The sequence below is a fragment of the Hyperoodon ampullatus genome, assembly GCF_949752795.1.
Source record: "Hyperoodon ampullatus genome assembly, chromosome: X".
Lineage (NCBI taxonomy): Eukaryota > Metazoa > Chordata > Mammalia > Artiodactyla > Ziphiidae > Hyperoodon > Hyperoodon ampullatus.
In genome coordinates this window covers 131,914,180-131,985,518 of record NC_136913.1, presented here as the reverse complement: position 1 = coordinate 131,985,518, position 71,339 = coordinate 131,914,180, and the positions used below count along the sequence as shown (strand labels likewise).

At 46.6% G+C, this 71,339-nt stretch overlaps 1 protein-coding gene across 1 annotated transcript; it reads left to right on the top strand.

Annotated features, from left to right (window-relative positions):
- Nucleotides 1-16,165: 16,165 nt before the first annotated feature.
- On the top strand, nt 16,166-70,194 carry MECP2 (methyl-CpG binding protein 2). The gene is made up of 3 exons (XM_079727086.1): nt 16,166-16,242; nt 67,337-67,687; nt 68,986-70,194. The coding sequence occupies exons 1-3, from the start codon at nt 16,181-16,183 to the stop codon at nt 70,067-70,069; spliced, it is 1,497 nt and encodes a 498-aa protein (XP_079583212.1). The 5' UTR covers nt 16,166-16,180; the 3' UTR covers nt 70,070-70,194.
- The last annotated feature ends 1,145 nt before the right edge of the window (nt 70,195-71,339 follow it).

Here is a 71,339-nt window from a genome sequence, read left to right as displayed (position 1 = left end):
TAATTTGAGGACTGACCTTGGAGAAGACCAGTACCAAAGAGCATTGTGAGAGGAGAGTTGCCAACTGCTTGATAAGAGCAGAGATGCCCTAGAACCAGAAATGCCTGTGGCCTTGACAATGTAACAAGAGTCACAATATTTGATAACAACCCACACGAGAAAGTAACACAATAACCAGTAAGAATTTTAGCTCCTCCATTAAGGAAGGTCCTTTGCTACTTATTTTGTTTGCTTGTTTATTTTCCTACAATTGGCCTCAGTTGTGAAATAACCATACCAAGGGGCAGCAGGAAAGCACCTCTGTTAATGGAATTCTGAGCTGTCAGTTCCTACTAGGGTGAGAAAAAAACCTCTGCCCTCTGGGTAGAATACCTGTGCTGAAAAGACATTGATTACTTAAAGACCTCTTTTCTTCTGAGTGCCCAGGCCTCTCTACTGTATTATACATAAGTTTTTAAAACATTTATTGACTTAATACACCTTTACATATATTATGCAAATTTACACTTACATACAGTGACAGTGAAAGATGTTCAGGTGGCAATGTTATTTAAAGCATTAAGATTTTAAGTTTTCAAATACAACTAAAACCACCAGGCAGAGCACAAAGCAATGGTTATGCTACAGTAAGTTTCTGAATTTGAGTGTTATGAGGGGCAATTTTGTTTATACACAGACAAGATTGTATCAGGAAAAAGTGATCATGTACTTCTGGGGACTTCCCTGGTGGTCCAGTGGTTAAGACTCTACACTCCCAATTCAGGGGGCCCAGGTTCGATCCTTAATCAGGGAACTAGATCCCACATGGCGCAAAGAAAAGATCCCACACGCGGCAACAAAGATCCCGCATGCCGCAGCTAAGACCCCGCACAACCAAAAAAAAATGTGATCATGTACTTCTGTATTCTCTGTCTCTATGAATTTTAATTCTTTTGGAGATTGTCCAGGTAAAGATTATTTGCTAATTACCTCAATGTATTATTCACCCAAGGTCTCAAAGTCAATGGATTAGGGAATCTTAGAAATTATAGTGGGTCGAGATAGAAGAAAAATACAATCACAGTTGATGAATGAGAATTACTCATTTTACAAACTGGAGTAGCTTTGTAGAGCTACATAATTACTGCTATTGTTGGAAATTTAAAAGGATCAATTTTTAAAATAAAAACATTAATTATGGGACTTCCCTGGTGGTGCAGTGGTTAAGAATCCGCCTGCCAATGCAGGGGACACAGGTTCGAACCCTGGTCAGGAAAATCCCACATGTCATGGAGCAACTAAGCCTGTGCACCACAACTACTGAGCCTGCGCTCTAGACCTCACGAGCCACAACTACTGAAGCCCGTGTGCTACAACTACTGAAGCCTGTGTGCCTAGGGCCCGTGCTCCACAACAAGAGAAGCCACTGCAATGAGAAGTCCATGCACCGCAACGAAGAGTGGCCCCCACTTGCCGCAACTAGAGAAAGCCCACGTGCAGCAACGAAGACCCAACGCAGCCAAAAATTAATTAATTAATTTAAGAAAATGCACTATTTTAACTCAATTTAGTTCAACTCACGTGTTTACATTTACATAACCATAGATATTTAGTGTAAGAAGTGATAACGTATCTGATCTATAACTATCATGAGTTTAGGAAGTTACATTCAATAAAGTTTCTTGTAAAAAATTAATAATAAATACATCTCAAATCTTGCAAAAACCCAAATGTAGTGTTTGCATGATATTTTATATTGTGATAAAACTGGGGAGAAGACAGAGCTATCTTTTAAATGAAAATTAACAAAATAATTTATTGAAGGGTTTACCTTGCATAGAAATAGTGAAGGAACTTGGAGTTTTAGATTACTACCTTGGTTTTATTTCATCAAATGGAGTACAACTAAGGTCATGACTTGATAAGTGGGGTTCAAAAATTTTAATCACGAAAAATGAAGGGTTGTGTCATTTGGAGATGAATGCAGTGACCGGGGCCTTTGCAACCCAAGGCCACCCAGTTTCCAGCTTAAATGGCCCTAGAATCCCGTGACTGGTGGGGACTTGAGAAGCCTCCCAAGTGTTGGCACCCATGCCTCGGCCCTGGAGGTGTGTGGAGCAGACAAACTTCAAGGCTCAGGGCCTTCCTCTTGGCTTTCCCATTCCCGTTGGGCTTGCAGGCCACTGCCCCATTTATCTCTCTTACGTTGTTAAAGCCCTTGACATATTGGTGAGAGTGTTTAATACGGAAGGGGTTCCTGAAGCTTCTTTATAACTGCTAACGTTTGGCCTGATAGCAATATATGTTTCCTTTCCCTTATTCTGTAACTTAGCAACCAGGATATTGCGACAATTACAGAAAAAAATCCAGTTTTCCATTTTCTCTCCTCCAAAAACTTTTTTTAGAGAGAGAAAGAATGTATTGAGGAAAGAGGACTACTGCTTAGACTTTTACCATAGTAGCCTAGTTGGTTTTATATGGTTATTTATATATTTTTTAAAACTTATTAGAGTATAATAACCTCAAGTTCTATGATTTTATTGATTAATTTTTCTCTTTTCCTTTTTGATCATTTAGAAATTACCTCTGTGCCCAGAAAAAAACCCATGATGTGATATTGCCCCCACAAGATCAATTTCTTTAATTTGTTTAAATATCTGAATAGGTATACTGACTGGAGGGCAGTTCCACATTGTGTGGGTTCTGAAGTTTAAACAATCTGGGTCCTTCTTCAAGAAAAAGATACAAATTTAGTTCCAAAAGTGTATATTTATTTAGGAAAAGAAAAGAAATCCCAACAAATTACAAATTTTAAAAAGTTGACAAGTACCACAAAAATAGCAAAATTCTACTATTGTTGTATTATAATTTCAACTTCAGCTGACTGTATTATCTTTTTCTCCCTTCGTTTTGGCTGCATGCTCTGATCACATCTTTATAGGACAATGATTGTGAAACAGGATTTTCTTTTTTTGTACGTAGGCCTCCCACCGCTGTGGCCTCTCCCGTTGTGGAGCACAGGCTCTGTACGCGCAGGCTCAGCGGCCATGGCTCACAGGCCCAGCCGCTCCGCACGGCATGTGGGATCTTCCCGGACCGGGGTACGAACCCATGTCCCCTGCATCGGCAGGCGGACTCTCAACCACTGCGCCACCAGGGAAGCCCAGGATTTTCTTTTAAGGGAATAGAACAGTAAGTAAAGCTGTCTTCCTCCCAGCCTGCTTGATGGAAACGGCCTACTGTGGATGGTTCAGAACAGTCTTTTTCCGTTTCACTGGTCCTTGTCAGGAAAGCAACCTCAGGAGCTTCCTCTGAGGTTTTTTGCTCAGAGGCCCAGCCCTTGGGGTGATCTGTGGGTGTGAGCGTGGCCCAGACCCTGCCAGTGCTCTAAGCCAGCCTGTGGTTTCTTCTGTGTCCTCACCTTGAGGGACCAGGACTTTTACAGCATCAGAGGTGTGGGCTTAACACTTCCAAAGGTTTTCCTCCTGGGGGTCTTTGAGACCAATGAGAACAGGAGTTCTCTGGGCTTTGAGAACCTCAGTATCTTTGCTTGTTCATTTCTTCTGGAAGTGGGCAAAAGTAGCTTTCCAAGGAAACTCCTCCCACTGATATGCATACGGAGGAAAAGGCCTCGCTGTCACCCAGCAGAAGCATCTTCTTGAACTCACTGGCATGCTGGAGACTGTCAAGGAGTCCCCCCACTGCAACTGTGCCCCAAGTGGGGGTCCTCGTTGGGTGCGGGGTCGATAGGGTCAGGAACTCCTGGGTGCGAATTGGCAGGTGGAGTGGAGCACCCGCATTTCCTGGAACCTTCCCACAACTTCTGCTGCTGCCCTGCCACGTGGGTCTATTCCTGGGATTCCTCTGCTTCTTCAGAGGGGAAGAAAGACAGAAAGCCGACAATAAAACACCATGACAGGGCTTCCCTGGTGGCGCAGTGGTTGAGAGTCCGCCTGCCGATGCAGGAGACGCGGGTTCGTGCCCCGGTACGGGAGGATCCCACATGCCGTGCCCGTGAGCCATGGCCGCTGGGCCTGCGTGTCCGGAGCCTGTGCTCCGTAACGGGAGAGGCCACAACAGTGAGAGGCCCGTATACCGCAAAAAAAAAAAAAAAAAAAAAAAAAAAACACCATGACACATGCACCAGACTGGCAAGAATTAACAGTCCCAACTCGGACAGCACCAAGTTGGCAAGGGACACGAAGTCTCAGGAGCCCTCGGGCATTGCTGCTGGGACCGCAACTTGGTGCACGTGCTGGGAGAAAGTTTGCTCAGCGTGACCATGCACATGCCCTTGGCCCCAAGCGGTCACTCCCAGGTGTGTGTTTGTGCCCAGCAGAGAGGCATGCTGCGCACAGGCTCCCAGACGAACTTTCGTAGCAGAATGTTTGACTCTTTGTCATGAGCAAGAACCGGAAACCACATAAATGCCCATCAGCAGTAGAACAGAGAAATAAACTGTGCTATAGTCACACATCGAAAGATCATACAGGAGTGACAAGTATAGCTGTATTGAATAACACACGTAAATCTCATAACAGTGAGTGAAAGAAGAGAGACACCGACTAACCTATACTGCGTTACTCCATTCACATGAAGTCCCAAAATAGGCCAAAGGAAACTCTTGTTTGGGGAAGCTTCTTCAGGGGGCAACACTCTAAAGAAAAATGAGGACGTGATTATTGCAAAAGTGAAGACAGGAGCGCCAGCTGGCTGTGGGAAGAGGACTGCGGCTAAGAAGTGCTGACACAGGTGTTCGCTTCGGAATTGTTCTTTAAACTGTACAGTATATTTCATGCGCTTTATTTCAAACAGCTTTATTTAGGTATAACTTACATACAACAAAGTATATTGTTTAAAGTGTACAATGTGGCACGTTCTGACACATATATACACCTGAAAAACCACCACAATCAAAATGATGAGCATAGCCATCACTCCAGAAAGTTCCTTGCACCCCCTGTAAATCCTCTCCCCGCAGCACTCCTCATAGACCAATCCCTGGGCAACTCCGATCTACTTTCTATCACTATATGTTAGCTTGCATTTTCTAGAGTCTTACATCAATGGACTCACAGTATATACACTTTTTCTGTCAGCTTCTTTCTCTCAGCACGATTACTTCGAGGTTCATCCAGGTGGCTGCATGTTTCGATACTTCCTTCTTTTTTGTTGTTGAGCAGTATTCCCTTGGTAGGTGGACCACAGACTGGTCCCCATTCATACTCTGAAGGACATTTGAGTTGTTTCCAGTTGGAACTATTACAAATAAAGCCGCTCTGAACATAAAAATGCAGAGAGTTTAATTCCAGGTTGAGATAACAGATTGAACATCTGTGTCTACTTCTGCCCTTCAGTAAAGCTACAGTCAAGAGGCTTTTGAGAGAAAAAACAACATAAATCTCTGAAAGGGGAGGGCAGAGGCTGCGGCCGCAGCAACACTGTTTCGGGAGCCGAGAAAACAGGTAGGTGAGTGGAAACTGACTTAGCCGACCAGAAAGTCAGAGGACAAAACAAGGAGTCAATGGGCTGTGAAATTCTACCTGGACAGGGCAGAGAGCCTTTCCTCTGCACCCAGATGGAGGCCTTCAGGCAGGGTGTTACAAGTGTCTTCTCTGGGGAGTCCAGGTGGGACTGAGCTTCCAGTCACTCTCCCAGAATTGCAGGACAGGAGCTGCCAGACTGAGAGAAGGCCCAGCGCTTGGAGGAAAACAGAGCCTGATGCTTTCTTTAGAGCACTGAGGACGAAGGGAAGAGTCAACAAGTTTCCAGAGAGAGGGGCCAGAATTCAGGAGAAAGAGTCAGGATTCAGGAGGGCAACCTCTGAAACCAGAGCTAATGCACCAATTCCTTCTAGATGCTGGAGGAGAATCATTTCCAACCCAGCATTCTGTAAGTAGCCAAATTATCACTGGGTCCTCACAAATGTCTCTCCTGCTTACTTTTCTCAGGGAACTGAAGGCACTCATGACCTTGCCCATCTCTGGGGAGCCTGGACCCTACAGTGATGATCTGACAAAGATGCTAGTTCCTCTTGACACTGATAATAAAGGCGACAGAGATGCAGGTGTGTCTTGAGAATGCCTCTGTTAGGTCAACTGACATTTGAGTGCCAAGGATGGGTGGAGAACAAGGTGTGCAGCTGCGATTTCACGTGTTGTGGTTCAGAGGGCTTCGCGGAGCCGGGACACTTGAGCAATTGCTTCCGATTTCCTTTGAAGCATATTCTGTGACCACTTTTTGTAAATTTCTCGTTGGAACCAGAAAACATGTATTCCTGTAGTATACACAGCTTGATACATAGAAAACCAATGCCATGGATTATAGTTTTGGCCAACTGTACTGTACTGTAAATATTTAAAATGTCTCTGTATATTATGATGTTTTGACATTCTGGCTGTGGAGAGACTGCCCTTCCCAGGGCTAGCCAATTCTTCGAGATAGCAAAGGCCCAGCCGGGAGTATGTCTTGGATGTGAAAACCAATCCAGTGCCAGGCCTCCTCCATCTGCCCTGACAGCCTGGGAGGCAATACTCCTCCACCTTCATCATCCAAAGGCCAGGTGCCAGGCGATTAGAGACACCCCCAGAGCCCAAAGCCCACGAGAGTGTTCAAACCAGCCAATCCTAAACTGTTCACCCTGTCCCACCTGGCCTTTCCCTCAGAAACCCCAATAAAGGCCTTAGCCTAAAGCTTCCCCTCACTCCTGTTCTCTGACTCCTGACCATCCCGGGGCTTCCCCATGTGGCCCTGCAGGGGAAGCATCCTGTCTCTAGGACCTGGGAAGGGAAGGCACTTTGTTTTCCTGAGACTCTCCTCTGTCTCCTCTTGCGGCCGCACCTGATGGATCATCCTTTAAAAGAATACGAAACAGGGACTTCCCTGGTGGCGCAGGGGTTAAGAATCTGCCTGCCAATGCAGAATGCAGGAGACAAGGGTTCAAGCCCTGGTCTGGGAAGATCCCACATGCCGCAGAGCAACTAAGTCCATGTGCCCCAGCTACTGAGCCTGTGCTCTAGAGCCCGTGAGGCACAACTACTGAGCCTGTGTGCCCCAACTACTGAAGCCCGCATGCCCTAGAGCCTGTGCTCTGCAACAAGAGCAGCCACTGCAATGAGAAGCCTGCGCACCACAACGAAGAGTAGCCCCCGCTCACCTCAACTAGAGAAAGCCCCGGAGAGGCAACGAAGACCCAACGCAGCCAAAAATAAATAAAAATTAAAAAAAAAAAAAAAAAAAAAAGAATACGAAACAGCACTCAGAGCCTTCTCTTTGTTTTGCCCCAAGAATAAGACTATTATATTTCTGCCCATTTCTTCTTCGCGTATTTCCAGCAAATTGTGCTTCTCTGCTTCAGTGAAATGCCGTTCATAAAGATTCATTACAGTGACTTCTTTATGGTAAAGTACTCTCCTTATTGACATAAAATGATACTTTTGGGGTACCATTTAATATTCTTTGAATTCTCCTTTGTCAGACACTAATATTGCTTTTTCCGTTAATTTACGAAGGAGGCACATCTAAGGGACAAACCAGCGCGCCTTGGCTTGGAGTGGTGGGTCCACAGGGTGTAGGGAGGCTGGGGGGCATCTTTGGTAACTGGTTCAAGGGTAATCATCCCATTTTGGAAATGAGTGATTATCTGAAAGGAAACATTCTGAAAAATGACGGTGAGCATGAAATCCATGAAGATTGGGAGCTGTGGAGCTGCTGTCCCCAAACACAACATACATGTCTGGAAGCGTGAGTTTACAGAAATAATAGTTCAGAGAATGCAATCAGGGCTGGAGGGAGAAGAAGTAGGAGAAAGTTCCAGTGGGCTGACTTCCTTATTTTTTGATAACAGCTATTGCCCAGTGTTGTTCAATCAAGTAGTAAAGGTTTGACTATATTATTTAAAGGTATAAATGAAACCACGAGAAAATCTAAAAGTAATAATATAAACGGAAAGTTTGGAGGAGCAGAGGGCAGGGAGGGAGGGAGGTGGCAAGGAGGATGCGTGTGTTAATTTCCTAGTCTTTTAAAGTACAGAATTCATTGATGGGCCTGCCCCAGGCCTGTTTGGCCTCACATCCATGCCTCTGCTGGGCACCATGGCAGAGGGGAATGACAGACAAACCAGTGACCAAATATTAAGCCAGAAAGGATCCTGAAGAAATTTCAAAAAATAGAAAAGAAAGTAATCCAGAACACATTCTTGGCATAAAACATTAACAACAAAAGCAGAAAAGAAAAGAAAACAAAAACCTACCTATAGAATTTAGAACACCCTTAAAAAACATCTTCGGTTAAAAAAAAAGCCAAAAAAAATTGCAGAATATCTAGAAAACAGGAATTATGAGAACAGAAAGTACTGAGCTGGAACACAGAGAAATCAGATAACTAATAAATCAATCCCAAAACTGGTTTTTTGAGAACACAAAAACAAGACAAAAAGATAAAATAGTAGCCAACCTAAGCAAGGTCAAAAAACAAAGCAAAGTTAAAAACCCAAACTAGGAAATAACAACACATACTGATGAAGTCTCTAAACTCCCAAAACCTCACAGAAGTGGCTATAATCCACCCTAGGGCCACAAGCACCTTGTGATCAAGGCAACAGAAAAAGTAGGTATGGCAGGGGAACCCTTAACCACAGAAAACATTCTTGTAAAGAGACCTCTGAGGCCTGACTGAGCTACCGCCACCATTTCAGTTGTCACCTTCAGGCTCAACCCAGTCCAAGCGGAGCAGAGGGGCTGAGGCCTCCCAGAAGCCCCTGAAGGGTTTGCCTGAACTTCTCATTGGCCGGAACTAGGTCACGGGCCACCACAGTTCCTTGCAGCAGGATTTCTTCCTGATTCACACAAGAAAAGAGTGGGATTCAGAATCTAAGCAGAGGGACTTCCCCGGGGGTCCAGTGGTTAAGACTCCACACTGCCAATGCAGAATCTAAGCAGAGCTCTACCGACGAGGCAGAAGGGGGATCTGCCCTGACTATGTCTGGGTCTCTTCAGGGCTCTGCTCAGTCCCGTTGATCATTTGTCTCTTTCAGCACGAAAGCTGCACTATTTCCCTCAGTGTCATTTCCACGTGTGTTTGGATAGCTGGTAAGGCAAGTCTTCCCCTGAGTCAACATTTTCTTTACCCATCTTGTGCATTTACTCTGATGAACCTTAGAATCATATTGTCACATTCTATGACACTCAGGTAGGAAAAAATGGGTATCATTTCTTGGGCACCTTCAAACCCCAATATGCTTTTGTTTCCCGAACTTCCTCCAGTCTCCTACCTCCCCCTTAGTGATTATCTTTTCATCTTTATCAGGATGGTATGTAAATGTTAACTCTGACAGTATACAAGTAGAGTGTAGCTGATACCAAGTGGTCAAAGATACATGGCTATTGCAAGTTAAGGGAACAAGAGATCTGAGTGTATTATTCAAGCTTACAAGGAACTAAAGATAACAGTGTGAATATCAAATATGGTGTGTCAGGAGTCCCCAAGACCACCCTCAGGAACACCCAGGCCTGCCAAGTTAACCCTTTACTACACCTGAGGGGAAGAGGGCTGTGTCCCACCCTGTAACAAAACCTATGCCTCCATGTTTTGTGCACAGGTTGACTCTAAAAGTTGAAAAGCCGAAGGCAAAAATTCACATTATGATGTTTCTGTAAATATTTTAAAATGCCAGATCAAGAAGATGCATAACTAGGATTACATTTCCTTCTTATAAATCTAATTTGATGACCCCCGTTTGAAAAGAGAAGTTTCTTAGCAACAAGGGCCAATGGATTCTCTTTTCTTAAACATCATCAACTGGTAGAATTATATTTTACTTTCCTTCTTATTCTGATGATAACTTCCTATTACAGTTCTTTTTTCCCCTGCTGTTTCTAATTGGTTTCCTTATTTTCTTGAACTAATTACCATCATCATATTTAATTTTCTTCAAACTCCCGATCACACTATCTAATATGTTGAGTTCACATACATACACTTTAAAAAATAAAATAAAATAACTTTTCCTCTCTCCCAGAGCCTGCCATTCTCATATTCCAACCTGGGCTGATTGCCAGTCAGGCCTTCTGCCCAGTTGGCATCCCTGGTATTTCCTGTCACTGCTCTCCTAGATTAGATCCACTGTCTTGTGGATCCCACATCTTCCTTTTTCTTGGCTTACACCCTCGTTTTGCTGGAGAACATCCTTAAGTAGCTTCCTAAGAAAATATATTTGAGAGGTAAATTTTCTTAGGTATTGCATATTTTTAAATATTTTTATTTCATTTCACACTTGATGGATATCTTGGCTGGTGTAGAATTCTAAATTGAAAATCATTTTCTCTTGGAAGTTTGAAAGCATTGCCCTATTATCACTTTTTAATTGTTGCCCTATTATCTTTTCTTAATTGTTGCCCTGTTATCTTTTATCATCCAGTGTTATTATGAGGTCTGATTCCTATTCCTTTTTCTTGGTTTTATCTTGTGAAAATTATTGTTAGTTGCTTGCTGAACTTCCTAGATCTCTTGCAAAGTCCTTATATTTTCTCTATTTTTTGTCTGTGTTGCTCTGTTCTATTTTCTAGGAGACTTCTTTAGTTTTATCTTTCAATATTTCTATTAGAGGGACTTCCCTGGTGGTCCAGTGGGTAAGACTCCGAGCTCCCAATGCAGGGGGCCTAGGTTCAATCCTTGGTCGGGGAACTAGATCCCACATGCATGCCGCAGCTAAGTCTGCATGCCACAACTAAGAAGTCCACATGCTGCAGTGAAGATCCTGAATGCCGCAACTAAGACCCAGAGCAGCCTAAATTAATTAATTAATTAATTAATTAATTTTAAAAATATTTCTATTGGAATTTTAACTTCAATAATCACATTTAATTTCCAAGAATTATTTCTTGTCCTCTACTCCTTTTACATAATATTCTGTTCTTGTTCTGTGGATACAGTCTTTTCTTAGTTCTTTGAATATGCTAATTAAATTTTTAAAATTTCCTATATTTTCATCTGCATTTTCTGGGATTCTTCCAAGTTGATTTTTCCCCTATAGTTTATACTTGACTATTTTTCATGTTGAAGTCTTTCTTCAAATTTCTGATGATGCTTTGTGGTTTAGTAAAGAAGGGCTGGATAGCTTTTGCAGATTTAATCGGCTTTAGGGCAATGGGTCAATTCTCCTGTTATGACTCCCCTGTGTAAAACAGGGAGCTGAGGAACAGAGTTGCCCACATCCATGCTGGAAGCCCTAGTTCTCTACAGACATTTCATTTAATTTCTTTAGAGAACTGTCAGGTATTTTCCCTGCAGGCCTGCACCAGCTGCTAGCTCAGCTGTCTGGTGGAGGAGAGGAAGTCTCAAATGATGCAGTCATTCTGTATTGGGGCCTTCAATTAATCCCCATGTGTTCAGACCCATTTAATTCTGTTGCTTCCACCACGTGCCTGCTGATTCTGAGCCTACTCTCTGGTGTTATATCTGGCTCCACCTCCTCTGTAGTTCCTTTGTCAAATATTCTAGGCTGGATTTTTCCTTCTTACTTTATTATTCAACTAATTCCCATCTGCTTTCCAAAAAACTGTTGAAATGTGTCAATTGAGGATAACCTCCCATCCTCACCACATTCTCTTCACTCTGATGAGTTTATTCCTTTCTGTTCCTAGATACTTTTCTTGTAGTGAGCATCTAAGGGTAAAGAAAGAAAATTCCCTGTGTGTGTGTGCGTGGGTGTGCACGCATAAATGTGAGCATGATGTGCAAGAATCAATTCATTTCTTATCTATTTTCCTCTTTTTAGTCAGTCAAATATTTCTTTCTTTATTTACTATTATTTATTTATTAAATAAGTTATTTATTAAATTGAAGTATAGTTGATTTACTATGTTGTGTTAATTTCTGCTGTATGGCAAAGTGACTCAGTTATACATATATATATATATATATATATATATATATATATATATACATTCTTTTTCATAAACTTTTCTATGATGGTTTACCACAGGATATTGAATATAGTTCCATGTGCTATACAGTAGGACCTTGTTGTTTATCCATACTATATATACTAGTTTGCATCTGCTAACCCCAAACTCCCAATTGTTCCCTCCCCCATATTTTCTTCTTTTCTAATACATGTAGTTACGGTTATTAATTTTTCTAGATGACCACTTTGGCCACACAGCATAGGTTTTAATATGTATGGCTCTCATTGTTGGTCATATCTGAAGAGTTTATAATTTCAGTTTATGTTCCCCCTTTAACCAAAGAATTATTTTGAAGCCTGTTTTAAAACTTCCAAGTAGAGAGTGATTTTTTTGTTTTGTTTTGTTTTACTTTTGCCCATTCTTTTGTTCTTAAGTTTTAATTTTATTGTATTGTTGCCAGAGACTGAAATGCATGATTTCTATGTTTTGGAATTTACTGAGATTTTTTTTTGAGAGGTCTAATTCATAAGCAACTTGAGGAAATGTTCCATAGAGTTTGAAACATATTTGTGTGTTTTATGTTTTGTGGTATCATCTGGGATGTTAGTTCTAAAATTTTGAACTGTTTTACCCTTCTCATTTTCTGTTGTCATTTTGGATTTGCTCTAAATATATATATATTTTTTCTATCAGTTCGAGGGATTTAGAAAGTTTGGGCTCTGTCTGCCATATAGATAAAATCCCTCAGGTTGTGGCTTTTCTGTCAATTGCTATCTATACTATATTTTTCTTCTTTTTATCTTCTATAGACCCATTTTCAAGGGGATGCATTTAAAAATTGTTATAGTAGTCCCATTTTTAAAAATGTCCCATTTTAAATTCTACTAGTAAATACTTTAAACTCTACTATATTTTTCTACTTTTCAGTGGCAAGAGTGAAATTGTATCACTTAAGTTCCGTTTATTCAAACTAAGGAATTTGGCAAGACCCTCGCCATTGGTTTTCTCTTTCGAAAATGTCTTGACATCTAGTCTTGTACACCTACTCTTCTCGCCTAGATTTTGACTCAGGCAAAGAATTTCCAGATTAATTTATGAAGAATTGACATCTTTATTATGTCAACTCTTCCTTTCCAGGATTGTGGTAGTTTCTATTTTTTTTCAGGTCTTCTTTTATGTTTTTCAGTAAAGTTTTACAGTTTTTTAATATAGTATTTTGGCATTTTTTATTAAGTTTATTCCCAGCTGTTTTATAATTTTTGTAGAGTGAGTTGAATCTTTTTTTTCCCATTACTTTTCCAGCTTTTTGTTACTGGCTGGATCTGTATGCCTGTGTCCTAACAGCAAGGGAATCCATTTGGGATTAATGGGTCTTTCTCCTCACGATGAAACTCCAGGGATAAGGTTTAAAAGAGAATGGGAGGTGAAGGATGTGTGTTTTATTTTACATGAATGATGTTGCACCATAGATCTTGTTCTATTTCTTGCTTTGTTCCCCATTAACACCATTAAATGTGACCTTTCCTTTAAGTTTTTTTAACAGGTACCTTTCATCAGATTAAGGAAATTCCCTTCTATTCATAGTTCTCTGAGTTGCTACTGGTTTGTTTTTTTTTATCATAAGCAGGTGTTGAATTTTATCAAAGGCTTTTCCTGAATCTATTGACATGATCACATAATTTGTTCCCCTTAAATCTGTTAAGTTTGATTTTCTAATTTTAAACCATCCTTGCATTCTTAGAATAAAACTCAGCTTGGTTAGGATATATCAATATATACTGCTGGGTTCAGTATATTTGTCTAGAATTTTTACATCTATTTCCATATCCTGTGTCTTCCTTTCATTGGTTTGTTATAGTAATTATATTAGTCTCACAAAACAAGTTTGGGGAGATTTCTTTCTTTTTTGTTTATGATTAGAATCACCCAATCATTAAAAATTTGGTAGATGTCATCTGTAAAGTTCTCTGAGCTTTTTTGGAGGGAGGGGTAGATTTTTTAAAAAACATAGTCAATTGCTTTGTGGTCATAGAGGGTCTATCTAGACTTTCTGTTTCTAGAATCAGTTCTGGTAAGCTGTGCTTTTCTAGTAACTTTTATTCATTTTGCTTATGTTTTCCAATTATGATATACAGTTGTTTATAATACCTTTTTAGAAAATTTATCTGTTTTATCTATTGTATAATCGATTGTATCTATGGTTATGTTTCCTTTTCATTTCTAATATAATTTACTTGTGTCTTCTCTTTCTCTATCTAAGAGGGCTGGCTTTTGTTTCCAGTTTTTCAAACCATCAGCTTTTGATGTTCTCAGTCTTCTCAATCGGTTGTTTCTGTTTAATCAAATTCTGCTCATCCTTATTTTTCTTCCTTCTGTTTCCTCCAGGTTTACTTTGCTGTTCCTTTTGTAGTTTCTTGAGTTAGATGTTGAGCTTGTTGACTTGTTGACTCAACCACCTACTCAACATCTTGTCTCAACATTGCACGTCTAATAGGCACCCCAAGCTTAACATGGCCAAAACAGAATTCTTGATCTGTACCTCCCAAAATGTGCTTTTCCTACAGTTTTCCCCATCATGGTGAAATCACCCATTCACTCAGTTGCTCAGGCCAAAAACTCAGGGCCCCTCTTTGTTTTTTCTCTTTCTCTGTACGCTACATCCAATACTTTCTGCTCAATTTTGAAAATACAGCTTGAATTTCACAACTTCTCAGAACCTCCACTGCTACCACCCTAGTTAAGAACCACTCTCACCTCTCCTAGACTACTGTCAGGGCCTCCTGACTGGGTTGTTGCTCCTTTTGTCTCACCACAGATCTCCACACTGCACCTGCAACATACATCTGATGATGTCAGCTCCCGTTCAAAATCTTCCAAAGGCTTCTCATCTCAGAATAAGCTCCCAATTCTCCAACCGCATACCTTACCACCCTGTAGCCACATAAACTTCCTTGTTACGCCCCAACGTACCAGGCATAGTCTCTCCTCAGGGCTTTTGAACTTGTGTGGAATCTTCTTCTCTCCTCAGATAACCATATGGGGGAATAAAATGAGAGCAAAAGCCTGTGGATATCTAAGTAGCACCCCCTTCACCCTTGCTTTATCTATCTCAAAGTTCTTATCATTATGTGACATTATATTATATACTTATTTGTATGTTTACTATGAATCTTCCCCCACGAGAATGTTAGACTGCTGTCTTGTTCAGTACTGTGCATCCAGAGCCTGGAACAGTGCCTGGCACATAACAGGGATCTAATAAATGAATGGGGGTTGGGGAGTGACATCAGAGTCAGAGGGTTCCTTGTCAAGCATGGAACTAGCACAAAGAGCATTGGATGAATTGGATGACAGCTGGAATCAGAGTAAGGTCGCCTTGACAAACAGTCCTATCCTGAACACTCCATTAGCTAAAACTTTTCTCATACTCTTAAATATTTTTCCATACCAGCGTTGCTGGATCTTAGGTCCCAAATCATGTCTTCCAGGCAGACCTAAGTGCTGCTTCCTTTGTGCTCCCACTACCCCTTCTGCCCACCCACACCAAACCGTCTCATCCAACAATGACAGGTCTCATGCAACCTTGGCATGCACCCTCTCCCCCCCACCAGAGTTTCAAGAAGGCCAGGGCTGTGATTCGTTGTTCAGTTTATTCCCTGCCCCTGTGAGAGTGTGGCACAAAGCAGGCTCAGATGAAAGAATGCATTGGGTAGGCCTCTTAAGGCAAGGTCCCTCGGCTGGAACAATGTCAGGCAACTTTGCTGCTTGTACTGAAGGTGGTGATGTTGAGAAAACGTGGGTGCTGTGAAAGGCTTGTGGCAACGTACTTTGTGTGTTTGTGGACAGCGGGTCAAGGGCCCGGGATGGCCGCAAAAACAGGCGTCCCGAGCATAGGCCTTCACTTGCCCCAGCATCCCATTAATCCTTAATATTCAAATTCCGCCCACTAAACCAGCCCCTCGGAACCCAAGCCGCCTCTTTTCCCCAAATGACGGCCGTCGGCAGCCAATCGGCAGCTAGACGGGGCGTCCGCCCCTTTTTCCTTTGCCGGAATGGACACGAACTCCCGCCAATTGGAGGCGTCGCCGCCGAGGCTCCGCCCTACCCCGGCCGCTGCACCCAATGGCGGGCCGGCTGGCAGCGGCGCCGGGGGCGGGGCGCGGGCGCGCAGGTGCAGCAGCGCACAGGCCGACCGGGAGGGCGGGGCACGACGTCGGCCGTGCGGGGTCTCGGCGTCGGCGGCGCGCGCGCTCCCTCCTCTCGGAGAGAGGGCTGTGGTAAAAGCCGTCCGGAAAATGGCCGCCGCCGCCGCTGCCGCGCCGAGCGGAGGAGGAGGAGGAGGCGAGGAGGAGAGACTGTGAGTGGGACCGCCGCGGCCGCGGGCGGGGACCCTTGCTGGGGGGCGGGGGGTAGGGGCGGGACGTGGCGCGGGAGGGGCCCGCGGGGTCGGGCGACACGGCTGGCGGATGGCGTCCCTCCTCTCTACCCTCCCCCTCCCGCTGGTGACGGCGCCCCCCCCTCGGCCCGTTACCCGCACTTGCGGGTGACCGTCCTCGGCGCGGCCTCCCAGGGCTGCCTTCGCCTGGTTCCCCCCGCCCTCCCGCCTCCGGCGCGCATCCCGGCCCCCGGCCCCGCGGGCACCCCTGTCGCCGGGGTTTCGCCTGTCGGGGCTGCGCGCGCGCGTCGTGCCCTTCGCGGGGCTTCGGGCCCGAGGCGCCGTCGCGCGCCCGCGGCCCCGGCCTCTCCCTGGATCGCGCTTTCCCGTCTCCCTCCCTCGCGCGCCCCCTCTCCCGTTACTCGGCCCCCCCACTGGCGCGCGTGCGCAGTCCGCCTCCCGTCGGGAGAGTGCGCCACAAGGGCTCCTGCGCTTTCACCCCCATCTCCAGGCTTTGCCTCCCCCTCCTTCTCGCCCATTCCATGACTTTCTGCCCCCACTGCGAGCGAGTTTCTTTCGCATCTACCAGGAACAAGTAGGTGGGAATTATTGTCCACCCACAAAAGGTACTAGACATTGTGTTCCTGACCCCACAGCTCATCAGAAAGAGGCGGCTATAGTTGCCATCAGGAGCCGTGGGTAGGGGACTGTGTCCGGCAGCACCTGAGGCTCTTCGGTGGGAGCGCGCCCCCAGGGCCTTTGGGGGTGCCGTGGCCTCAGAATACGAGCGCCCTCCCATCCTCCCCCCCTTCGCCGGCGATCTTCAGTTACATAAGTGGAGTGGGACATAGTATGTGACGGGCTTCCATAGTCCTGGAGCGTGCCCTGCTCAAGATCATCAGTACCAGATGGGGCAAGTTCACCGCATCGCTGTGGCTCCTGTCAGTTGGTCCCTGAAAGTTTATTTTCTTTTTAGTTTGGTTCTGAGTCACGCAAACTGAAACTCAGGTGACTTATTCGTGGCGTGGCAATGTTTTTGTGGTTTTGTACTGAAGACTTAAGGTCATTGTGAAGAGTCTAAAGATTGCTCTTACAGAGGAGACCGTTCATGGCATTGCTGAGTGTGGATCCAAGGGGGAAAAGCTGTCTCTGGAATACACCTGTGAGGCCGTCGCTTCTATTGTGAGTGTGTTCGGTGTGGATTGGTCACAGCAGAAATGGGCTCCACCACAAAATTGATATTCCTGACTCATGGTCAGGCAGATGTGTGCTTCTGGTTTTTCCAGGAACAGGAACAGGCTCTGCAGAGCCATTCACACGTTGTGTCTCTGCTGTGCGGGATCAGTGCCCCAAATTGTAAGATGGTAGGATCAAATTCAGGGGGTGGTTGGTGATTGTGGAACCGAACCTACTGGCCTGGGAGGCTGAGTGGCTTACACTTTGTAGGACTCTGGCAAGTTTTAGGCATTTTGTTATATTACAAAAATGAAGCATATTTGGGCCTTGGTAGTAAAATTCATTGTTAATAGGCAGTTACTATACAGGAGAAGTTGAGGTTTCATGGCCGGAATTTTCATCTGCATCTGAGTGATTTCAGCTAACAATGAGATTAACCTCTCCTCTTGGGTCCTTTGAAATATGCTGGATCTTTATTTTTTTTTAAAAAAAAATCTGGATTTTTTTAGGTCTTTTGGGAATTTCCACCAGGGATTTACGGAAATAGGCTTATTTATGGATTTTTTAGGACTTCTACTTAAAATCCTAGTCACGGAGCCTAGGAAACATTTGCTTTTATTTTCTTACCCAGACATATCAGAACCTTAAAGGGCACAATCAATCTAGTAGAAGTACAGTTGATTAAATAAGTTGCCACAGAGTACCCATTCATGACATGTCAGCCAGGTGGCCGGCCGATCACTGCGGTGCATTCCAGTCTGCACACACAGATAACACAAGCTCACTTGACGAAGATTCCAAGGTTTGTACGTCTAAGCCTGAGACGTGACAGGACAAGGGCTCTGCTTTGTTTTGCATCATTGGCAGTGCATTAGCCTCCTTGGGGGCCCCTCCAGTCAGTTGTTCCATCATATCCCTATCCCTTTAAACTGCACAGACAGCTTCCAGAATATAGTTTCTCTGCAAAGTGATTGGTGGCATCTGAAGTCATCGTGTCCTAACAGCTTGAAGAAACCTTCTGTGGCTTTCTTGCCAGTACTGGCCTATCACACCATGCTCTTTTTGTGTTGTTACAGATTTGCCTGGAATGCTTTAAACCTAGACTCCCGGGTCTTTGTTTCACTTGATAGAGCATGATGCAGTCCAACCGTACTCCAACTTTTGCGCTGCGCTGCTTATGTTTCAGGAGGGTTAGAATACAGTTTTGCATTCTATTTGCAATTTCCAGCCACAGCCATTGTTTCCCTGCCTGCCCTGCCTCTGTGTGGCTGAATCTAGTGGGGTGGGGAGGCAAGCTGTGGAATTTGACAGAAGTGGCTGGATGAGTCCAGTATGATGTTACCCCACCTGAATACCCCTTCCCCTGTGTGGAGATGGCATGAGAAGCTCGTTTCTTGAACCTAGAATAAAGAAGAGCAGACGGAAAAGTGTCAGTTCCTTACTGGAGGGCAGTTTCCACCACTAATGCACTTGCCCGGGACTATTTACATTATAAATGATGTCTCCTGGAACCTGTAATCTTTTCTTTATTTTTTTAAAAACATCTATTTACTTATTTATTTATTTATTTTTGGCTGCGTTGGGTCTTCATTGCTGCGCGCTGGCTTTCTCTAGGTGCGGCGAGCGGGGGCTACTCTTGGTTGCGGTGCAAGGGCTTCTCATTGCAGTGGCTTCTCTTGTTGTGGAGCACTGGCTCTAGGCGCGCGGGCTCAGTACTTGGCTCGTGGGCTCTAGAGCGCAGGCTCAGTAGCTGTAGCGCACGGGCTCAGTTGCTCTGCAGCATGTGGGATCTTCCCGGACCAGGGCTCGAACCCGTGTCCCCTGCATTGGCAGGTGGATTCTTAACCACTGTGCCACCAGGGAAGCCCTGTAATCTTTTATAAAGGTGAATAACAGTGAAAAGCTTTTAATTGGCTAAGAGCAGTTTGTGGCCAGCCTGCCCAAGTTATCTATGAGAAGAAGAGAAGCACAGAAAATGTTTGGCATTTGTAGTAACTAGTGTTTTAAGTGCAGAAGTGGTAAAGCATTGGTCCTAGACTGGTGGTTCAAGGGAGTGTGGAAGGACACCTGCTTGTTCTCACCACCCTCTGCTCTGGTGACATGCATGCAGACCAGCCTCGTGTGGCCGGCAGACGCAACCTTTTTTCTTGGGGAGAGCATTACTGCCGCTCCAATGGAAGGACCTTGTCCTCAATGCTTCTGTACCAGCCCTCTCCAGTCAAACTGCCATTGTCACCTCTGTGCCTTTACCTCATTTCGGGCAGGACGGATGTAAATGAGTTCCTCTTCCTTGGACTCACTGACACAGAAGTTGTGCTCTTCTGCCTTTACCTGGTCTCTTTTGCCTTTCTCTGGCAAGGAACCTCTTCTTATTGAAAGCTTGATTTGCATGCCATTGCTTAAATACCTGGTTCCACCCCTTTGATGGTAGGTATGGTGTGTGTGGGAACTGAGTGGGAATGGGAATTGGGGGGCTGGCAGGGCATGCCTACTCCCATGTTTAAGGGGGGTTATGACCGTTCCATTACAGAATAAAGCCTTGGCCTTTTTCGCTTCTTCAAGGCACACTTATGTTGGTTCTGCTGGTGTATGAATGTGTCTTTAGCATAGCTGTTTTACAGTACTGCAGAGGTCTGGACTCTTGGGAGCAATCCTTAGGAAGGGTTCAGTTGGCTTCTGTGCCTAAGAGCTGGGGGCACTATGTATATGGACCTGCAAATCATTGCTTTATTGGGTCTTCACCTAAGTGCTCTCATTTGCTGGCTCTTTTTTTTCTCCATGGAATCTTGAGTTATCAGAGATCTTAAAATTTCAGAGCTAGAAGGAACCTTAATCTAGCTCCCTCAGTTTACAAATAAAAATGCAGTTTACCAAAAAAAAAAAAATGCAGCTGTGAGAAGATGTGGCCTTTTCCAGGGCCTCCCAGCCAGGGTGCCAGTTTGATTTTTATTATATAGCTAACTGAGTAATACTGTAACCTTGACTTCTGGGATTTCAAAGTGTCCTATGGCTCGAATGTTTAAGGGAATTATAAGGCCTCACTGCACCTCAACAGATAATTCCAGGTACCATCCTGGTAGTTACAGACCAGCAGTAAAAGACTTGGTTGGTGTTGCCCTTCCTCTGGGTTTGATTGCATGAGTAATTGTTTGAAGAGTCTCTAAGTTATACACTCTAGGCTTTTTTTAGTCTAAAGATAAAAGTGCTACTCTTGGGCCAGCAAGGTATCAGAAATTAGCTAATATGGGGCAGTTTAGGTTTAACAAGGAAATGATGGTTATCTTGATAAAAAATAGAGTGACAAAAGACCTTTTTTGAACATGTGTTCAAAAGCAAAATAGAAACTATCAAGCTATTAACCCAGTTTGTTGAACATTTTGATTTTCTGATCTGAGAGGCTTAAAAGTGATTGCTCTAAAACAGACTTGTGTATTTTTGAGGATAGCTTTGGATCTCCCAGGGCACTTGGTTTCTGTTGGTGCTGCCTTTTTTCTCTCACGGTTAAAGCCCCTTTATGTGATGTTACAGCAGCTTGTTGCAACTTCAGCTGCTTTAAAATGAAGGGAGACTTTGCCTCTGGATTTCATGTGTTCTTCTTGGGATGACATTTTGATGTTGCATGTTCTCTTGAACATGTCTTCTCTCCCTGAGTATTTCTGTATGACATGTTGCAAGAAATACTAACTAGAGATCGCTACTAACGGTATGCTTTATAGTGTCAAAATTTCCCTCAGAGGTGACAAGACCTGTGATAGTGTCGGTTCTAACATGCATGAGTCTTTCCTTTATTTTAGCACCGTGTGTTATATATCAGTAAATTGCAGTTTATTCTTTGTTTCTAGCTAGGTAAGCCGGGAGATAGCATAGTACTTTGTCTGTATGTTTATCTTCAAAATGTCCCAAATAGCCCTGGGAAAAAGGTCGTGGAGCACAATGGGGGCTTTCAACTTACGATTTTCTTTGTTTTAGGCTCCATAAAAATACAGACTCACCAGTTCCTGCTTTGATGTGACATGTGACTCCCCAGAATACATCTTGCTTCTGTAGACCAGCTCCAACAAGATTCCATGGTAGCTGGAATGTTAGGGCTCAGGTAAGTAACCTTCCTTTTTTTTTTTTTAGTATATGTCCTGGTTTGGCCATCTGTTTTTAAAAAAAAAAAAAGGAATAAAACAAGTTATACTACTCTTGGACAGTATAAAAGTACCCCAAAGACTAAAGACATAACTGTGCCAAACTGTGCCATATAATAAAAAAAAGTCACTTCCCTGAGCCCTGAAAGGTCAGTTTGGGTAGGGCTACTTGGTAGCCACAGTGTGATCTGGGGGCGGGTGTCAGATTAGAGCCGGAACTGGTGACCTGCACCTTCAGTTCACCTTCAAGCAGGTCAGCTGAGCTGAGAGCACTTTGACTGAGCTCTTCACTTGCCGCTACTGCTGTCGCCTAGCGGCCTTCAGCACTGTGCTTTGTTTGCTTTGGTAAATGACTTCCTGGTCAACATTAGTGAGTGGCGGTAATGCGTTTTCAGACGTGGGAACTGGTGTGTGGTCCCCTAGAAGGATGACATCCTGAAAGCTGTTGCCAGACAGCGGAGCCCATGGCTAATGGCGTGTGCTTGCCGCACTCCTCCCACGGGGACTGCAGAGAACACCCAGATACACTTCTGGCTCTTGAGACTCTAGAGCAGAATGAATGCCTTTTGAAAAGCTGGGAAGCTAAGTCATTTGAGTCTGACACTTAGAGGCTCTATCAGCCGCGCTTTGGGCTACTTTGGCGCCACTGCGTGGACTTTAATTTCGTAAAAATGAGTGGTTCCCTAATTTCTCAACTGTCTGGCTCAATATCTTAAGCTTTTTTAGAGTAGGGGTCACTCCACATTTGATGTTTTGACATCCGGATTTCAAACATTCCATGTGGTAAGACAGAACGTTCTAATTTGATTTTTCCATTTCTTTTCCTAAGAAAAAATGTGAGTTTACACATATGCTGCCATTGTGATTCCAGCTGAGACCCTCAAGTAGCACTTTGCTGTATCTCTCTAGTGGTTTCTGACGCCTCAGTGTAAAGCCGTGTGGACATCCGTAACAGATCGCCCATTTCGGGGCTGTGCAAGGGGCAGAGTTTGGGTGGCAGAGAATAAAAGGTGTAGAAGGAAGTGAAGAGCATCACACTGCCTCCAAGTCCCAAGTTCGGTTTCACTCCTGATCCTGTGACTCAAATTGTCATTCCCATTTACTGCTGCGGGCTGTGCCCTGGGCCCTGCCGACAGGGCGTTCTTTGTACGCCACGTATTTATGCTGGTGGGAGTTCTGTGGCTGGCGCTTTGTGCATTGTCTCAGAAATTGGGTGGACTAAATGTAATATAGGCAGTGAATGGGTTTCTTCTGATAGATATTAGGCCTAAGGGGGTAATTTATGTTTTTAATAGTCTTTTTCTCAGATTACGAATGGATTTTAGAAGACAGTGGTGACTCTGTACAGTTTCTTCTAAGAAATGTAGAAAGAGATGTTTTTAAAAATATTTCTTATTACTTATGAATGGGAAAGACACGGCCATTTGAGCTTCAAGGAACTTTGAAGGTAACTCTCAAAGGACAGAACCTGTTTTTAATAGATAAGTGCTTGATATCTTGCTATTTTTCTCTTCCTTTTTAAGAAATTATAAAAATAATACATGCTTTTTATAGAAAGTTCAAACCATTTTAAAGTATATCAAGTAAAAAAGCAAAAGCTCCCCATTACCCTCCGTGCCCACTACCCAGAGTAACTGCTGTTAATAGCTTAACGTAGATCCTTCTGAATCATCTTCTCAGGCTACGCCAATACGCACCTTTTGTATTTTTGACAAAACAAGAATGGTATTGTACGTATTCTGCATCTATCCATGTGATGCGTTTCTCTGCCTCATTTCTATTTAATAGCAGCATGGTTTGGTGCCAATTTACTATCATGTGTTGTCCCCCTATTGGTTTTCCCAATGGTTCACATTTTAAGACGCTGTTGGATTGAACTTCCTCACGTGCCAGTCTTTTTGAAGAATGGCTGCCTAGACTTGGAGTTACTGGTGGGTACTACCACATCACCTTCCAAAATGTCTATCCCATTTCCCACGACAGTCTTAGAAAGTGCCAGTTCCCACACCCTCCCAGAATTGGATATCCATCTTTTAAATTTGTGCTCCTTGGGTTATTACTGGGGCTGAATGTCAGTAGTCATTGGCCATTTGTATTTGGTCTTTGTGAATTGCCTGTTCATATTCTGCATTTATCCTTCCCTCAGTATATTTCTTTTTAAGTCAATTTATAAGAACTCTTAATGTATTAAGGAAATTACTTCTTTGTCATCATGCAGATATTTTTCCTACTTTGTCGGATATCTTTTTTTTTTTTGGCTGTATTGGGTCTTTGTTGCTGTGCGTGGGCTTTCTCTAGTTGCGGCGAGTGGGGGCTGCTCTTTGTTGCGGTGTGCGGGCTTCTCATTGCGGTGGCTTCTCTTCTTGCGAAACATGGGCTTCAGTAGTTGTGGCTCGTGGTCTCTAGAGCACAGGCTCAGTAGTTGTGGCACATGAGCTTAGTGGCTCCGCAGCATGTGGGATCTTCCCAGACCAGTGTTTGAACCCGTGTCCCCTGCATTGGCAGGCGGATTCTTAACCACTGTGCCACCAGGGAAGCCCATGTCATGTATCTTTTGATCCTGCTTGTCTTTTTGTTATGTAAAATTTCTGTTATGGTTTCTTCTTTTGCTTTTATACTTAGAAAGTCCTTTCCTACTCTAAAAACATGACAATGTGCATCTGTATTTCCTTCCTAAAAAACTTGATGATGTGCTATATTCATATATACATATTTGATACATGCAAAAGAATCTTATAGGTAAGTTGTCCTGTGTTTTTTGTATGGTATTTAAAATACTTGTATTTAACTTTGCGGTGGGATGAGGTCTAGAGCCCACCTAGCCAGTTGTATCATAGCCATTTGGTGAACCAGTCATCTGGTCTTCACGTGTATCATATGCTGACTTCAGGTGAACAAAGTGTCTCTTACTTTTTTCTTTCTGAATTTTTTCTTTGTGAGGCTTGATGGCAAGCCTGTCAGCAGATAATCATTTATTCATTCACCCAACAAATATTTTAGCCCCTGCTTTGAGCCAGGGACGGTGCTGGGCCCTGCAAGTACTACCTTCTTGACCAGGCAAGGGGTGCTGGGGTAGGCTACAGAGGTCGTGATGCCAACTGCATGGCTACAGTGCTCATTCCGGAAGACTCAAGAAAATAGTGGATCTTCACAAAAGTAGGTTTTAGATAAACTAGGAGGAATCCAGAGGGTGTGTGTGTGCATGTGTGTGTTTTAAATTCTGACATAGAAGTTAAAGCTTTAGGGTAGACTGCAACATAAGCATAGTTTGTTTTCTAACTCATGTAATTGAAGGCTGATTTGTGTCTTGATTTATGATGAGGGCTTTTTGCTGTTAAAATAGTTCTATATTCAGCTGGCTTGGTTATGATGGAATAAAAGTTGCGTACTGATAAAAATGTTAATTTTCTTCTATAATGATTTTGAAGCTTTCTGTAATAGCTGATAAAAATAAAGACAGGATTTTGGTGAATATAATCTTAGGGGAACAAGTGTAATTTTTTGCAACTTGTATCATTTAAATCTAATAAATACCCTCAAAACTGAAGTGGAATCCTGATTTTTTTTTTACTTAAAGAAATGATATAAATGATTTGTGATTAAGGAAAAGGCTTCTTGTATAAGGCTGAGGGGTTTTTTTAATGATGTTTTAGAATAGTTAGGTATATAGTACGGAATGAAAAAGGTGGTACAAAAGGTTACATGGTATAAGATCTCCTTGCCACTCTGTCCCCAGACATCCATTTCTCTCCCTGAAGGCAGTCATCATTACCAGTTTCTTATTAATCTGTGTGTGTGTGTAATTTTTAAATTGTGGTAAAATAGTCATAACGTAAAATTTACTGTTTTAGCCATTATTAAGTATACAGTTTAGTGACATTAAGTGACATTCTCATTGTTGTGCAACCATCACCACTGTGTATCTCCAGAACCCTTTTTATCTTGCAAAACTGAAATGGTCCCTTTTAAACCATAACTCCCCATTCTTCCTTCCTCCCCCAGCCTCTGGCAATCACTCTTCTACTTCCTGTCTCCTGTGAAATTGACTCTTCTAGATACCTCATATTATTATATGTTTTTATATGTGTGTTTATGTGTATATTTTATGTATGTGTCTACACACACAAAGGTGTGTGTTTTTTTACCAAACAGTAAAATACTGTGCGTATTCGCAAAGTTTGCTCTCTTTAGTTAATATATCTTGGCGATTGTTCGGTATCAGTTTCTATAGAGCCACGTCACTCTTTTTAAGGGTTGGGGTAGTAGTCCATTATGGAGGCACCGTAATTTCTTTAAGTGGTTTTCTCTTGCTGGACATTTATGTTTCCAGTGTTTTTTATTTCATTAATGCAGTAGTGAATGGTTTTTTACATAATACCATTTTGCTCACAGCCAAGTTTATCTGTAGGAGAAATTCCTAGAGATGGAACTTGCTGGGTCAAAGGATATATGCATTTTAAACTTTGATAGATATTGCTAAATCAAGGATGGCCTTTTAATTGCACAGTTTTAGAGAAAAACTACATATGAGTAGATAAGCACAAAATGTATGACTGCACTGCAATTTGTAGAGATTAGAGAGCTGTTTATTAGGCTAGGAAGAAATTGCTTTCAGCAGTTAGCACGAGAAAGCAAAATTTCAGAAGCTTCCATTTCATGACCTCATGTGAGCAGAGGCTGAGACAGGACCCTTTACTTGGCAAGGGGAACTTCAGCCTGTGCTTGTTTGTGAAATCTTTTTTTTTTCAATTTATTTATTTTATTTATTTATTTTTGGCTGCATTGTGGCACGTGGGCTTTTTGTTGAGGTGGCTTCTCTTGTTACGGAGCACAGGCTCTAGGCACGCGGGCTTCAGTAGTTGTGGCTCGCGGGCTCTAGAGCGTAGGCTCAGTAGTTGTGGCGCACAGGCTTAGTTGCTCTGCGGCATGTGGGATCTTCCTGGACCAGGGCTCGAACCTGTGTCCCCTGCATTGGCAGGCGGATTCTTAACCACTGGGCCACCAGGGAAGTCCCGTTTGTGAAATCTTGAAGAAAATGGAGCATTTTTATTTTGGTATTGTTCTAAGTTGCAGTGGCTCCTTGGGACTCAGGGTTGAAGAGTGCCGTAGCTGCTGGACGTTCTGTCTTTTTTGTATTGTAATATGCGTAAGGAATATCCAGGGCCATATTGCAGTTGCTTCATTTGTCTTTGACCATGGTACTCTTATATTGCAATACTTTATTCATTTACCCTGTACTAATTGAGCATCTATTGTTTGTCAGTTCCTGTCCTAGATGCTAGGGACTGTTCCTAGCCTCAGTGGTCTTGTGGTCTAAAGGAAGACAGACAGGCAAATAGGCCATTACTTTACAAGGGGCTGAATGCTACAGTGGCCACTGAGGGTGCACATAAATATTTGAGGGACCCCACCTAGACTTCAGGGTAGGGTCAGGGAGGAGACTTCTTTGAAAAGTGACCCCCCCCCCAGACCTGAACGATAAGGCAACATTAACTAGTCCAGGAGAAAGTATGTGTGGAGGAGAGAGCAGCCCGTCTGCAGGCTCGGATAAGAGAGAACTGTCAGGCTGGCCGCGAGGGCTCATGGTGCGGGGATGAGACAGGCAGGGGTCTCGGAGCAGCTGCACTGGCAGAGTGTGCTGGTGGGAGATCAGACACAGCTGTGCCTGCTGTGCCAAATAGGCTCAGCTTCCCTTCCGAGCCGCCGCACTCTGAGAGCCCCCGGAGCCCCTGGAGGCCGTGCCAGGCGCTCTGGCCACCCGGCCTGTTCCCCCCACCCCGCCTCTGCTTTCGAGGCCATCTGCCCTGAGTCGGCTGGTCGCCTACCCATCAGGCCCCTGGGGCTCCTGCTCCAGACCTCTTCCTGGAACCTTCCTTCCCTCCACTTCTGCCCCAGGGCTTCACTCTGACATTCGATACTGCGAGGAGGGAGACAGCTTGCCTGGCGTGTGAGTCAACTGTGGGACCAAACGCACTGCTTAGTTCTCACTTTTATTTAGTATTTTTTTGCCAAGACTTTCGTGGTGAAGGAAGCAGTGCATGAGCAAGCTCACTCCTGTCTTGTCAAGGACCAGGTCCACCCTGATGAGCCCCTGTGGATGGCGCCGCCGTCATCCCCGCGAGCCCGGGCTCGGGCGGTGGGCTCCTTGGCACCCGCTGCTCCGCGCTCGCGCTCCCGCAGGCCATCGCAACCCTGCTGCTTCTCAGGTCCTGCCTTCCCACAGGCCTCCTGGCCCTCTTCCTCCCTGTTCTCTGCACTCTACTCGAGGGGTAGACTCGGGTACTTTCTCTTCGTACTCCGGAAATGTTAGCAGTTTGCCCAGTTCACGTCAGCCTCCTCTTACGGAACTCGAATGAGACAGCTCCAGTGACACCCCAGCCTATGGTTGCACTTGCCGCCCTGTCCCCCGAAGGTGATGGGCATACTCCCCATGCGTGCTCTATGCTGTGTTCCACGTGCCAGTATATAACATTCAAAAGTGTTTTGCAAATTTACAGGATGGTATCCTACTGTATGTGACATTCTGCAGCTCGCTCTTTTCACGCTATACTTGGCCTTTTGAGCCTGGTCCATGTTGCTCTGTGCAGACCTTCATTCATTTAACATGTCTCCTTGTGCTGTGGAGACATCTTTACAACCAAAGTCCCACCAGAGCCCTGAGGGAGAATGGAATTGTGGAGAAACAAGGATTGACATCTGGTTTATGTTTACATCCTTTGGGTCTATTAACCGAGAAGAAGATATTTTTATTTCTGTGTTTGTGAAAGCTTTCCACAAAAAAGGCATCCATTTTCCAGACTTATTAATAGAGCAGTCCGAAGGTTTTATTTTTAGATTTGAAAGAAATCAAAGAAGGCTTCTGAGATGTGCACATTTCCCTTCATTCCCATCTCCTTTGCAACATTTCACGTTGCTGCTAAGACACCAACTTGAGCACTTTTCAGCATGAGCTGACTTTCTACATGTAAATTATTTTTGAAAAATTAAAGCATTTTCATTTTTCTGGGGTTTCTAGTGGTACTTAAGTTTTGACATTTCCTTGAAAAGTTGTATTTTAACTTTGTATATACACTTTTAGTAACGTATTTTTAAAATATAAATTTCTGTGTGTTTGTGGGGTTTGTGTTTTTGTAAGCAGCAGAAGCTATTAGTCCATATTAAGTACTAATTCGCTCTAATATTTTCAGCTGTTTTTGGAATTACACTTGGCAAAAAAATAGACAAATGTCTTCAGTTGTGACAGTTTGTCTTTTTGTTCCTTTTAACTCCAGAATAAATAATTCTAGTGAATTTTTTTCTAGGTTTGTAAGAACACAGGAATGATTCAATTCATCATAATATGTAGTTAGGGAAGGTTGAAAGTCTTTTTTAAGTGGTATCACTCTGTAAGAAACTGTTAATACAGCTTGTAAGCAACTGTATAAAATTTCTTAACCACTCTTCCAAGTTGTTTAAGACAAAACAAAATGAACAACCAAACAAAAACTATTCATTACGCTCTTTATTTTTTAATTACATAAGTAAAGCATCATTGTAGAAAATTTAGAAAATGCGTATGGAAATCATCCTGGAAATTCCACCATGCAGAGGAAACTGCTGTTACTGTTTGCTGTATATCTTTCTAGACTGAGGGTTCTGACTCAGGGTTGAGAAGTCAGGGGTTCTATAACCTTGGGTGGGAAAAACACTCCGTCTTTATTTTCGTTAACCTCTCACTGAAAATTTAATGACATATAGTCAGCAGACCATGGTAGTATTAGGAGTACCTGTGATTTTGTCACCAATAGAGATCAAAGATGCTTTCATATCATATTACAATTACAGAGATTTTGAAATATCACTTGTGTTCATCACAATTCAGACTTAGTTATCAGACCCACATGTAGATTTGGCTGTTTAGTGGCTTACTAAAGAAGCACATTACTCTAGCACCAATTCTCGAAGTAAGTTGTTAATCAGTTTCTATGCATTTTATTTTACGCACTTCAAAACATTCTTCTGAAGAGTGGTTCAGAGGGCCAAAAGGGCCCATGGCATAAAAAGGTTACGAATGCCGGTTGTGTCCATTATACTGTGCAACTACAAATACAAGAACAGCCAGCACTTGAGTGGTTACTGTGTTGGGGAAAGAGATCAAGGAAAGCCCTAAAGCACAGGTGCAATAAAGAGAGACAGAATGACATTAAAGCTTAGTTCAAATTATTATATCATATTTTTTATGAACACATTTAGTGTTTTCCAGATACTGTGCAAAGTGTAATGCAACTACAACTGGCAAATAATAGCCTAAGAGTTACCTTTGCTATTGGTATTTTAAACATCCTTCTAGAGTCTTCCTTATGCACCTGTTTGCATGCATATATGTTGTTTTAGATAAATGGGATCATAGAGTATGTGCTGTTGTAACTTGCCTTCTTTCCTCAATGATAATGTTGTAGATATCTTTCCATGTCACTAAAAACATAATATCATCGCTTTTCCCTAAAATGAAAATAACTTAATTGTATTTTCTAATTATAAAAGTAATATCTGTTTCATGAAAAAAATATTTTTTAGAAAATATACAGAGAGGAAAAGTAAGAATTGCCCATAAATCTGCTGTCTACAGATAGATAATGTTTGTTTGTTTTTTACAGAAGGGCTCTTTTTTTTAAAATATTTATTTATTTGGCTGCGCCGCGTCTTAGTTGCGACATGTGGGATCTTTAGTTGCGGTGTGTGGGATCTTTTAGTTGTGGCACGTGGGATCTTTAGTTGAGGCATGCAGGATCTAGTTCCCTGACCAGGGACTGAACCCGGGCCCCCTGCATTGGGAGCGTGGAGTCTTAACCACTGGACTACCAGGGAAGTCCCTGAATAATGTTTTTACATCATTTTTAATGACCGTCTGACATTTTATTGATGGCTATACTTTGATTTAATTAGGGTTGTTTCCATTGTTTCTGTGCTTTCATTGCTCCAGACGATGGGTATGGCTGTGTGCTGACCATTCTACTCTGTGCCTGTGTCTCCAGCTTGCGTCTCTAACCTCTCACTTGAGCCCCCACATTGGATGGCCTCTTCAGTATTTCCCCTGGAGTTGCTCATTGACATCTCAAACGTAACAAGTCCCAAACAGAACTCTTGCTTTTTTTTCCCCCCTTCAAATATGCTTCTCGGGCTTCTGTGGTGGCGCAGTGGTTGAGAGTCCGCCTGCCGATGCAGGGGACACGGGTTTGTGCCCCGGTCTGGGAAGATCCCACATGCCGCGGAGCGGCTGGGCCCATGAGCCATGGCCGCTGGGCCTGCGCGTCCAGAGCCTATGCTCCGCAACGGGAGAGGCCACAACAGTGAGAGGCCCGCGTACTGCAAAAAAAAAAAAAAAAAAAAAAAAAAAAAATGCTTCTTTTCCTAGTTTCTATCTCATTAAATAACATCAGCATCCACCCAGTTACCAATCTAAAATCCTAAGAGTTGTCCTTGATTCTCTTCTTTTCCTCACCTTCCTCTAATTCACCAGCAAATCCTGTGGGCCTCTACATTGAAAATGTACCCCAGAACCAACAACATCCCACCATCTCCACTAAGACCTCAGTCCTCGCCACAGGTCACGTCACTGATGGATGCAGTGGGACTTTGGGTGACATATTAAACAGCTTTCTCACCAACATTAGGAAACACTACATGTTTCATAGGCCTGTTTGTTACAGTGACACTTAATTCTAAATGATGGAATTGTTCCACATTTCATAACTTTTTCATCTGACCAATACAGTTCAGTTTAAGTACTGAGTTCCTTGCTGCTCCGTGCTGAAGGATATGCAGTTCATCAGGCTGTCATCCAGCCATTCATTCCATGATGGAGTCAGGTGTCTACAGTACCTGGGGCACTGTGGTAGGCAGGCTGTAGGGTGACTGAGACAGATTGGTATCTCTCCTCATGGAGCTTAAGTTTGGCTGGAGAGACAGACTTTAAATAATGCACAAGTAATTATGTAATTACAATGGGTTAAGTGCTCTAAAGGACAAGTTGGGGGGAGTGTTCACTGTGATCATATGTAATGGAGGAACAGCTGAGCCTTGGGAGGGATAAGGCCTCCCCTAAGGAGGCAGTGCTGAAACGGGGAACCAAGGGGTGAACAGACGTGGGCAAAGCACAGAGTGGAGGAGGGCTTTCCCGATGGAGAAGAGCAGGTGTGAAAGCCCTGAGTCTGGCAGGAGCTTAACAATCAGAGAGAGATACTTAAACAGCCCTGTGTGGCTGGAGCAGAGCAGGGGTGGGGGGATGACAGAGATGCAGGGTGAGAGGCTGACGAGCTGGGCGCAGGATTTTACATTTTATTTATTCATTCATTCATTCATTCATTTATTTATTTATGGCTGCACTGGGTCTTTGTTGCTGCACGCGGGGTCTTCTCTGGTTGCGGTGAGTGGGGGCTACCCTTCCTTGTGGTGCGCAGGCTTACTGCTGTGGCTTCTCTTGTTGCGGAGCATGGGCTCTAGGCGCGCGGGCTCAGTAGTTGTGGCTTGTGGGCTCTAGAGCACAGGCTCAGTAGTTGTGACACACGGGCTTAGTTGCTCCGTGGCCTGTGGGATCTTCCCGGACCAGGGCTCAAACCCGTGTCTCCTGCATTGGCAGGCGGATTCTTAACCACTGTGCCACCAGGGAAGCCTTGGGTGCAGGATTTTTGATGTTAATGTCAGAGCAGTAGGAAACTATTGAAGGGTTAGGTTGCTTGGATTTTGATTTTTTTTAATCAAAATATTACAGCCACTTGATAACAACATAACCTCTCTCAAAGGAGGTTATGGTGAAAACAGCAGTCTACCCCTCCTCCTTCCTGTTCCATGACCTAGAGATGCCAGCTTTTAACGGTTTCTACGTTTAGTTTCTTTGATGGTTACCGTCAAAACTAAATTGTATGCTTATACATCTTTTTTGATTTGACAACGTTGGGGAGTTATATTAACTCCCTGAAACGAAAGAAGACAAGTTAGCTTATATCACCTCCCTTGTTGAGATTCATATTCACGTTTTCTCTGTAACTGTAAACAGTGGTTCCTGTTCTATCACCTTTAGTCCGTATGGCACTTCCCCACTATATAAGGGGATATAATGACCCTGCATCAGTATAAATGCTGAATCTTTGCCTTTGATTACTAAATTCCAGAGTAAGGAGTTGGTGTAATAATCATCTCAAATGGTGGCAAAATATTTGCTGTTGTATTTTCTGTTGTCTCATGTCAATATGGACTCGTGGAGTTTTATTTATTAAATGTTTTACAGTTCAGCCAAAGTCACTATTCGTTTTTGATCACATTATTCCAAATTTGGTCAATGAGATTCCCTTTATGCTGGCGCCTGTGTCATCTTGGCGTATCCTTATTAATTAGTCTTTGAGTGATTTTTTGCTTTCTGGCACAAGACATTCCATCCCAATGTGTGCTTTTCCTGCCCTGGAACTGGTTCCAAGAGCTCTGGATCCTTTTAGTGGGAAATGGTATTTAGAATCCAAGATTTGGGTGTTAGATATGCACACTCTTACTGGGCTGATATTGTATCTAGGCTCTTGCAGTGGACAAAGCTAGAATACATTGAAAAAATTTCTTAACTCATAACTACATAATGATATCTACAATGGAAATTTAACATTACAGGGTTTTTCTTTAACTTTTATTTTATCCTTGAATATCTTTTTCTTACACAAAAAGTGTTCATTCCTAATTAACATTAACAGTTATTTATTTGCTTTATCTTGTAATATACATAAAATAATTATCAAATTGTAATACCAGTATTGCTACTAACAATAAAAATCCTGAACGAAGTTTGTTTCTTTTTGTCCTTAGGATGTATCTCACCAGGGATGTAAAATCAAGATTATTGTGCTCAAAAGTCACTTGGGGAATTTGCTTCTAGTAGTAGTGAGGTAGCTCATCTTGGACTATCCCCCACTCCCTTGCAGATAACAGCTAAAAACTCAAAGACAAAAATAAAAAACAACTATTTAAAGGCACTAGAGAGTGATTAAAGCAGGCAGAAACTGGAGGGAAGTTGATACTTGGAAGAAAGGAACTGCATTAGATGAATTTCCTGTTTATAACGGCTTTTTACCCAAGGGCAGTCCTAGTCAGTGCTGCTGCAGGGAGACTGAGACTTGGATAGAGACCTATAATCTCAAGGGTTAAGGAATCAGAGGACTGAAGGCAGAAATCCTGGAAAGCAGATAGCCACGGGCAGTCGCAGGGGCGGGAGGGCGGGCAGCAAATTCTTCATATAAACTTTAGCTAAGGCCAAAGGAATAAACTGATTTCAACTGTTGCCCACCATAGGGAAGACAGTTTGGAGTCTGAGTCCTATCAAATTAACTGCCTGCTAAAATAAACATCAGTACTCTTCATTGGAACATAATGGAATCCAAAGTCTGACAGTGTATCACTCAAAATATCTAGATGTTTGAAGAAATAGGAAAAATGTGACCCTTACTCAAGAGCAGGGATAAGCAAATTTTTTTCTGTACATAGTAACTATTTTAGGCTGTTGTTATACTGCGCTCAAGAACATAAAAGAAAATATGCTCATAATGAAAGAACAAATTAGTGGTCCTAAAAGCCAATCTTATCAATAACTCATTAAATGTAAATGGACTAAACGTTTCAGTGAAATGGCAGAGATTGTAAGCTGAATTAAAAAGCAAGACCCAGCATATGTTGTCTTTAGGATAAACAGTTTTAATATAAAGACTCAGCTAGCTTAAAAACAGAAGGATGGAAAAAGATATACCATGCAAACAGTAAGCGTAGGAAAGCTGGAGTGGCAATACTGATATCAGAAAAGCAGACTTCAAAACAAAGGATATTACCAGAGATTAAAAGACACATTTCATAATGATAAAAGGGTCTGTTCATCAGGAAGAAATTAACTGTCATAAATGTGTATGTGCCTAATTACAGAGCTGCAAAATACATGAAGAAAAATTAGCAGAATTACAGAGAGAAATAGACAAATCCATAATTGTACTTGACAATTTTAGTACCCTTCTCTCAATAATTGGTAGAACTAGACCAAAAAATCAGTAAGGATGTAGAAGATCTGAGTATTACCAGCCACATTTATACAATAACACCCTCAACAACTGCAGAACACACATTCTTTTCAAGTGTACATGATACAGTTCAACAATGTATTATTTGCTGGACCATAAAACAAGTCTCCATAAACTTCAGAAGCTTAAGATCCTACAGATTATGTTCTTTGATCAGAATGGGATTAAATTAGAAATTATAACAAAAGATCTAGGGAAAAAACCCCAAATATTTGAAAATTAAACCACACATTTCTGAATAACCCATGGGTCAAAGAAGAAATCACAAGAAAAACTAGAGAAGATTTCAAGTAATAATGAATTACAATGAAAATACAACATATTTAGTGTTATAGGGCACAGCTAAAGGAATACTTAGAGGGAAATTTATAGCTTTAAATGCATTTATTAGAAAAGAAAAAAGATATAAAATCAGTGATCTAAGATTCCATCTTAAGCTAGAAAAAGTAGAGCAGAGTAAACCCAAAGTAAGTAGTGGGAAGGAAGGAAGTGACAAAGGTAAGAGGAGAAATTTATGAGATAGAAAACAAAGAGCAGAAAAAATTAACAAAACCAAAATATATCAGCAAAGTTGATAATCCCCTGGCCAGACTAATGAAGATAGAAAGAAAAGCACGTAAGCTGCCAGTATCAGGCATAAAAGGGGATATTACTAAAGCCTCTTCAGACATTAAAAGGATTATAAGGGAATGTTATGAACAAGTTAAATTGACAGCTTGGGTGAAATGGACAAATTCCTTGAAAAAAAGGACATAAAAATCGACATAATATGAAATAGAAAAAAGCCCTTCATTTAGTAAAAAGATTCAATTCATTATCAAAAAAATTTTCCACAAAGAAAACTCTAGGCCCATCTGGTTTCACAGCTGAATTTCATCAACCATTTAAGAAATAACACCAATCTTACATAAACATAAGCTTTTAGAAAATAGAGGAGGAAGAAGAAATACTTTGTAGTTTGTTTTATGAGTCTAACATAACCCTGATACTAAATCTTACAAAGACATTACATAAAAAGAAAATTACAGATCATTATCCCTCATGAGCATAAATGTCGAAGTCTTAATAAAATATTAGCAAATGAAATCTAACAGTATATTAAAAAGATAATATATCAACCAACTCAGGCTTATCACAGGAATGCAAATATGGGGTAACATTTAAAAACCAGTCTAATTCACCACATTAAGAGAATAAAGGAGAAAAACCATATAATGAACTCAATAAGTATAGAAAAAGTATTTGACAAAATTCAGTGTTCATTTATAATAGAAACTCAGCAGATTAAGAATAAGAGGGAACTTCCTCATCTGATAAAGTGCCTTAAGAAAGAGATACATGTAAATTGTATTTAATGATGAAATATTGAACATGTTACCCTTAAATCAGGGAAAAGTTCTAACCAGTGTAAGGCAAGAAAAAAGGTAAAAAGCATTAATATTAAAAGGAAGTAAAACTTTCTTTTGGGAGGTAATGCAGAAATTTGAAAGAATCTATAAGAGAGAATGATGATGTACTAGAACTAAAAAGTGAATTCAGCAAGGTCTCAGGATACAAGGTCAATTATACAAAAATTAACTGGAAATGATATTTACAATGCAGTCCCATTAGGAATAATTTAATGAAAAATGTACCAGGTCTGTACACTGAAACTGGAAACATTGCTGAAAGAAATTAAAGACCTAAATAAATAGAAAGATATACCATGTTCATGGATCGAAAGACTAAATAATCTTTACAACAATTCTAAAATGTATATGGAAATGCAAAGTACCTAGAATATCCAAAGCAATCTTGAAAAAGAGCAAAATTGGAACACTTATACTACCTGACTTTGACTTACTTTACAGCTACAATAATCAAGACTGCCTGGTACTTGTATAAGGATAAACACATAGTTCAGTGGAAGAGACTAGAAAGCCCAGAAATCGACCAAACTTCTATGATTGATTTTTAACAGAGGCGCCAGAGCAATTCAGTGTGAGAAAGGAAAGCCTCTTCAGCAAATGGTTCTGTTCATACCAAACAAAAAGGAACCTTGACCCTACCCATATTAGTTGCCTAAGGCTGCTGTAACAAAATACCACAAACTGAATGGCTTAAAACTCAAGGTGTCCTCAGGCGCACGCTCCCTCTGAAACCTGTAGGGAAATCCTTCCTTGCTTCTTCCTAGCTTCTGGTGGTTTGCTGGCAGTCTTTGGTGTTCCTTGACTTACAGCTGCATAACTCCAGCATGTGCCTTCCTCATCATGTGGTGGTCTCTGTGTTGTGTCTGTATCTTCACATGGTTGTCTTCTTATAAGGACACCAGTCATATTGGATTAGGCACCCACCCTACTCCAGGATGACCTCATCTTAACTAATTACATCTGCAATGACCCTATTTCCAAATAAGATCACATTCTTAGGTGCTGATCACATTCTTAGGTACTGGGGGTTAAGACTTCAACATATGTTTTTTGAGGAGGACACAATTTAACCTGTAACACTACCTCACACCATACATGAAAATTAATTCCAGATGGATTATGGACCTAAATATAAAGCTATTAGGAAAAAACAGAATATCTTCACATCTGAAGATAAAGGTTTCTTAGGATACAGAAAGCAATAATTATTAAAGGAAAAAATGGGTACATTGGTCTTCATTAAAATGTAAAACTTGGGCTTCCCTGGTGGCGCAGTGGTTGAGAATCCACCTGCCGATGCAGGGGACACGGGTTCGTGCCCCACTCCAGGAAGATCCCACGTGCCGCAGAGCGGCTGGGCCCGTGAGCCATGGCCACTGAGCCTGCGCGTCCGGAGCCTGTGCTCCGCAGTGGGAGAGGCCACAACAGTGAGAGGCCCGCGTAACGCACAAAAAAAAAAAAAAAAAAAGTAAAACTTCTGCTCTTCAAAAGATGCTATTAAGAAAACGAAAAGACAAGTCACTGAGAAAATAGTTGAGACAAGTCGCAAATAGAAAGTCATATATCTGACAAAGGACATATCCAGAATATATAAAGAACTCTTACAACTCAATAATAAAAAGAATCTATTTTTAAAACAGGAAAAGATTTTAGTAAGTACTTCATAAAGGAAGGCATCTGAATGATGACCAGTATTCCCACGGAAAAGTGCTAACATTAGTCATCAAAGAAATGCAAATTAAAGCCACAGTGAAGTACCACTACACACCCACTGGAATGGCCAAAACTGAAAACTGACAACACCAAATGTTGCTGAGGATGTGGGATGGGGCTGCCTGGAAAGTGGTGCCAGGGAACTTTTTGTTCCCATGGTAACATCGTCTATCTTGATAGGGGTTTGGCTTGTACAGGTGCATGCACTTGACAGAACTCATCAAATGATACCTTTAAGATTTGTCATTTCACTGGATGTAAATTTTACCTAAAAAAATGAAAATGAATTTTCATCTCTTGTTAATGATATGCATGCTGAAGTGTTTGGGGATGAAGTGTACTGGTGAACTTTGAAATGCATCACAAATAAGATGGATTGATGGGTGGATGAATCATGTCAACAATGGTAGAATCTGGGTGATGAGTATGTGGGTGTTCTTTGTACAGTTTGTTCAATTTTTCTGTATGTTTCAAATTTTTCTTTATAATGTATTGGAAAATCACTTGGAATAATTTTCTGTGTAGTTATGTTACTGATTTGATATAGTTAGGTTTATTTCTGTTCAGTTTTGTGGTTTGCTTTTTTCTCTTTATTTTTGGAATACATAAAGTATTTGATGGTTCAAAAGTCAAGCCTAATCTGATCAGGGAATTGCTACTTTACCCAACTTTCTTTAGTTATGACTGTCGAATCACAAAAAGTTATAATTGTCATAATGATTCTTTATATTAATAGCCTATATGCACACTTTATGTACACGTAAACAACATGTATGGGTTTTGTAATTCTCTTTTGTTATATTTATTCTGATTACATTTATTGAGACGAAATTTGGGTATCTGTTGAATCTAGTATAACAGGCTTGAATTTAAAAGAAAAAAAAAAAAAGCCAAGCCTCAGATGGTAACTAGACTTGTGGCGGTGATCACTTTGTAATGTATACAGAAGTCAAATGCTGTACACCTGAAACTTACATAATTTTAAATGAGGCCAAATTTTTTTCTGATTTTTAAGAAGCTAAGCCTATAGAATACTCAAGTTATTAGTTTCTTGCTCATCCTTCTAGTGTTTCCTCTTGCAAAATGATAAACCAGTGAATATATGTATTCTTATTTATCCCTCTTACACAGAAAGCATGCTTGACATGCTGCTCTGCATCTCGTTTTTAGTTTGTTTTCACTTCCTCTATCCTGGAGATTGCTCCCTATCAGCGTCAATACCCTCCTTGTTTATGGCGGCGTAGAGCTCTCCCTTCCTCATTCTTTTTGTTCCTGCTGCACAGACTCCGTTGTATAGATGAAGCATGCTTTAGTCAAGCAGCTCCCTGTGGATGGACATTTGGGTACTTTTCAGTCTTTTCCTGTTGTAAACAATGACACAGTGTTGTTTCGTATTTGTAACTAACCCATTTTTAATCTTTGAACTCCTGTCCTCTGTTTCTTTTTTGTTTGTGGATGTTTCTGTTCTGGTTTTATGGCTGAATTATCTTCTAAAATATGAGAATATTATGTTTCCTCTAGGGACAGAATTGATCTCTCTTCCATATTGCTGGGTCTCTTCCCCTGACCCTGGAGAGCTGTTCGGGTTGGTGACAAGAGGCCTGGGTAGCTGGCACCCTGCCCCTGCTCTGGTGGAGTCACCGATTTCCTGTGGGGTCCCTCCCCCTAGGGAGGGTTGGAGTAGGAGTTCTACAGGGGCTAGGGCAGAGCAGGACAGGCTGACCTGCGGACTTGGCTTTGGTGGGAAGCAGACAAGGGTCCTCCCTCACACCATGAACCCTTGGAGGCCAGACGGAGGTGGGCTTCACCTGGGCTGCTGCCGGCCACACCAGGAACCTTGTGGGGAGGAAAGGAAGGTTCCAGCCTCTGATTTAGAAAAGACCCTTTGGTTTCTTGCCTGTGGAAGGAAGTGGCACCTTGCCACTCCACATGTGCTCCACTAACCAACCCCAGTATTGTCAGCCCCCCTTGGGAGCTTGCTGAAAGTGTCCTGCCCCCAAACCTTCTGGATCAGAATCTGATAGTTAACAGTCCCCCATGTGACTTGTGTGTCCGTGAGAGTTTGAGGGGCACTGCTTGCCCCTGGTCTGGTCTGCTCTGATCTGAGAGCCTTTCTGGGGGTTCTGACAGGCACAGGGGCTCCCATCTCCTTTGTAGCTCCCTTGTAGTGCATTCACTCTGTTCCATTAGTCAACACACTCCTCTTTCCAGCATCTAGAAATTTGTGAAACGTATCTCATCTGTTCAGATGTCCCCTCCTGTTATCGTTTCTGTCGTCTCTGTTGGAGGTTTCTTCCTCTTTATGCATCTGTACTTCGTTTCTTTGAGGTTTGAAGGGCCGGATAGCAAATGCATGTATACAGTTGGTCATCCTCTAGTGAAGGATTTTAATCAAGGAACTAGCTGTAACGTGACCTTCATCAGAGGCCAGACGGAGTGGAGACTGGGTGTAGACAGTCCTTTTTGAGAAGTTTTGTTGTGATGAGGACCAGAGAAATGGGCTGGGTGGGGTCAGGGGTGGTGGTGGGGTTGCAGAGAGTCTGCTTCAGGAGGGCTCTTGAGAGCACGTTTGCACAAGGAGCCAGAGGACCTGGGGTCCTGGAAGAGCAGTCTGCTTGGAGAGAGGCCACGGGAGGGCAGGCCCTGGGTAGGCACTTCCTCCTTGAAAAACGCGGGGAGTGTAGAAGGCGCATGGGTCCTGTGTAAAAAGCCCAGGAGTCTAGTGACAATTAGAGCTCAAGCAGAAGCTGGTGGGTTTATGGGACAGTTGCAATGAAGGACCCCAGAGCAGGCGGCTTCCACCCATAGCAACGCATTGTCACACAGTGTTGGAGGCCAGAGGTCCAAAATCAAGGTGCCACGTGGTCCCACTCTCTCCAGAGACTCTAGCAGAGGATTCTCTGTTGCCTCTTCTAGCAGCTAGTGGCTGCCTGGAAATCCTAGATGTTCCTTGGCTTCTGGTCACATCACTCCTTTCTCTGCTCGCATCTTCACTTGACCTTCCCTTGTGTGTGTGTCTTCTCACCCTAAATGCAGAATGATCTCACCTTGAGATCCTTCACTTGGTTATATCTGCAAAGACCCCTTTTCTAAATAAGGTCACGTTTGCAGGGTCCAGGGGTTAAGACGTGCACATACCTTTTGGGGATTACCATTGAACCCGCTATAGAAACCTGTCCATCTCCATGATAGAAGGGCCCAGGGAAGGCCAGGAGTCCCCACAGAACAGTTGTTTTTGATGGAATCCAGGCTGTAAGAAGATGGGCAGTAGCAATTTGGTCCTATTGTGTGTAGGGTAACCACAGTAGTTTTAACTAAAGGGGTTCATGGTAGATTTAATGCGATGGTCATTTTGTCCTAAGTAGCGTTCACATAGCACCCATATGACTCCTGGCTGTCTGGTTGCCACAGTTTGGCAGCTCTAACAGGACAACCCTCTTTATTCACTGGCAAGTTTGTGTAGTTGAAATCAAGTGTTCCCTTAAGTCCGTGCCCATACTTCTGTGCCTTGTTCTATGACAAGACACGGAAATGAAACATTAAAAAGTGGAAGTACTTAAAATTGTGTTCTTGGAGACACCTTTTTAAAGATGCACATACTCTGAAGGATAGCCACATCTCTTTATTCTTTCTCCAAGTCAGACTTTTACACTGGCTGATGCTGGTGCCAATTTGGCCCTAATCTTTTTCCTCATACCTTCAGCTCGCTGCCCCTGTAACCAACTCCAATAATGCGTTCCCCTTGGGTACTCAGGCACCTTTGACGTTCCCATCTTTTCTCTGGCCCTTGCCTCCCTTGTGTCTTCTCTCATCTCCTTCCCAGTGGCGCACCGACCCCGCAGCTTCACCACTTTGTTGCCTTGTCATACTCAGTTAATAGGGCCCCAACCCTGGTAAAATGCAGCCATCCGCTGGCTTCCCACGTGCTCTGCCGCCCTACCCCGCAGCTGAATGTGGCCCCCTGGTTGCTCCCATTTCGAGTTCACGTCCACTCACTTCAGGAGCATTTCACGCTGCCTGTCATACTGCAATTCCCCGGTGTCTCCTGGCTTCTCCCACCCTCCTCACCAGCTGTGACAGCATCTCGAAGCTGATACCTCATTTCCTGCTTCCTGGAGAGCAGGGAAGCAATCCGAGGAGGACGTCCCCAGGCCCAGCATCCCCTCGGCAGCCTGTGCTCTTGCTGCCTGCTCCCCCCTCATCTCCTGGGCCCCTCTCCCCACCCGCTCAGTCAGCCGCCGTCTCTCCCACCTGGAAGGGAGCTGCCTCCATCCTGGCACCCTTCCAGCTGCTCTGCTTCTCGTTATTGGCAGGACTCTTCTTTGTGTCTCCATGTGCTCTCTTGGGCCCTTTCCAACTGGTCCTTTGCTGACACGGATGATGACCTTTATGTTTTAAAATCTGGGGGCCACTTGTCACTTTTCCTCTTCCCCTGCCTTGAGGCTGTGCACCTGCTCAGCTGGGCCTACCCTGACTGCCCTGTTGTTTCCAAACCCTAGCTTTGGTCCCTTTCTAATAGAAAAGGTGACTGACTGTGTTTATCTTCACTGTCTCTCGTCCCTGCCGGGGCGGAACTCTACAGGGTGGGGTTGTTCGCTGTGTTCAGTGTTCACAGAGGTGGCTTGGACACCTGGGATGGTGTCTGGTGTCCCTGAGTCCTGAGAGGTCCTGGCTGAGCGTGTGCCAGGTCTGCCTTCGCGCCCCACGCGCTGTCGGGGGGCCTTGGGCTCAGACTTCTCTCCACCCTCGCTCCCGGGGGGATCTTTCCCAGCGTCAAGGCTCTCTCTTCCACCTGTGAGCCGCTGGCTACCAACTTCATGTCTTCAGGGTGACTGGGCCCCCCTGAAGCCCAGACCCGCGCACCCAGCACCGACTTGACCTCTCTGCTCAGCTTCCAACAGGCTTCTCCAACTGTACCTGTTCAAGCCTGAGCTCCCAATCCCTCGCACCTGGCCTTTCCCTGGCCTTCCCTTCCCAGTAAACAGCAGCTCCATCTTCCTGCGCCTCAGCTCAGAAAGCCGGTGCTAGTGCCCCGCGTTGCCTCTTATACCACCTCCCGCTCCATGAGCGCCGCTTGTGCCCGCTGGCAGGTCTCCCCAGCTCCTCTCTTCCATCCTGCTCTGACCTCCCGCCTCCCTCTACGCTTGACCTCGGCCTTGTCTCTGTTCAGTCCTGCAACATGTGGACTCTCCTCTCACTCAGAGTCAAAGCCAAAGTCCTTACAGTGGCTTGCAAGGCCCAATCTGGGATCCCCTCTCCTGCCACTCTCCTGCCCCTCATCCACTGTGGCCCCCCCGGGCACTCCAGGTACACCCCTACCTCAGGCCTCGGCCCCCGCTCTTCCCTCTGTTGGGAACATTCTTCCCCCAGGAATCGCCCGGCTCCCTTTTTGGTCTCCTTCAAGTCGGCTCAAGTGTCACCTTCCCAGTGTCACCTTCCCTGAAGATTGATGCCACCCTCCCACTTTACCCTGCCTTGCCTAGCCCTTGTCATCACCTGCTATATGCTGTTTTGCTCGGTGGTTTTACTTGTGCTCGCACACGCTCTCTACCACCCCCTCCCCTCTCCCTCTTCCTCCCACTAGAATCTAAGCCCCTGGAGGGCAGAGGGGTTGTTTTTGCCTCTCCCCTGCTATATCTCCAGGGGAATCATGTATACTTATTGGGTGGACAGATGGATGAATTTTACAGTGGGACCTTGCCCTAAGATTTTGTCTTATACTAAGGGGCAGAATAGAATGCAGCCTGCTCTGCTGTTGACTCGTTAGCTTCTCGGTGGCCAAGAGGAGCGATATTCTTTATGGTTTCGTCAAATCTGCAGTCTGGAGCAGAAGGTACCCGCAAAGGGCAGATATGTGGACTTAGAGTTTCAGGTACTTCTGGGGGATTTGCAGTTATCCAAAAACATGGCATAAATTAATGAAAGCCTAAATAGCACCTACCCTAGCCCCCCACCACCACCACCACCTTTTTCTTTTTTGGTCATGCCGTGTGGCTTGCGGAATCTTAGTTCCCCAACCAGAGATTGAACCCAGGCCCATGGCAGTGAAAGCGCTGAGTCCTAACCACTGGACCGCCAGGGAATTCCCAGCCCCCCCCTTTTTTTTTGCGGTACGCGGTCCTCTCACTGTTGTGGCCTCTCCCGTTGCGGAGCACAGGCTCTGGACGCACAGGCTCAGCGGCCATGGCTCACGGGCCCAGCCGCTCCGCGGCATGTGGGATCTTCCCGGACCGGGGCACGAACCCGCGTCCCCCGCATCGACAGGTGGACTCTCAGCCACTGTGCCACCAGGGAAGCCCCCCACTTTTTAAATATAAAGGCATAACTTGTTTTATTGTGCTTCACTTTATTGTGCTTCACAGATAGTGCATTTTTTACGAATTGAAGGTTTGCGCAACCGTGCATTGTGCAAGCCTGTTGGTGCTGTTTTTCCAACAGCATTTGCTCACTTTGTGTCTCTGTTATATTTTGGTAATTCTCGCAATATTTCAGGCTTTTTCATTATTATTATATCTGTTGTGGCGATCTGTGATCAGTGATCTTTGATGTTACTATTGCAAAAAGGTTACAACTCACTGAAGGCTCAGATGATGGTTAGCATTTTTTAGCAATAAAGTGTTTTTAATTAAGGTCTGTACATTTTTTTAGACATAGTGCTATTGTACACTTAATGGACTACAGTCTAGTGTGAACATAACTTTTATATGCACTGGGGAACCAGAAAAACTTGTGTGACTTGCTTTATTGTGATATTTGCTTTTTTGTGGTGGTCTAGAACTGAACTCACAGTATCTATGAGGTATGTCTGTACATCCTTTATGAGTGTATAATTTAACAGCATGATTTCCCAGTGCAGCTTTGCAGAACAGGAGAAATGAATTTTAAAGGCTGTCAGGTGCCTTTGCCATCTGTGGCTTCGTATTTGTGTAACAGTATTTGTGTTTTGCCAACAGACGTGCAGCTTAAAGTACTCATGAGAATGGCCTTTGAAGAGGTGTTTACTGCCCACCCCAGCTCCTGGGCCTGTGGGCCTGACCACTGCTCCCTTGGGCCCTTAGCGACCCCTACAGACATCTGGTGAAGGCCCTGTAGCCAGGAGGGACAACCGTTTCTGGCATGTTGGGAACTAACATGGCTATGTTAGTTAGTGGCTAATGACCCAGTGGGTCATGAGCTTCTGGAGCAGAGACCCCACATGAGTCCTTGGGGCCTTACCCTGCATAGTACAGCGCCTGGCATGAGCAACGGACGGTGTCCCTCCGGGTCTCCTGGAAGCCATAAGGGGCAGCATTTCTGGCTCACCATGCAGCCTCTGGGCACACGTGTGTGCATGTGCCCGCTACCTGGACCTGGTTTCCCGGCGCACTCTGCGGGCTTGGGCCGCTCCTTTCCCTGCCTGGTGGCTCTGGCTAATTGAACTTTCTCAGTCTCAGCAATTCAATCAAACACTGTTTTGTTTTTGTTCTGGTTGGGTTATGACACCCACTACTATGAAGGAAAGAAAAGGAATCTGGTGTTGTAGGAGGTGGTATGTTGTGTCATTAATTGTTTTATCTGTAAGCTTTTTATATTTTTGCAGCGAGTTTTCTTTGAATAAATAATTCTGAGAGCTTATCACATAGAAGGCATATGTGTTGTCCTCAGTACATTCTGAATTATCTGGATTTATTTTTGTCTCTTGAATTCACATACACAATTCAAAGGCTGCATTTTTAGCCAACAGAAATAGAAAGAAAGAAGCTCAGAATTTATGTCGTTTTTCAGTAACTTGAGTTATAGTGATTGTGATAACTCGGTGAAAAAAGCTGTGTATCAAGTAAACTTCACATATGGTTTATCATGAATATTTTTTTTTGACTTCTAAGTACCTTGATACCTTTTTGTGTTAAAAGAATCCCCTATTCTGTGGATCTTGGGTTTGAAGCAGGTGGATCCTAGCTTCTACTTAAGAAAGCCTAAAGATGGGGTTGGAGGCTAATGGTGTCCTCTTGTGTGCCCTGACGTTTGGGGGCAGGCTGTCCATGGCTGTAAGTATCTGGGATCCAGGGCCCCTCAGTCTTTTTCCCCCATCACCCTGAGCAGGTGACTTCCATCCTCAAGGCTGCCTGTGGTCACAAGATGGCAGTTGCAGCTCTAGCCGTTGCATCTTGCTCTCCAGGGAGGGAGAAGGAGGGCATGGGGGAAGGGGTAAAGGGCACTTGTTGGCACACCCTCCAGTCCCATTCAGTAATTTCCATTTCCGTCTCCGTGTCCATCATTTTTTTTTTCTGAGGAACAAACAGCAGCTACAATAGCGATCGTTTATTTCTTACTCACGGGTCTGGGTCAGCTGCAAGATGGGGTTCAGATCTGTTCTCAAGCCTGTCGTTCCAGGACGCAGGAGGGAGAAGCAACTGTCAGAGATGGTCTCTTCTTAGGCGGATGTCAGGAGCCCAAGAGGAGTGAGCAGACCCACAGAGGCCTTTTTTTTTTTTTTTTTTTTTTTTTTTTTTTTTTTGCGGTACGCGGACCTCTCACTGTTGTGGCCTCTCCCGTTGCGGAGCACAGGCTCCGGACGCACAGGCTCAGCGGCCATGGCTCACGGGCCCAGCCGCTCCACAGCATGTGGGATCTTCCCGGACAGGGGCACGAACCCGTGTCCCCTGCATCGGCAGGCGGACTCTCAACCACTACGCCACCAGGGAAGCCCCAGAGGCCTTTTAAAGTCTCTTTCTCCTCGGTCCCATCAGTGAAGCCAGATGTGTGAGCACGTGCAGAGCCAGTGGGCAGGAGGTGTGCTGAGCGCAAGGTTCTGTTAGGAAGGCAGACAGAGGACCTGGGTGTTGGGGGGCAGCTGGTAGTGCCTGCCACGGGGGACCGATATTCCTGCCCCTTGGTCTCCAGAAGCTAGGGGGCGGCCATGAGACCCAGGCTTGGCCAAACCCATTCTCCTTTTTTTTTTTTTAATTTTATTTATTTATTTATTTTTGGCTGTGTTGGGTCTTCGTTTCTGTGCGAGGGTTTTCTCTAGTTGCAGCGAGCAGGGGCCGCTCTTCATCGCGGTGCGCGGGCCTCTCGTTGCGGAGCACAAGTTCCAGACGCGCAGGCTCAGTAGTTGTGGCTCACGGGCCTAGTTGCTCCGCGGCATGTGGGATCTTCCCAGACCAGGGTTTGAACCCGTCTTCCCTGCATTGGCAGGCAGATTCTCAACCACTGCGCCACCAGGGAAGCCCCAAACCCATTCTCCTTTGACTCCTTTTTTTTTTTTTTGGATCTTAGTTCCATTACCGGGGATTGAACTCGGGCCCTCGGCAATGAAAGCCTGTAGTCCTAACCACTGGACCGCCAGGGAATTCCCCAACTTTGACTCTTGAAAGACAGTGAGAGATAAGTCATGGTAGTGGCACGTGCAGCAGGAAGCCAGCATCAGTGGCTAATGTCTGAAGTTGCTGGTGGTGCTGCCCAGGGTGGGTGTCCTAAGCACACGGCCCCTTTAGTGCAACCTTGGCTGCGTTTTCAGTCACGCAGCTGCTTTTCTGGGCTTGGTTTTCTAGTCTTCTCTTCATTTCCACATGCTGCCGCAGAACTCCTTTGTGACTGGGGCCAGCTAGAGTTGTTTTCTGTTGCTTGCAGCCAGGACCTTGTTGCTTTCACAGTTTTATCTTGAGTAGAGTGGATGAACGTAGGCTTTTTGAGCCAGGTTCCTTTAGGATTAAATCCCGGCTTGTTCACCTACTAGCTTTCAGGTCACTTTTTCCTCCTTGAGCCTCAGTGTTGTCTTCATTTAAACGTTGCTTTTGTGTGTTGCTGAGCATTCAGTGAGATTGTGTGTAAAGCGATGATAGTGAAAGTATTGGGAATATATCCTAACCTGAGGTTTTTGGTGAACAGTATGTCACCTCGGCAGTGGGTTAGCAACCTAGGAGTACTGTTAGCAGCTCAGAGGGCCCCACTGGGCAGGGGATGACAAGGGACAGGGAGCGCTCCTAGGGCCCACTCTGAGCAGCGCTCTCGGCAGGCCCTGGCCTCCGGCAGAGCGCAGTGGTGCTTGACAACCAGAGGCTGTTTGCTGAAAGGAGGAATGCTGCGGTGCAATTTCTTGGGATCTGGGCGAGTCTAAAGTGTTTGGAGAAAATAGTTAAGCTGCAGATCACCATCCAGCGAATCCTCCTGGGTTAATGCCTGCCACTGGGCAGTGGGAACAGTGATCGTTGTGAGTGCACTGGGGCAGATTTTTAAATTTCCTTTTTATTCTAGACTTGAATGCAGCAGTTCTTATTGCTAACTTACTACCAGTCACCACTAATGAACAAAGAATATGAACAGGAAATTCATAAAGAAGAGCTACAGGTGGCCAATGAAGATAGGAAAAGAGTTGTGCCTCAGTGATAATCAAAGAGACACCCATGGAAACAAAGAAGATGGCATTTTCACCTGCCAAATTTGTAAAGATTAAAAGGACAAATAGTGATGCTTGGTCTCTCAGTGTCCCTGCTGCCACCCGGGCCCCTCTGCAGGGAACAGCTGCCTCCAGGGGCTTGTATATGTCCTTTGAGGTGTTCTGTGCACATACACGCACTTCGAAACCTATTTTTATTTGTCTGCACCTGCTCAGGTCAGTGTGGCTAAGGTATATTTTTGTCCATTTCGTCTGTGTTACTAAGTTTACTAGCAAGAAGCCATGCTTACCTTTTTATAAACCTTTGCAACATCTGTATTTGTCTCCTTTTTCATTCTAGTGCTGTTACTTTTTCCTTCTCCCTTTTTTCCCTGTCTTGGTAAAAATTGTTTGGGGTTTATTAGTCTTTCAGAGAGTGAACTTGTGGGCATTATTGTCCTGTATCACCGTATGTCTGCTTTCCAGTTCATTAAGTTATGTAAAATTTTATCTTTATTATTATATCTTCTACTTTCTTGGAGTACATTCTCTGGGTTTCTTTTTCTCACTTCTTAAATTCTAAACTTAGCTCATTAGATTTCAACCTTCTTTTCAAACATAAGCATTTAAAGCTGATCCTCAAACGATTTCTGCTGCATCGAGCAAGTTTCGATGTGTCGCATCTCCACTTAAAGTCAGCTGAAAGGGTTTTTAAAAAATTTCCTCTGTGGGGCTTCCCTGGTGGCGCAGTGGTTGGGAGTCCGCCTGCCGATGCAGGGGACACGGGTTCGTGCCCCAGTCCGGGAGGATCCCACGTGCTGTGGAGCGGCTGGGCCCATGAGCCATGGCTGCTGAGCCTGCGTGTCCGGAGCCTGTGCTCCACAACAGGGAGAGGCCACAACAGTGAGAGGCCCACGTACCGCAAAAAAAAAAAATTTTCTCTGTGATTCCTCTTTGACCCACAAATTATCTAGAAATGTGTTTTTTTAATTTCCAAGTACATGGCTTTGTGTTTTTTTTCCTAGTTACTATTTTTAAAAATAAGGTCCTAGCTAAATGGCACGATGCTCCAAGACTGGCCTGTGGGGCATCCGCCTCACAGCTTGTGGAGCAGTGCGGGACCACCCAGACGAGCATGGGCTGTTGGGGGGTGCAGGAGCCAGAGGAAGCTCGTCTCCTTCATCTCATCTCTGGGATTATGAAAGCCTCCTCTCTTCCTCCTGTTGTTCTGTCTACTTGAGTTCCTCGCTACTGGGGAGCATGTGTCACAAACTCCAGTTTCTCCAGGGGCTTTGTTAACTTTGGCTTTATTATTTATTTTGAGGCCAGGTACATTTTCTGTTCTTTATTTTTTTCTCCTTTCTTGCCTTCTCCTGGATTGAGTTGTTTTTTTAATCGTGGTAAGATACACATAACATAAAATTTACCATCTTAACCATTTTTAAGTGTACACTTCAGTGGCACTAAATACATTCAGACTGTTGTACTACCATCTCTTGGAATGAGTTTTAATTGTTGTCATGCAGTATATGTAGTGCCATACCCTGCTTTTTCATTTACCATTTCACAATAGAACATAAGCATCCCCATTGTTACAGACTAAAGTGCTTGTGTGTCTCCCCACCCCACCCCCCCGCAAATTCATATGTTGATGCCCTAACCCCAAATGTGAGGTTGTTTGGAGATGGGGCCTTTGGGAGGTAATTAGGATTAGATGAGGTCTTGAGGCTGGAGCCCAATGGGATCAGTGTCTTTATAAGAAGAGACACCAAAGATCTCACTCCCTGCCATGTGCCGTATGAGGACACAGTGAGAAAGCAGCCGTCTGCAAGCCAGGAAGAGGGCCCTCACCAACGAATCTGCCAGCACCTTGACCTTGGACTTACTGCGTCCAGAACTGTGAGCAATAAATTTCTGTTGTTTAAGCTACTCAGTCTGTTCTATTTCGTTATGGCAGCCCGAGCTAAGACACCCATGTTAAGAAAAACAGTGAACATCCTTTTAAAGCTAACTTAGATTCCATCACAAATTTAGTGTATCTTCTGTCTTGGCCTTCTATTGGCTCCCTATCCCTTACCTCTGGATGCTTTGCATCTTCTCTGTGCCAAGCTTTCCAAAAGAGTAGTTTATGTTTGTGATCTCCACATCCCCGTTGGTCACCTCCTGGGATCACCTCTCCACTCGGTCCTTCCACTCCCCCCCACCCCCCCACACACACTCACTCACTCACTCACTCACTCGTGGGGTGGTTCCCGACCAGCTGCTGTCTGCCTGCCTGATCAGGATCCACTCATGGAATCCGCAGCAGCCCACACAAGGCAGGCTGGTCCTTACCCATACTCTGCAGGTGAGAACTTACCAGACTCAGCATTTATCTTAGTAGCCTCTCCGTGGCATCTGAAAATATTGATTTCCTTCTTGCAGCTCTTCACTGACATAAAGAGGAGTTAAACCAGGTCATGTCCTTTGGCCCTCGTCTCTTCATCCCCTTCCGCTACACTGGGCTTTGCGGCCTTCTCTCCCAGTATTCCCAGATGATGAAGTTGTCTGTTGCCGCATGTGCCCCCTGCTAGGGTGAAGCCACTGAGGGCGGTGACTGCCTCTGCTTGCCCACCACAGCCTCCCCTTGGCATCTCTGGTGTGGCACTCGTTACTCTTCTTGTTCAGTGAGTGACGTTTGTAGGTCTGTCAGAGGTCTGGGAGGAAGGCAGTTAGCAGCAAGGGGTGTGCCTCTTTGTAAATTACCCCCCAAGCTAAGACATTTCAGTAGAAGATTTTTATGCATTCTCAGATTTACAAAGTAAGTCCGCCTCAACCTACAGGTGGCACGTGAAACACTAGAACCAGGAACAGCTGGGCTAGGTTCAAGTGCCCCGGAATTTTTGTCCCACCAAGGGACCGTTTGTCTCAGGGATGTGGTTCTCTCAGCCGCCTCGACTTGATCGTGCATCCTGGGAGTGCACAGAAGCCAAGTCGAAGCTCGTCTGTGGAAAATGATCTGAAGTTGAATTAGGTGTTACCAACACACACCTGTCTCTGTTAGCTCCAGGAAGCTCTAATTTTCCAGAAGGGGGTCTCGTGGACCCTAGAAGTGTTTTCAGAGATCTAAAGTTAGCCAGGTAGGTTCTTCTCCACCTGGGTGCTGTCCCGTCCCCCACAGGTGAATCTTGGGGTTTCACCTGACATCCCATTAGGTGGCGACAGAGAGCACTGAAAAGGAGTATGAAGGAACTAGAACTTGTTTTCCCTTCTGTGAGAGAAAGGCTTGCACTAGTCAGGTTTTACCATACAAGGCACTTAAAGGGCTTTGCCCTTTTTCTTCCTCCCATTCTCCTCAACCCACTGCCTGCCCTACCACCCTCCTGCTCCCCCCCACAAAGAAGGTGGATAGATGAGAAGGCTAAAAAGCCAAAGCCCGTGTCCTCTGGTCTCTGTCATGGTGGATAGCAGCACCGGTCCCACAGGCTGGGAACCCGAGTGTCACCAGCCCTGCCCTTTATTTCTCACACCTCCTGTCTCCTGCCCTCCCGCCACTGGCCTGATTCAAGCCTTCCAGCTCTCCTCCACGTTTCTCCCTGCCACGCAGTCCCTGGTGTCAGATCTCACTCTCCTGCTTTAAACCTGAGAGTGGGGCCCCTGTCCTGCAGTGGCGTCAAGGCCCCTCACACGGCTCCTGACTCTCCCGCTACCACTCCTTTTCTCACCCGTGTGCCACTCAGCCGCGTAGGACTGAGCTCATACTCCTGGCCTTTGTCCGGGTCCCCATGCTGCATTTCCTCCTCCTCCTGGTTCTTGAAGACTCGCCTCGGGTATCCCTTCCTGCAGAGAGTCCTTCCTAGGCCCCCAGGCCCCATCTGGGTCAGATCTCTCCTCTCGAGCTCTGGCTCCCTGCAGGTACCTCACAACCAGAGGGCGCCTGTTGACTGTCCCAGCCCACACACCCCGAGCGGGAGCGTGTCCTCCGTGTTCATGATCCACGCTCTGATTAAAAGAACGCTGTGATGCTCAGGCCCCTCAACTCCCCATCATGAGTTTGCTTGCCACCCTGGACAGCCCCCCTCCACTGAGGACTTGGTGCCAGGCCCACAGTCTTTGTCTCTCTGTTCCTGACCATTCCATCCTACAGGTGGCTTAAGCATGCACATAGAGGGCCCTCCTAGTGCTTGGCCCAGAACTTTTGATCACCTCTGTTCCAGTGACCTTGGCCACCTACTGCCAAGGTCACAGCCTGGACTTTGTCATCACTGGAAACTGCTCCACCCCTGGAGCTCTTAACAGACAGCCCCACTGGTGACAGAGACTTCCTGTTTTCCTAGCTCCCCAGGAATCTGTCAATTTTCTCTCCTCTTGTGAATCACACCCGTCACTATACAAACGTGTTTTCGAATTTCCCATCTTTACCAAGCGCTCCCTCCTCAGCTCCTGCCCAGTTCTCTGTTCCCTCTTTGGCCAAGCTTTTCAAGACTTGGCTACTCAGTATTCCCCCTCCTCACCCCCCCACTTCTGCTCCGACCCTAATGGATGTTTGCGTTGCCCAGGCCAGTGGTGATTCCTCCTCTTGACAGGCTTGTTCCCTCCTGGAATCCCCTTCCTTGTGTCTCTTCGGGGACCCCCACCAGCACCCTCTCCTGGCACAGCATCACTGGCTTAGTCGGTTTTATTTTCTTTGGCCACCTTCACATCTGAGCCCCCTTCTTTGTTTGAGGGAACTCTTACCCCATCCTATGAGTTTGCTGAGAGACCAGGTGACCTCTGACTGTAGTCGCTGAAAATGCCATACGCTTCTTTTCATAATTTCCCTTTCAGCTGGTACAGTGCTTGGTAAACTACATGCCAAGGCCAAATCTGGCCCACTGCCTGTTTTTGTAAATAAAGTTTTATTGCAGTCCAGCCCCACTCCTTCCTTTATGCATAATGGCCTGAAGCTACCTTCCCACTTCACTGGCAAGTTGAGTGGTTGTGACAGAGACGGTGAGGCCTGCAAAGCAGAAAAAAATGCTTACTATCTGGCCCTTTACGGAAGAAAATGGCCTAAGCCCTCCAAGGGGGTATGGCCCTGTGCCTCGGGCTGTCACGTCAGACCCACCCTCTCCAAGGGAGCAGGGGCAGCTCCCGCAGTGGCTGCTGTGTTGGCGGCCAGTGCTGCCCCCTGCAGGGTGGCAGAGGCAGTGCTGGCTGCCCTGCACCAGCCTGGCAGCAGGGTTTGGAATATTGTTCTTGGCTAACTAGATTCAAACCTGTTTCTCCAACCCTCTGGCCACCTAATAGCCTTTTATTCCCCCCAATTTTTGTTATTGGGGTAAAATACACATGAAAAAATTTACCATTTCAACCATTTTTAAGTGTACAGTTCCATGGTATGAAGTACTTTTATACTGTGCAGACATCACCACCACCTTCCACCTTCCAGTAGCCATTTAATCAAGTCCTTGTCTGTGTAAATCAGCTAGAGTTGGTCTCTGTTGCTTGCCACCAATAATCTGGACAGACACACCTGATCGTCTTTCTAATTAACCTCACTCCTCTTTGTCTGTCTCTTTTGCTGACTCTTTCTCCTTGTCACAACTCCAGATAATGGGAGGAAAGTTGTCCACACTCAAACATCTGAGGTGCCCTCACTTGCTCACCTGGCTCTTCAGACCTCTGCGCCAATGACTACCAGATCTCTGTCTCCAGCCTAGACCTGTAGAAGGCGAAATGCCTCAATGTCGAAAACATAAAATATGGAAGTCAGAATCCTTGATCTCCTGCGCTCCTGCTGCCCCCAGCACACACATGCCCTCCACTGATGGCACCTAGAGCAGCCACCACATCGCCTGCTTAGACTCTGCAGTAGCCGCACACAGCAGGCAAGGAGGTCACTGTGTGATCCCCAGCCAGAAGTGCAGTCCGCAGGCAGCCTCCAGCTGCTGGCTCCTTTGGGCTTGGCCTCAGCTGTGAGCACTTCCTCACTCGGTCACGCCAATTCCAGGGCAGTGCCCAGGTGGCTGGATGAGGCAGGGGGTATAAAACCACTGCCCTGCCATCACTGCCCAAGGTGGCCTGGAGCTTTCTTGAGCCTGCATTGCAATTCAGCTTCTGCCCCTGCCCAGATCTGCTTCCTCTCCCTTCCGTTCACGGGGGTCAATCCCTAATAAACGTTCAGTACCCCAAACCGTGAGGCCACCCCGCAGCACCTTGCGTCTCCCTGCCCCCTCGTCCCCCATCACACCGTATTTTCCATTAAGAGTGAACTTTTTCAGACTCTTCATCTGATCATGTCACTCCCCTGAGAAAAACCCTCTGAGGGCCTCTCATCCCTCACAGAATAAAATCTAAAGTCTTATTTCCTGGAAGCAGGGCCGGCTTCCTGGACGTGCAGCCTATATAATGCCCAAGGCTTAGAAGAGCCACACTTGGTTTACTGCTCTACTGCGGCCATCTCACAATTCTCCATTTTTGAGTAAGAGGCCCTGCAATTTCATTTTATACTGGGCCCTGTAAATTATGTATCCAGGCCTGCCTCATTTTCAGCTCATTTTCTGTGCCTTGCTCACTTGGCTCCAGCCCACCATTCTTGCTTTTCCTGGAACGCGCCAGACTGTTCCTGGGGTCGGGTCCTCGGCTCTTGCTGGTCCTTAGTCCTTAACGCCTGGGCCCCTCTTTACGTGATCCCTTGGGGCGCTTGAAGAATTCTTTATCCTTGAAATTAAGGAGGTTAACCACAGTCCCTCTCGCTGGTGAGTGGTGTTTGTTTATCACATTTTCCTGGGAACATGGTGTGTTCTTTCAGGCTGCAGATGCAGCTCATCTTCGTTTCAGGTTAGTTCTCTTATAATATATCTTTGATGGCATCTGTGCCATTTTGGGTTCCCTACTACAGGGACACGAATTATCCTTATGTTGGATTGTCTTTGTCTCTCTTCCAGTGCTGTTAGCTTCACTCTGATTGCTTTAGCTTTTATCTTTTTCATCTGCATACACTGTTTGTCTAGTTTGATTTTCAGCTACGTATATTCTGTTTCTGGCTGTTTTTAAATGCATTTATTAGTTCCGTAATGATGTGTTTTGGTCTGCAGTTTGTTTCCCTAGGTTGGGAATTTGCCCTTTCATCTTACTGTGTTTTATCTTCTCACCTTTGAACTATTATTGAGAACATGTTCTTATAAACTTGTGAGGAATTTCCTTCTCTTCCTTTTGTGTATTCTCTTCTTGGTGGGATTTTGCCTTTCCTGAGCCATCCCCCCCTCCCTTTTATTTTTTTGCTTTTGGCCATGTTTCTAGAGTTACCATGTTGTTTCTTGTCAACTTGGCTCAGGCTTAGACGGCTCCATCCAGTCGTTCTGTTTGCTTTGGTGCAGCAGGGGAGTTCTGGCTCTCTCTTCCCAGTCTTCTGGCATCCTCTCTCACTGCTTTCCCCTCTGGGCTGTCATGAGCTCGTTCTCTTGTGGGCAGAGACAAGCTCTACACGTGGGGGAGCTGCAGTCAGGGGGACTCTTCGGCAGCATCTGGAGTCTTCTCTCTAGCCTAGGAATGGTGTTAATTGTCTTACGCCAGGGTTCAGTCTAGCCGCTTGAAGGACATGTATGCCATTCCTATAAGGGATGTGGGAAGGGGCCACCCCAGGTTCCCAGTGGTCCCCTGGCCTGGCTCGCTGGGTGCTTTACCTGTTTCTCCTGCACCTCCCGGTTGCAGCTTCTGTAGTTCCTGAGCCTAAAAGGAAAAAGTTACACACTCCTACCCAGTTGCTTCTTTCCAGCTCAGTGAAGAGAGGTTTTGGGGTGTTGCGGGCTCCCCAGCACGGCTTCCAGAGGTGGGGCAGGAGCTCAGTCTTGCTGCTGCTTTGTTCTCTGGAATCCTTTCTTCAGCTGCCGGGTTTTGAAATGTACTGCATTCGATTTTATGTCCCTTTCCTTCGTTTGCTGAATTCTGTCCTTCACACTCCTCCTCCCCATGTCTGTGTGTTTCTCATTTTGTTAGGCGTTGGGAGAGAGCAGTTCTGTGGGACGTTGTAACCGCCCTTTGAACCTACCCGTCTAATCCATGGGGAATTGATTCTGTTGTGTGGCGGGAGGATGCAGTGGTCACAAGAAGCACGTCACGGCCCCACCACCCCTCCGTGTTTTTCTCTGGCTGTTCACAGGCACTGATTCTAGGTAAATCTCCGCTGGAGAGCCGGTAGTCAATGTTCCCATTGTATTTTCTACCCACTTAGTATTTGTACACAGGGAAGCCACTGACTGGTTGATATTTGTCTTGTCACCAGGCTTGTTAGTTACTTTTTAGCCGGTCCCCAGAGTTGTTTACGGGATAGAGATTAGTCCCTACTGCTTGCCCACTGCTGCCCACTGCCCTTCTCTGGCCCTGCCTGCTCCCAGCAGTGCCCAGGGAAACCCCTCAGCCTGCTGCTGGCCTTGCCGTGTAGGCCTCTAGGCCCTTCCGTCTGCCACCGGCAAACCGCACTTCAGCCAGCCTGGCTTCTGGGTCCCACCGTTGTGACCTTGAAGATTTCCTCGGCCTCTGTTGGTGGGGGGGCATCCTGTCACCACCGACCCCCCTGGCAGGTCCCTCCTTGGCATCGCTCACGGTGCCTCAGCCATTGGTGGCACCCTCTTGTTTGCCATCTCTGACAGACACATTTCCCCTTTTTTCTATTTTGTTGGTCATTTCAGTGGCTCCTATGTCATCATCGGGAAGCAAGTCTGTCAGGCATGCAGCTGCGGGGTGACCTACACTAGTGAGAGGCACAGCAGTGAAAACAAGGGCATCACCTCAAGTGAGAGGAAAACACTAATGACAGAAAACTGCAGCAGGAAGGAGCTGTGGGAATCTATTGCTGGGGACCAAAGAGGCAGGTGTGACCTGAGCGCCCGTGCAGACTGGCTGTGGGGACCTGAAGGCTGGATATTTGTCATGAGAGCACCGGAGGCCAGCTTTGCCCCGTTTGTGAGAAGGGTTGCCGTGAGCACCCTGCGGTGTGGAGGAGACACGATGGAAGAGACGTAGCTAGATGTGGAGGCCGGGGAGCAAATGCTCACGACACAGGCTGTCCAGGGGAAGAGATGAAATCACAAAAACGTCAGTCATAACGACTGGCTTTTGGTTTTCTCCCATTCTTAACTCATTTGGCCAGCCCCCTCTGCAGTGGCCTGCGTGGGGACAGTTGGTGGTGAAGCCACCCAGCTTGGCTTTAGTCATGGTCCACGACTGTACCAGCTTATCACGCCGGGCCCGATCCTTCCCCCACCCGCAGGGTCCCCGCATCGCCTTCCGGAGTGCTCCCCCGGCTCCCGCTCTCTCCCCTTTCACGGCACTCATCAAAATCGCTATGATTTCATTATTGACTGTATGCTTTAGAAGATTGTTTGTACCAGGAGAAAGAGAAGAAACGGATGCAGGTAGAAAGTGTGTCTTGTCACCAGAGCAGCCCTGGCCCCAGCACAGCTCGGGCCCGCTACCTAGATTGTCAGCTACCGAATGAGTGAGTAGGTGACATGAAACACCTCCACCCCACTCCCAGTGTCCTTATCGTGATGACTTCTGTTCAAAGCTTGCCCCTCCCTGCTAGGCATTCCAGAGTGGAAGCAGTTTCTGCCACCCCACTTTACTCCTGTCTAGTTCCAGAACATTTTCATCACCCCCGAAGGAAGCCACGTGGAAAACAGTCCGGAGCTTCCTCAAAAAGTCAAACGTGGAGTACCCGTGTGACCCAGCGATTCCACTCTAGGTATAGACCCAACAGAATTGAAAACATCCACCCGTGCAAAAACTTGTACTCAAATATTCACAGCAGCTAAAAAGTAGAAGCAACCCAGATGTCCATCAACAGATGAATGGATAAACAAAGTGTGGTGTGTCTATACAGTGGAATGTTATTCAGCCATAGAAAGGGAAGAAGTTGTGATACATGCTACAGTGTGGAAGAACCTGGAAAACATTATGCTGAGTGAAAGGAGCCTATCACAAAAAGCCATATGTTATATGATTCCATTTATATGAAAGGTCCAAACAGGCAGATCCATAGAGACAGAAAAGAGATTAGTGGTTGCCAGGGGCTTGGGAGTAAGGGGGAAGTACCTGCTTAGTGGGTATAAGATTTCCTCTGGGGGGGTGACAAAATGTTCTGGAACTAGATAGTGGTGATGGTTGTACAACATTGTGAATGTACTAAGTACTGCTAATGGTAAATTTTATGTCATGCATTTTACCACAATAAAAAAAAAAGATCAAAACACCCTCAGAATATTTAGCCAACAACCTTCAACTTGGCTAAATGCCTAGTCATTAAACTTCTTGGACTAGATTCCCTTCTGACCGTCGTGGTTACCGTGTCCTGGGTTTCAGAGATGGCATTCAGGTCAGTGTGGTCCAGTCTAGCATGTGTCACCGTAGGTCCCCACATTTGCCAATTTCTCTCACATGGACAGCAGAGCTGCTTGCCTGAGCATCGTAAAACCTGCCTCTATGATTTAGGGTAATAGGTGAAGTCAGCTGTCATTTTAGTGGGTTCTTATAAAAATTGAGATATAATTCACATACCATGAAATTCACCCATTTAAAGTGTACACCAGGGCTTCCCTGGTGGCGCAGTGGTTGAGAGTCCGCCTGCCGATGCAGGGGACACGGGTTCGTGCCCCGGTCCGGGAAGATCCCACATGCCGCAGAGCAGCTGGGCCCGTGAGCCATGGCTGCTGAGCCTGCGCGTCCGGAGCCTGTGCTCCGCAATGGGAGAGGCCACAACAGTGAGAGGCCCGCGTACTGCAAAATAAATAAATAAATAAATAAATAAATAAATAAATAAATAAATAATAAAAAATAAAGTGTACACTGGCATTTAGTACACTCATAATGTGCAACCAGCACCTCTATATAGTTCCAGAACATTTTCATTACAACCCCCGCCCCCCCCCCCCAAAATCCCTATACCCATTAGGAGTCATTCCCTATTACCCACTACCCCCAGACCCTGGCAATGAATAATCTACTTTCAATCTCTGGATTTGCCTATTCTGGACATTTCATATAAATGGAGTCATACAGTGTTCGTCTTTCTGTGTGTGGCTTACTTCACTTAGCATAACATCTTCAATTCAAGGTCCATCCATGCTGTAGCAGGTGTCAGAGTTTCCTTCTCTTTTTTTTTTTTGCCCCACCACGGGACTTATGGGCTCTAAGTTCCCCAACCAGGGATTGAACCTGGGCCCTCGGCAGTGAGAGCATGGAGTCCTAACCACTGGACCGCCAGGGAATTCCCGAGTTTCCTTCTTTTTTAAAGCTGAATAACATTCCATTATATGAATGAACCACGTTTTTTTTATAAATTTATTTTTATTTATTTTTGGCTGCGTTGGATCTTTGTTGCTGAGTGCAGGCTTTCTCTAGCTGCGGCGAGCGGGGGCTATTCTTTGTTGCGGTGTGTGGGCTTCTCATTGTGTGGGCTTCTCATTGCGGTGACTTCTCTTGTTGCGGAGCACAGGCTCTAGGCACGTGGGCTCAGTAGTTTCAGCTCACGGGCTCTAGAGCACAGGCTCAGTAGTTGTGGTGCACAGGCTTAGTTGCTCCACGGCATGTGGGATCTTCCCGGACCAGGGCTTGAACCTGTGTCCCCTGCATTTGCAGGCGGATTCTTAACCACTGCTCCACCAGGGAAGCCCCGGACCACATTTTGTTTCTGCATTTATGTGTACCTGGACACTTGGGTTGGTTGGTTCTACCTTTTGGCTACTGTGAATTGTGCTGTTATGAACATCAGCGTCCAAGTATCTGCTCGAGTCCCTGTTTTCAACTCTCTGGGGTCCATACCTAGGAGTGGAATCGCTGGGTCACATGGGAACTCCACGTTTAACTTTTTGAGGAACTGCCTGACTGTTCTCCACGGTGGCAGTGTTTTTTCAAACTTACTTCTCTCCCATGTGTGGTAGACTCATGCCATCAAGATGAGACTTACCATATGGTGCTGATTGCCTTCATTCGGAGAGGGTTCTACCTTTGGGTGGCAAGAACTGTGTTTTATTTAGCTTTTCAAAACATAGACAGTTTCTTGCATCTTCTAAAAACTAGGGTGTTAAAAAATACACTGAATTCAGAGTGGGTCCGCTAAACTTCAGTTGCCACCATTGAAGCCTTCGAGCTGAACCCCATCCCCTTTTTTGCTCCCCAGAGACCACTGAGACCCTCTTCCAGTGCCAGTTTGATTTCTCTCAGATCTTTAAAGGGGCCAAAGCTGGCGTCTCAAAGCGCTGCTACGTTTATTGATTCGTGCAGAGAAGCCCCCTTGATTCTGAGATTCTGCAGCTCATACTGGAGGATGGAAGCAGCCACTGCCAGGAGGCCATTTCTCTCCTCTGGTCCCTGACCATTGACCTGGGGAAGTGGCCGCCACCCTGTCCTTCCAGTTCGTAGCTTTGTTGTGGTACTCAGGCTCCTTACGTAGCTCCATGGGGTGGATGACTGGGAATGAAAGGTGCCAAGACACTCCCATCTCCTGAGATTGGCCTGATGCAAACATGACTGAAATTGGGAAAGGTCCGGATATTGCTGGGGCTCTGGAGGTTTCCTAGAGCTTACTCTGGAGGGGGCAGGATTCAGATTCACGTGAAGAACACCTTTTAGCTGTGGCTTTCACCTGGCTTTGTGGCCTTTCTTTTCTTTTTTAATCTGGAAGCCTTGGAGATTGAGTAGTCACACCTCAGCTGCAGTTGTCTGGTCAGTTGCACGTGTCAGCTGTTGGCTGATTGCACCCCTGGAATGCACAGGAGCCTCGGGTCAAATGAGTGCCATCAAACCCCTCGGGATACAATGATTTGGCCTGATATCAAGATTCCTGCAACTCTCATTTTCCTGTGCTAGATCAAAGGAAGGATTTGATCTAATGTTTTTGTTTTAGCAGCAAAATTACCAAATGATGTTTTCTTCACACAAGAGCCTTCTCTCAGTCTTAGCAGATATTTAAGATTTGTGAAGGCCTTCTGCTTCAATGTGATACCTGCATTTCCCCCACACAGTGCACAGATTAGTTGTTCCATCGACATTAGAAGTCAGGTCCTAGGCAAGGCTGCCTTTGGCAGTGATTTTTTTTTTTTTTAACATGAGGAAGTACCTCGACACCTTCATTCACACTCACGGCTTCACCATACAGAGCATAACGCTATTGAAAACATTGCAGTTCTTTGAGCCACTACAAGAAGGCACTTCTGCGAGGTTTTCAGCCTTTTCTCTTAATGTATTCATGTAACGTGAAGGCGTTCTCTTTAATTGTTAGGAAGCTTGACCGAAACGGCTCTAAAGTATTCCTGTCCAGCAGCACAGTTTCCGGTTATGTTGCTGTCGCCTCCCCCTTTGTGGACACGCTGCCTGTTGCCCCTGCCACCGCTGACAGTCGCTCCATCGCGCTCCTGAGCCCTGAAGGATGGCTCTCCTCAGAGCATTCATCCGGGGCAGTTCGGGCACTCGGGGGCTTCAGCATCAAGCTCACGTGCAACCATATTCACGTTCCCCAAACCCCCCACTGCTGCCTTTGTAGCGCCTTCAGACCAGGGAGCCAGTCCAGGACGGCGCGTCGCTCCTGGTTGTCCTGTCTCTTCAGTCTCCTTTTTCTCCTCACGCCGCAGCCCATTTTGAAGAGTCCAGGCCCGCCAACGTGTAGGATGCCCCTCTCTTTGGACTCTCCCAGGCGTTTCCTCGTGGCCTCTTCCTTCTCGCTGGCTCTTCTGCCGGCCTCCTCCGCCAACAGAACCCCTCCCTTCCTTCCCTGCCTCTTTAGCCTGCGTATTCCTTACTTTCTGGCCAGCTTGTGAGTACAGGTAAGACTTTTTAAACACTGTCCTCTATGATATCTTCTAGAAGATGTTCGGTCCGGCATTTTTAGTAGTTTCATCAAGAGGAGTCTGCAGACCCATCTGCCTCGTTGCTGGGAGCTGATCTGTGGAAGCCTGGGACCTGTCGTCCCAGCATATCTGTCCTCCGTGACCCCTCCCTCTCCATCACTGTAGACGTCACCATCTGCCTTTCTGGGCCCTCGGTGACCAGTCCAGCGTCATCTCCTGCCAACCCCGACCCACCAGGGCCCAGGCGTCCAAAGTCATCATGTACTCACTGACTCAAGCCTATTGCTTTGCGTGCTAAACTAGCCCCTGCTACTTGAAGCTGATGGGCAGGGGAATGGGGCCGTCAGAGGAGGCGGAGGTAGCATAACATGTGCGTTGTGATCTTCCCTTGGCAGAATTATTAAGCGCTGCTCCTGTGCACCGAGCAGGGAGACGACGGGAAGGAAGATGCACGCTGTCTGGGGGGTTGAGCGGCGGGGTGGCATATTCAAAGTACACTGTGCATGGAGCAGGGAAGGCCTCTCGGAAGATGAGAGCGAGGGCTAGTCCAGAGCCACTGTTACACAGGATGCTTATCCTGACTCGCTTCTCCCTCCAGGGAGGGGTGTCACAGTGGTGGCAGGATAGGGCTGTTGATAGTGCCGCCCAGGCCCACCTGGTCTGGCCTGGCCTCCTTGTTGGCCTGGGATAAGTACTCCTTCTCAGCCCTAAACACCCAGCTGTGTCTGGGCTTCCTCTGTGCCTGGAACAGAGGAGAGGATCGCTCTTTCTTTGTTGCCTCCCCTCACCACCACCACCCCGAAATTGGGAGCTCTAGAAGACCAGAGAATGATGCTGGTTCTACCCTGGCCTCCCAGCCCCTAGCAGAGGCTGGCTCAGGGCAAGAGCAGTCGATGAACACACGTCAACTCAGGCATGACCTCAGGCAGGTTCCCTTGTCTGGTTGTACTTGCTTTTCTTTTCACCTATAACACTGAAGAGTTGAACAGGTGAATACCCCCAACTCTAAAATGTGTGAACTTAAGAACTAGGTGCTCAGTTCTCATGGTCCTCTCAGCAGGTTTGTGTGTGTGCGCACATGCATGCAGAGATACACGGTCTGGAGGGCCGTTTGGTTTCTTCTTTTTTTTAATATTTATTTATTTATTTGGCTGAGCCAGGTCTTAGTTGCAGCACGCGGGATCTTCGTTGCGTCATGCGGGCTTTTTAGTTGTGGTGTGTGGGATCTTTTTAGTTGCGGCATGCGGGATCTTTTAGTTGCGGCATGCATGTGGGATCTTAGTTCCCTGACCAGGGATCGAACCCTGGTCCCATGCATTGGGAGCTCAGAGTCTTAGCCACTGGACCACCAGGGAAGTCCCTGTTTGGTTTCTTTGAAAAAGTGTGTTTCAGGGCTTCCCTGGTGGCTTAGTGGTTGAGAGTCCGCCTGCCAATGCAGGGAACACGGGTTCATGCCCCAGTCCGGGAAGATCCCACATGCCGCGGAGCGGCTGGGCCCGTGAGCCATGGCCGCTGAGCCTGTGCGTCCGGAGCCTGTGCTCCGCAACGGGAGAGGCCACAACAGTGAGAGGCCCGCGTACTGCAAAAAAAAAAAAAAAAAAAAAGTGTGTTTCAGCAAACCCTGTAACCCTCCTGGTGGGGGGCCTTGAGTACTCACCTAGTACCCCAGCCTGGCCCCCTCCCTCAGGTCACCCTGGCACTGAGCAGGTGGCTGGGCCGAGGGTAAACTCATTTGGATTACCTGTTTTCCATCATTTTTGCCTCCACTCCACACCCAGCAGAATGGCTTCCAGACTTCTTCGTAGGCTTTTATTTGTTTTTAAGCAGAGAAGTAGCAGTCAGAAAATAAAGTACCAAACACCTTCTGTGTTCCTCAATGCACAGAATTGAAAATCACCATATTCTCACAGTTGCTTCAAGTAATTTCAATTTTTTTTTTTTTGTCTGCATTGGGTTTTCGTTGCTGGGCGCGGGCTTTCTCTAGTTGCGGTGAGTGGGGGCTTCTCTTGTTGCGGAGCACGGGCTCTAGGCACGTGGGCTCAGTAGTTGTGGTGCACAGGCTCAGTAGTTGTGGCTCGCGGGCTCTAGAGTGCAGGCTCAGTAGTTGTGGCACACGGGCTCAGTAGCTCTGCGGCGTGTGGGATCTTCCCAGACCAGGGCTTGGACCCGTGTCCCCTGCATTGGCAGGTGGATTCCTAACCACTGCGCCACGAGGGCAGTCCCAAGTAATTTCAATTTAAAAGAGCTAGAATAATCACAGATAGAGTTAAAAGCCTTTATATTCCCATGTTTGGTGCTATTGAAACTTCATTTATTGTATACTTAGAAACAGTTGAAAAGGTAAATTTTATGTTATGTCTGTTTTATCACAGTAAAAAATTCTAAAAATCCAAACAGTTCATTTAGGCCAAGTCAGAGTCCGGGCACAGGGGTCTCCCCACTTTGTAGCCAAAGAACTACGTTCTCCCCTCCTTGAGCCTCTTTTAGTTTGTTTATGTTGAAGTGTAGCTGGTTACGGTGCTGTGTTAGCTGCTCCTTCAGCTTCTCGACGCGGGTGTGGCTGTAGCTCCCCCCTGCTGCTGGCCCAGGCTTCGTCATCCTCAGTTGGTGGCATCACCATCCTCGCAGGCTTTGGCCATGGCCCTTAGCTCATCCCCAGCCCTCGTCCCCATACTGGCCAGCTCTGTTGCTCCACCTCCTGGTCACGTCCCCAGTCCTCGCCATCCTCGCCCTCCTCACCCTCCTCACCCTGGACCACATGCCCAGAGCGCCCCAAGAGGCGTCCCACAGGCTCCCTGCTGCCCGCTTAGGTCCCCTGCAGGTCATTCTCCACATGGTAGCCAAAGGGATCCCATCACACTCAGAATAAAACCTGACACAGCCCCATGTGCCCCCTCGAGGCCTCTCTGCTGCCTGGAACCTTCTTCCCCCATAAGCCCATTGGACCCTCACTTCCTTTATGTCTGTCTCTCCTTCCCCCAACATCACCAAGTGGGTTTTTTCTTAACTATATCCTAATCAGTTCATTCTTTTGGACAGTCACCTGGTCACCGCGTAGCCCAACAGAGGAGCCCTTTCAGCCCACATCCTTTTGACCCTTCTGCCACCCCCGTGCGCTGCCCTGCCTTTCCACCCCACAGGCCACCCCAGAACTGGAGCCCCCACTTTTCCCCAGGCCAGCCTGGTTCCCCTCCGTGGATGCTAGGCATGTTCCCTTTTGTTCCCTTTTGTTTTCATTTTGGGTTTGGTTATGTAAAGTTTTACATGATTCAGAAATTGAAATTCTGGTTTGACACACCCGACGAGGTCTCGCCTCGCTCCTGTCCTTACCTTGGTCCTGCCTACCCCAGGACTGCCAGGACTGGTTCCCTTCGTTTTGCCATCTGCTTCCTAAAGTCCCCTTCTTTTCTCCCCCAGAGGGCTGCCTACAGTGTACGGTGTTCCCCTCACAGGAGGTCCTGGGGGTCCCTCACCCATGGTATGGGCCGCCCGGCTCTCCATGGTGCGCACGTCGGCATCTGCCCAGCAGGTCTCTGGCGGTGGCTGTCTGGCTTGGCCGCAGTCTTGAGCCGGTGAAAAGAATGTTGTCGCCAGTAACATCGGGCATCTGTTGTTTTGCATTTCTGCGGGTGTCTCTTCAGGGTAGGTGTCTAGAAGGGCTGGCCCTAGACGGCATCGGCACCCTTGCTTGTACCTAAGAGGCATTCCTGGGGCTTGTGGTTTGTGCTTGACTTCACCATAGTTAAATTATCAGGGGAGTGCAGATGAGGGCTCTGAAGAAGCCAGCCTTTGCCATCAGTGCAGTGTTTTTCTCTGGTTCGGGACTGCCCAGGTTCCCGTGGTGACAGTGGGCTGCGGGCTGCATGGAGCTGCCCAGGGCTCTTCTTCATCTCCCATCAAGGAGCTAAGCCTGGAGAATTAGAAAGTCAGCTGTGTGCTAGAGCTCACACTCGGGGCCCTAAACTTCTGGAGGCGGAGCCAGGATAGGGAGGAGGTCGGGGCGCGCCCTCCCCACACCCTGTCTCCCCATGCCTGACCTGAGTGTTCCTGGTGCGAACTCGCCATTGGTGACTTAGCCACGTCATTGGAGTCTGGTTGCCAGGGCACGCCGTGGTGCCTTTGTTGCGGTCTCCGCGGTTTGGCCAAGAAGGGAAGTCACTTGGACTGGGCCGACGTGAGGTGGTGACTGGTGCCGACGTGAGCCGCGTGGGCCCAGGCAGCTCTGGGACTGAGATCTGAAGGACAGAGGAGTCTGGCTCTTTTCCCAGATGAGATGAGCTGCTAACTGCGGGCTTCTCAGGTGGCTGATTCCGAGCCCACGATTCTTCTTTCCAAGCCTCCCTGGCCCGGGTAGTGTTCTTGCCCTCTTGGCCTGGCCATGAGAGCATCATGGCCAGACCCTGATCCCAGGGCCTCACAGTGACCATTGCCAAAGTACACAAGGAGGGGACCCTACCGGGCGGGACGGAAGCATAGGGAAGGAGCTGTTCTGTTGGCACGAAGGAATGGGGAGGTGCCCGCCCTGGAATGAGGAGCGTGTTCTTCTGCGCCTTTCCGTTCTTCCTGCTCTTCCATCCCATCGGCCAAGGCCAAGGCCCTGTGTCGTCAGGAGCGTCTGGTGATAAAGGCTCTCCGACCTGGGATTGCTCCTCTTCTCATGCCAGAACGCTGGGCAGCAGTGTCTGGTTACCCACATCCGCCAGTGTTTATACAATGCCTTTGTGACTCTTCTCCCTCTGGGGTGTTGACCCATTGTTGAGATGAGGAAACCGAGGCACGGGATGTTGAGCTCACATGCTCAGGTCGTGTTTGGAAATGGCAAAGTCAGCATTTGAGCTCAGGTTGGCTGCCTCCAAATCTGCGTGTTTTTCCACAGCGCTGTGCTCTGCGCCACCGCCCAAGGGGCACTGTTGGACTGTTCCCGTCAGCAAGTTGTACTGTGCTGTTTTTACTGATCACACGTTTGAGAAAACCCAGAACACAGAAGCTGTGGTAACAGCCAAGCCAGGCCTTCGTGACGAGGAGCCCCCCCTCCATTTTGGTGGGTAGGTCCCTCTCCGGCAGTCGAGGAGGGCCTCTTGTCATCCGTCAGACACAGAGGCCCTCGGGCACAGCTCGTAACACTGAGAAGCCACCTTCTCAGTGCAGGCATGCTAGGAGTGGGACTCAGGGCGACCACAGTGCAGGTAGGGTGCGGTGGGCCATCGCCGTCAGCTGCCCAAGGGCTCTAAAATGATCTGTGAAGTGGAAGGGCATCTGGATATGGGCGAGCACTGGCAGGGCATCCCCCTCTCCCAGGGCGCTGCCCACGCTGGGGCGCCCGGGGCCTGCTGTTGCTCACTTTTTCTGCAAACCAGTGTGTTCTCCGTGATACTTACGTACTTGTTTAATACTTCAGGGAAGAAAAGTCAGAAGAACAGGATCTCCAGGGCCTGAAGGATAAACCTTTGAAATTTAAAAAGGTGAAGAAGGATAAGAAAGAAGACAAAGAGGGCAAGCATGAGCCCCTGCAGCCAGCGGCCCACCACTCTGCTGAGCCAGCAGAGGCAGGTAAAGCAGAGACCTCGGAAGGGTCGGGCTCGGCCCCAGCCGTGCCAGAAGCTTCGGCCTCCCCCAAACAGCGGCGCTCCATCATCCGCGACCGGGGACCCATGTACGACGACCCCACTCTGCCTGAAGGTTGGACCCGAAAGCTTAAGCAAAGGAAATCTGGCCGCTCCGCTGGGAAGTATGATGTGTATTTGATCAAGTGAGTAAGGGTGACTCCTGTTTCTACAGAGTAGGGAGGGCCGGGTGGGCGGGGGGGTCAGGGACCGGTGCTATAAAACTGATGGGGACCCCTTGGAGTGGTAGCTCTTTGCTGCTCATTGATCAGGAAAATGTGTGTGCGTAACCCCACCTCGGGTCGGGGGCTTCAGTAGTGACCACTGCTTGCGGGCGCGACCAGGTATGCTTGGAATGACCGCGTACGTAGGTCACTGCCCTGAATGAGATGTGCCCAGGGTAGCAGAGTGCGGCTTTCCCGCACCTGCCGTCAAGGCCTCATCTGGAGCTGGAATAGCAGTAGGGCCTACCCAGGGCCTCAGTGAGGGCACCAGGAGAGGCCGCCTGAGAAGCAGTGAGGACGCAAGGTCCTGCCGTGCACACTGGCCTGGGCTGGGGATGCAAGGGAGCTCCCTGGGCTTGCTGCCATCTCCCAGCTGAGGGGCCCTCCTCAGAACCTGTTAGCCTCTTCTTTCTGGGACAGTCCTTCTCTGACACTGCGTCATGAACCCAAAGAAATAGGAGTTCATAGGGCTCAGCCTGCTCTGTGAATCATGTTGGGACAGATGGGCTCTCTGATAGGGCCTCTGGGGAGAGACCCAGATGGGCTCCGTGTGCCTTTCCCACTGTCCCTTGGGCCTTTGTCCAGCTGTGGGCTGGTCGTCGGGTGTTACCTGTTGAAGCAGAGTAACTTCGAAGCCAGAGCTTCAGAGGACGAGTGTGAATGCGTGCGTTTCAGTTCTTCCCCTTAGATGCTTCCAGAAAGGTTAGCAGTTTTCAAAGGCTGCTTTCAGACAGCCTCATTTAATTCCAGCAACTCAGAAAAGGGTGAGCAAAGCGTTATCCTACTGATGGATGAGGAAACTGATTCCAAGAGAGGCTAAGCAGCGTACCCGAGTTCAGCCTGACAGCTAGACAGGGTCCCCAGGCCAGACCCCTTTGGGGGCCAGAGGAGCTCGGTGGCAGGCAGGTGCTCGGGGGCATCCAGGCAATAGCTGTGGAGCAGTCAGCACCAAGCCATTCTGGCATCGGAGCAGGCCTCGCGGGCGCCCACGGCCGTTGGGCAACCCGATTGCTTCCTGTATAACTGAGGCCGTAGCTCCCTAGTTTTAGCTCATCTCAGCTTTTCTTAAATGTGACCCTTGTTCAGCTGTATCGTCGGGCATGCCGGTTGCAGAATGTCTCCTGTCAGAGGGTTCGCCACCACCTTCTCCTCTGCCCCATCTCTGACATGGCTGTGGAAGCTTCTGATTATTCTTTGTGTCTCTCCGTTTATTCCCACAGTCCCCAGGGAAAAGCCTTTCGCTCTAAAGTGGAGCTGATTGCATACTTCGAAAAGGTAGGCGACACCTCCCTGGACCCTAATGATTTTGACTTCACGGTAACTGGGAGAGGGAGCCCCTCCCGGCGAGAGCAGAAACCACCTAAGAAGCCCAAATCTCCCAAAGCTCCAGGAACTGGCAGAGGCCGGGGACGCCCCAAAGGGAGCGGCACCACGAGACCCAAGGCAGCAGCATCAGAGGGCGTGCAGGTGAAAAGGGTCCTGGAGAAAAGTCCCGGGAAGCTGCTCGTCAAGATGCCTTTCCAAGCTTCGCCGGGCAGCAAGGCTGAAGGGGGTGGGGCCACCACGTCGGCCCAGGTCATGGTTATCAAACGCCCCGGCCGGAAGCGAAAAGCTGAGGCTGACCCCCAAGCCATTCCCAAGAAACGGGGCCGAAAGCCGGGCAGTGTGGTGGCGGCTGCCGCCGCCGAGGCCAAGAAGAAAGCCGTGAAGGAGTCTTCCATCCGGTCTGTGCAGGAGACCGTGCTGCCCATCAAGAAGCGCAAGACCCGGGAGACGGTGAGCATCGAGGTGAAGGAGGTGGTGAAGCCCCTGCTGGTGTCCACCCTTGGCGAGAAGAGCGGGAAGGGACTGAAGACCTGCAAGAGCCCCGGGCGGAAAAGCAAGGAGAGCAGCCCCAAGGGGCGCAGCGGCAGTGCCTCGTCGCCCCCCAAGAAGGAGCACCACCACCACCACCACCATGTGGAGCCCCTGAAGGCACCCGCGCCACTGCTTCCGCCCCCGCCCCCACCCCCGCCGGAGCCCCAGAGCTCCGAGGACCCCGCCAGCCCCCCCGAGCCCCAGGACTTGAGCAGCAGCGTCTGCAAAGAGGAGAAGATGCCGAGAGCAGGCTCGCTGGAGAGCGACGGCTGCCCCAAGGAGCCAGCTAAGACTCAGCCCGCGCTCACGACCGCCGCCGCGGCCACAGAAAAGTACAAACACCGAGGGGAGGGAGAGCGCAAAGACATTGTCTCATCCTCCATGCCAAGGCCAAACAGAGAGGAGCCTGTGGACAGCCGGACGCCCGTGACCGAGAGAGTTAGCTGACTTTACACAGAGCGGATTGCAAAGCAAACCAACAAGAATAAAGGCAGCTGTTGTCTCTTCTCCTTATGGGTAGGGCTCTGACAAAGCTTCCCGATTAACTGAAATAAAAAATATTTTTTTTTCTTTCAGTAAACTTAGAGTTTCGTGGCTTCAGGGTGGGAGTAGTTGGAGCATTGGGGATGTTTTTCTTACCGACAAGCACAGTCAGGTTGAAGACCTAACCAGGGCCAGAAGTAGCTTTGCACTTTTCTAAACTAGGCTCCTTCAACAAGGCTTGCTGCAGATACTACTGACCAGACAAGCTGTTGCCCAGGCTTCTTAGGGTGCGCCTGCACCTCCCTCCCACCCAGCCCCCCCACGTGGTCGTTAGGGACAGAGAGCACTTGAGAGGACACTCCTGGTTTTGGTGCCGTTGGCGCCCCAGTCTCAGCTCTCCTCCCCCCACCCTGCCCGGCCTCCAGCTCCCCCGCCTCGCCCACTCCCACCCACGTCGGGACAAGGAGGTGTGAGGCAAGAGAGACAGGTGGATCCTTTAGAGAAGATGCGGATGGCCAGTGGCTATAGCCCGTGTGATCCCACCCGTGGTGGCACAGACCTGGCCCCACGCCAGCCCCAATCCAAAATCGACAAGGACATTTCACAGGACGGGGAAGTAGCACCTGTTCGCCCCAGTTCTGGCCTGGCTAGGAAGGAGTCATCCTTTGAGCCGCTGGGTGTAGACTGGCCTTAGCCAGAGGAGACGATGGCCCAGGGCTGGCTTCCCACGGGTGGCGCTAGAGAGAGGCCGCCAAGGCCGCAGGACAAGGCCCAGGCAGGCAGGCCCAGGCTCCAGACCGCCGAGCGCAGCAGGCCAGGCGGAAGGGATTCCTAGTCGCTCAGAGCAGTTGTGACTGGTAGTTAGAGCCTTAGTAGATGGGGCAGGGGGCCAGGGGGAAGGAGGGGGAAATGTTCTTCCAAAACTTTCCAATTCTAACTCCTCTAGGGACAGCTTAGAACTATTTGCACTATTGAGTCTTCATGTTCCCACTTCAAAACAAACACGCTCTGAGAGCAAACTGGCTTGAATTGGTGACACTTTGTCCCTCAAGCCACCAGACGTGACGGTGTTGACAACTACCTGGATCTGTATGTACCTGCGCTTGTTTTAAAGTGGGCTCAGCACATAGGGTTCCCACGAAGCTCCGAAACTCTAAGTGTTTGCTGCAATTTATAAGGACTTCCTGATTGGTTTCTCTTCTCTCCTTCAATTTCTGCCTTCTTGCATTTCATC

Bases quoted from the DNA above. Each gene is read 5' to 3' on its own strand.
- MECP2 (XM_079727086.1), top strand. From the start codon at position 16,181: ATGGCCGCCGCCGCCGCTGCCGCGCCGAGCGGAGGAGGAGGAGGAGGC. The intron at 16,243-67,336 runs GTGAGTGGGACC...TTAATACTTCAG, and splicing joins GGAGGCGAGGAGGAGAGACT to GGAAGAAAAGTCAGAAGAAC. The intron at 67,688-68,985 runs GTGAGTAAGGGT...TTATTCCCACAG, and splicing joins TATGATGTGTATTTGATCAA to TCCCCAGGGAAAAGCCTTTC.